This window comes from Xenopus tropicalis, chromosome 8, assembly GCF_000004195.4.
Source record: "Xenopus tropicalis strain Nigerian chromosome 8, UCB_Xtro_10.0, whole genome shotgun sequence".
Classification (NCBI taxonomy): Eukaryota; Metazoa; Chordata; class Amphibia; order Anura; family Pipidae; genus Xenopus; species Xenopus tropicalis.
In genome coordinates this window covers 69,415,519-69,487,607 of record NC_030684.2, presented here as the reverse complement: position 1 = coordinate 69,487,607, position 72,089 = coordinate 69,415,519, and the positions used below count along the sequence as shown (strand labels likewise).

General features: G+C 35.3%; 1 protein-coding gene and 1 long non-coding RNA gene across 3 annotated transcripts; one reads left to right on the top strand and one right to left on the bottom strand.

Moving 5' to 3' along the window:
* Positions 1 to 33,143: 33,143 nt before the first annotated feature.
* Positions 33,144 to 36,940, bottom strand: zic3 (Zic family member 3). Its single transcript, NM_001005691.1, has 3 exons — positions 35,817 to 36,940; positions 34,683 to 34,846; positions 33,144 to 34,234 (listed from the first exon to the last, which is right to left on the bottom strand). Exons 1-3 carry the CDS (start codon positions 36,787 to 36,789, stop codon positions 34,046 to 34,048), a joined length of 1,326 nt encoding a protein of 441 aa, NP_001005691.1. The 5' UTR covers positions 36,790 to 36,940; the 3' UTR covers positions 33,144 to 34,045.
* Positions 36,855 to 53,905, top strand: LOC108648350. Of its 2 annotated transcripts, none has more exons than XR_001925151.2 (2): positions 36,855 to 37,153; positions 53,706 to 53,905. It is a non-coding gene; the product is annotated as an uncharacterized LOC108648350 (long non-coding RNA). The 2 variants fall into 2 exon arrangements; XR_001925152.2 differs by lacking the exon at positions 36,855 to 37,153 and adding an exon at positions 38,065 to 38,509.
* Positions 53,906 to 72,089: the final 18,184 nt, after the last annotated feature.

The following is a 72,089-nucleotide window of genomic DNA, read 5'->3' as shown; positions in this document are numbered from 1 at the left end:
TAAGTGTGCATTATGGCCCCAACATCAGCTCTGTGTGTCACTGGCTGCAGGCACAGGAAAAGGCTGATACCAGCTTAGGGGATAATTCTCGGTCTGCATTTATCCACAGGCTCAGAATCAGGCATTAGCCTTACATGTAAGCTATAATCAAGAATTTAGTCCCTCGTGCTTCTTAGGGTATAATTTAGTAATTAAAAAATGGAGGTTCCACACGATCAATATTAACACACGTAGTAATAAGTGAATCTGTCCCATTTTGCTTTGCCAAAAATCTAGTGAAATGTGACTACCGTGGGTCTTTTTTAATGTGCGCCACCTTTTTATTATGCAACTGACACTTTTTCCTCACTCAGTAAATTTTTGTTGCAAGAATTTTTGTGGCAGTTTCAAAAAAAAAATTGCAGATGGCAAAATGCAGAAGTTCGCTACAAATCCATGCCTGTGAAAAAATTTTGCTCATCACTAAACCCAAGTTCAAAGTTGAATGTACTGTATCATGTAACAATTACTTGGAAGCTATTGGTTATGTTTTGTGCTTAGTCCTACAGATCAGACAACTGCTGCCAGTGCTACATACAAGAATTGCAACTCTTTGCACTCATTGCAAACTCCCACAATGCTTAGCCAACAGTTTACTCTTTATCATATTAAGGGACCTATTACATAATCTCACCAAACTGAAATATATATCAGTAAATATTTCTCTTTTACATCTATTACCTTGAGCCACCATTTGGTGATGGGCTGTGTGCTCCCTCAGAGATCACCTGACAGGAAATAATGCAGCTCTAATTGTAAATTGTAAATGCAACAAAATTAGTACATGCAGGTTATTTTCAATTATGAATGTAATTTCTAATGAACCCTTTATATACTGTTTTCATTTTTTAGTATGCATGCAGCTCTATGTAGAAATGAAGTGACCCTCATTGAGTTTAACCTATTTGCTGCTCATCTTATATGAGTTTTACATGCCTGGACTAAAATGCAGTCACTTAGCTGCTTGGTGCTAAAAGGGAGAAACTTTCAGTGCCAAAAAAGTAATAGCCAGAAAGTAAAGAAAACTTGGTTTCCTCTGTAGAAAAATGTACACTGTAGATTGAATTTAGTTTGCTGGTATTAGTTTGCACATTTCCTAAGGGATGATAGGGAAGAGTCTTTCGCAGTTTACTTGACCTTTTAGTAATGTAAGAAAACTAGCACACATTAGCACTTATTGCTGCCTAGCCTTACCACAAAGGGGTCTTTATTTAAAAAACTGCTTTTTGAGGAGAAACCATAGCTTTCACTTAACCAGCTTTTATGTGATGTGTTCTGTATGCAGTGCCAGCTTGATTTTACATGACATGCTGTAATATAAAAACAGATAAAATACATATGTTAGTGTTAGTAGGGACATATGATCCATTTCAATTGTGGATTACTTTGAACTTTTTAGAAGGGGTAATGCAACAATTAAACTTAATTACTCATCTAGGAAATCAAGCAGCATGGGCACTTTAAATTACCTGGGCGCACCTAGCACATTTACATCCTCTTGGCATAAATTTACTTTTGTACAACAAAGAAACATACATTTCATAATTCCATTTGAGTACATAACAAAAGCTATTTGACAGCTAAGTCCCACCTTCCCCACGTAGGGGGTTTAAGGCATCTCCAAGGCTTTTTTTTAACTTATGCAAAATCTACTTTTTGACTGGAGGATGGGAAACAGGAAATGAAATCTCTTGTTAAGTCCAGACCAAGAGAGAGTCAGAAAAAACAAAGGAGGCTGGGTTTTTGCTAGCAGGAGGCTAACCGCATTCTTTTGTTAAATATTAACATAAAATAAGGCAGTAGAAATGGATGTCCATCAGGAGGATAAATAAGAACTAAGTGCATATTTTAAGAACAAAGGCACGTCTAATTTAAATTACTGAAGAAACATCATCAGGAATGCCATTTGTAGCACAAAGCTCATGTGGATATGATTGATTTGAGAGTGGAATACCATTGTCTAAACTTGAAAAGTTGGGGAATGTTACATGGACAAAACAAGCAATTTACCATGTCAACTGATTAATTAAAAGCCCTTCAGTCCATTTTGAGAATTTAACTTTAAAGTTCTGTTCATTTTTTCTATAGATCACATAAAAATCCTGACAAAATGAGCACAATGAAAATATATATGTTATATTAAAAAGTATTTATCCAAATATATTTTTACTTAACATGTATACAGGGTATATGTATGTTTGTGTGTTTTCCTTCCCCAGACAAGAGCCAACATAAATTAGTGACTGGATACCACAGTGGTATAAGCAGGGTTAGTAGGGTTGGAAATGCCTATCCCAGCATGTCATTGTTTAATGCTCAGAATGAAAAATGTTCTGTCTATGACATGCTCAAGTGCTTACAGACAGGGGCCACTTTATATAGCAGAAATTACTGTTCTCATTTGGTCCTCACCTGTAACTACCAGCCACTGGCAGACACTTTTCCATTTACTTGAATAGGACTACAGGCAGCTGAAGGTGTTTTGACCACTGTGGTTTGCCATGAAATTAAAATCCCCTAATTCTGCAGAGGGCCATGTTCATGCATTGCAATTTCAACACCAAACGTTAACAAATCACAGGAATAAAGTTTCACAGACTATTGTTTCTTTTCTGCTAAATTAATCTACAATTTTGCTTCTTTGTTTCTTAAAGGCAACAACAGCTTTGTAAAGCATCTGGTTTCCCAAATGTAAAATGGATCCAGGTGATAAATATTAAGATAAATAGAATTTTACACAATTTGGCAAAAGGCATCTATTTGTTCATAATGTTATTGAATATGGACATGCTGTTTAGACTTTAAATATATGCTGTTCTGCTGATGGAACCCCTTTGAGCATGAAAAAAAAATATTGGCCTACCAGAATGGTACCATGTATGTTAGGGTAAACTGGTTCTGTTTTCATATGCATTTAACCATTGCCACACTTTTATTTGTGCAGGATCAATCTGGCAGGCCTCCATACTTGATCCAACCATTCCAAATTCCACTCTTAAGGTGGCCACACACGTACCGATTTTAGATCATACAATCAGCCACTAACCGTTCAGGACTGAAATGGCAGATAAGGAGGTAGAAACAATAGGATTTCTACCTCCTTCTGCCGATTCAGCCCTGACGGCAGATTTTGCTCAGGCGCCTTCTATGGCGCCCGATCAAAATCTTTTAACCGGCCTGATCGGTGAGTCGACCGATATCAGCAGCCTCCTGCGATATCGGTCGACTCACCGACTTGCCATACACGCACCAAATATCTTACGAAATGAGGTTTCGTACGATATTATCGGTGAGTGTATGACCAGCTTAACACCTTACCCAAACTTTTTCCTGTGGAGGCAATTATGATGTACATGTTGGGATGTAACAAGCCACAGCTTTTATTAACAGACTATAAGATAAGAGATAAATACATGTATTAATAGTAAGTAAAAGTGCAACTGCTTAACCAATAACATGACATTATATTACATGTCTATACTTCCCTTGGAATCCTTATCAACTCAAACCACCATGTGGCTGTCAGTCATGCCAGCCAAATTACTGTGAGAGCAATGAAACTGTAAAACCACCCTCTTGAGACTTTTGTCTGAGGAAATTAAGACCTGCCATTGAACCTATGGAGAATAGGGAAGAGCATAAACTAGCTAGGAAGAAATTTGGGGATAACAATTGTTTGGCGGTTAAGGGAAAAATAAGCAATAGTTAGGTATTCTGTTTTAGGCAGGTGGAAGATATAGGGAGATTCAGCTGGAGTGAAATAAAATGAGAGATGACTAAATAACTTTGAGGGAAGGAAAAGTCAGTGTTCATGTTTGTGTATAGGATGGTGAATTGAAATTACAGTTAATTAGAAGGATGGGCTAGAACAGAGATGAATGGACATTTAGCTCAGAGGGATATAAAACAGTAAAACAGAGAAGATGGATAATCAGGGCAGGATCAACTGAGGAGATTGATGATGGAGGTGGGGGGGGTGGCATACAGCATACAAAGTGTAACATTTGGGTGGGAAAACATCTAACTGAGGGGATCTACAATTTAACTGAAATGTATTGAAATGAAGTCACTAATGACAAAAATATTAACATATAAATATCCCTACTGTAAGTAAAGCTACAACTTCCATTGATTCTGCAGATCATGCTGTGAACATTTGGACTGTGACAAGAATAAAGCAGCAGCAAAACAACAAAAAAGGGAGGAGGGTATTTTGATAGTAACAAGGGAAAATATTGTCACCCATGTCTGCATCTATTTGATGCTATGTAGAGAATGCATTACAGAGTTGCTTAAAGTAAATCTTATTGTTACAGTTGTTCCATTTTAACCATAATAAAAGTCTATTCTTTATTCTATTCTTTATCATATGTCTAAAATAACTACATGAAAATATACAAATAAACAACATGAAATATATTCCCAATATGAACCCACAAACGTATTTAGCAACCCATCCACCAGTGGAGGAAAGGTTGCATTTTATAATTTGCACCAGTGTGCAGTGGATGCAATAGAACTTTCCAAAATACTACCTTCAAGTAGGTCTTAAAAAATTCAGTCTGCTTAAAATTATCAATGAAAAGAGTGTTAAATATTACCTTGAATGTGAATTCTTTTTTGTTTATTTAAGCAAGTTTTTCTTTCTGTTTATGAACTTTATAACATTTTCCTATATTGAATCATAGCTTAGAGGAAGCAGCAGACATGCAAGTAAACAAATGGGACATTGTAGACCAATATCTTAGATTTTAAGTTTAAAGCACAACAGATAAAAGTGGTGAGGAAGAGTTCTCGTTGATCTAATAATACATGTTTGCACATTCCTTGAGGCTATGCATGATGCATAATAGGATTTCTATGGTCCACAGCAACAAAAGGTGTAAAGTGTCCTTTCAGTTGCAAAATGTACTCGTTTATTCACTTGGTAAAGGAATGCAAATCTTAAGTCATTTTTGTTAGCTGACAAGGAGTCCCCCCTACACACAGTCTTAAAAGCCCAGGGTAAAGTGCATAACGATACCAAACATGATTATGTTTGTCAGTAATGGAAGGAAGTGTTAGTTCAGTAAGCGTTAGCTGAACTTACTTTTTAACCCTTAGGGTAAGATGTAGCAATCTGCTTAGCATTCAAAGGGTTACAGTAACAGAACTCATTAGTAACTGGGGACTGATGTAGAAGTGTTGCAGAATCTGTCACTGCTATTTACATGAATAATAATAACACAACCAGTAATGTAAAATGCATTCAAACCTAAAATCTTTGGGACTTTGCCAAACTGGTCAATCATCTTTCCTTTTTCTGTATAAGGGACATTTATGTAATGTGGAAGACTTTTTTAAATACCTAAGCATTAAAAAAACAGAATTCTGTATATCCAGATTCCATGTAGGTATCTAAATACTGTCCACAATGCATGGGACCTAGGGTTTTTCAGATAAGAGATCTTTCTGTATTTTGGACTTAACTTAAATCTGGCAGAGATCTTTTAAACATTAAATAAGCCAATATGGATCCATGTAGCTTAGTTAATATCAACGCAAGGCACTGTTTTATTATTACAGAGAAAAAACAAAAAATGATTTTTTAAAAGTGTGCATTATTTCTTTAAAATTGATTCTCTGGAAGATGGCCTTCCCATAGTTTTGAGCTTTCTGGTTAAGAGATTTCTGGTTAAAACTAATATACCTGTACCTATAGTTAAATCTTTCTTATTTAAAAATTGCTACTACAAAAAGAGGTCTCCTAACTTAATGGTAATCTCTTCTAAAGTGCTATAAAATAAAGCGCGGGTGAAATATAATAAAAAATGTAATTAAAATTTGTGCACATATTGAGAGCAAGTAAATAGTCTGATCTGTGTACAGTCTGTTGGTTTGTGGTTCTGTTTGAAATAAAATGATACTAAAAAATATATCTTTAATATGCTTAAATATGTCATAATTGGAAAGAATTGAATTAAGCTCAAACTTAAGGTGCCCATACACGTGAAAATCCTCGTTTGGCAAGGTCGCCCACCTACGGGTGGGCAATATCGGGGAACATGTAGGCTAATTTGACTGATCAGAGAGACAACTCTGATTCATAGTGGAACTGATCCTGAAGCTACACCCCTGTGGCATTTATACACTCATGACACATTTCAGTTATTTGTCACAGGACTGGAGGGACTTAATGATAACTCATGAATCACACAGCATCCAAACGTATACAGTAATCACACACTACTGCCCATTTTTTTTACATTCTGACACCGCTGGGAATTGACACCCTCAGTATTGCCTCTTGATGATTCATGGCCAGAACATTAGACAAAGAAACTTACAGCTATAGAAACAGTCCAGCAGTTTAAAACTTGGAGATAATATGTTAGGGAAGCTGGAATTACCTATTTTCTACATACATGACCCCTGAAACTATATTACATAAATTAATTCAGGAAAAATTAAAGGCAAGGCTAAAGGGCCACACTCACTTTGCCTACAAACCCCTATTAACTTGATGTTAATAGTGACACTGGGCTGTTTTGACATAACTGCTGTGTTGCACATGTCCCATCTTGTGAAACGGGTACATTTCTTTACACAGTCAGCAAAGTCAGGGAAGTTTTTTTTCTTTCTAAGTATGATGCACATTGTTGCTTTAAATATTTCAGTATGTTCAGTGTTGCATTGGCCTTGCCAGCAGATGTTTATAGGGAAAAAAAAAATCAGAATTGCATTAATAACATATATTGTAGTGGAATTCATTATAAGGCTTTTGTCTTTTAAGAATCTTATTATATTAATATTTGAAGTCATTTGGCCAAAAGGAATAGAACCTGCTGACTTCAGTGATGTTGTGTGAACTGGCAAACTTTAAAACTAATCTTTTCTCTGAAGTTACTTTTATGGTGTTGAACATATTTACATTTTAATGAGGAGGATATTCAGTTCACCCCATGATAAGTCAACCACAGAAAACCTGAAACAGAGAAATAGAAAAATGTTCTTGGCCAAAATAATTGTGTTGTGTGGGTGCATGCATAGAAATATTTCTATACTGTATATTTATATATATTCACATAACTAATCTATACTACTAAATACAATGAAAAGAAAGTGTTTAGAAAGACACAAAGATATTTGTCAAGTACAATTTTAACTTGATGAGCATAATTTTCTAATTTATATTAATAAAATATAGAGAGGAAAACAGAGTGTTTTTTTAGACTTTGTTTACAATATGGGTACAAAAAATAGTTACAAATTAATGGTTATTCAGTAACATAAGTGTATTGATTCAGTAACCCATAGCAGGCCAGGGTGGCCTCATACAGGGTCAGACTGGGTCCGTGGGACATCGGGAGGAATCCCAGTGGGCAACCCAAACCTGATCTGAAGCACTGGTGTTTTCCAACTGACTTCCCTCCCTTAAGCTGGCCATACACGCACCGATAATATCGTACGAAACCTCGTTTCGTACGATATTCGGTGCTTGTATGACATGTTGGCGAGTCAACCGATATCGCAGGAAGCTGCTGATATCGGTCGACTCGCCGATCGGACAGGTTAAAAAATTTTGATCGGGCGCCATAGAAGGCGCCTGACCAAAATCTGCCATCAGGGCTGAATCGGCAGAAGGAGGTAGAAATCCTATTGTTTCTACCTCCTTATCTGCTGTTTCAACCCTGAACAATGTGTGGCAGATCTAACGATGTTTCGTGCGACCGATGGTCGCACGAAAGATTGTCAGATCGCCACGTGTGTGGCCACCTTTAATTGCAGCAAAGTATAAGGTACATGTGCTTGGGGGAGTTGGGCAGTCAGTTGGCGGGGGCCCTTTTGGGAGTATGAGGGCCCCTAAGGTAGAAGCCTGGGTGGGCCCCATACACCCCAGTCTGATGCTGGCCTCATTTGCATCAATGTGATCATACTATTCAACATTTCAGACCGAATGATTTTACCTTTTAGACACAAGATTTCACTAGATTTCTTCAGCCTAAAATTGGGTATTATACCAGCCTGTAACATGGTAGACTAAGGTAATATTTAGTTACAGAGGGTATACTTTAAAATGAATTAAATGTAAAATATCAGAACACTCCTTAATATTTGGCTACAGTTGAGTACAGAGGATCAGTTGTTTGTTAAAAGGTTCAAACCTAATCTAAACCTAAAATCTAATCAACCTATCTTCGAAGGTCAAAATGCCATATAGAATTATCCCCAGTTCTCTTTGTATGTATATCTTTATTTATAAAGCACTACTTATATACGCAGCGCTGTACAGTAGAATACATTAATACAAACGGGGGGTTAATAAGATAATAATAGATAAATACAAAGTATAACAATAAATACAGATAAATACAGCTGCAATAAGTTAAGAGTCGAGGACACAAGAGGAAGGAGGTCCCTGCCCCGTAGAGCTTACAATCTTTTGTCTTTTGCTCCCCATCTTTTAAAATTATATTATTTAAACTCCTCATCCCTTTAGATTGTGAACAGGAATCTCTATTCCTACTGTTTTATTTTATAACCGTTAGTTTGTTTATATATGTTATGACCCTTTAAAGCACTGTGTAACTAAAACTGCCCATACATATGGAGGCTTATTTATTAAAACTTGAATTTGTGAATTTTAAATATTTTCGCTTATTTATTAAAAAATATGAATATAAACAACTTGATTGAATAAAACCATGAAAAAGAACTGGAATGCATTGAATTTGTATTCCACAAATTCCATTTTCAATGGGTCTACATAAACCGAAGTTTTACATTCAAGTTTTTCAAATTTTCTGCACTTGAACATAATATCAAGTTTTTGAAGCCCTAATTTATATTGTGGCAAAAAATTAAACATTGATAAATTATCTTTGGCGAGAATGGGATACAAAGTTCCAGGGTGAGGACCACATCAATGAGCCAATGCAGTCCTTATCCCAATGGGATTTTTTTTAAATCTGGCTGATCATTATTTGCACAATTTAAGTCAGGCAGGCAGATCATGAGAAAGGTGTGTCCCTGAGTGCCTGTTGACTTTCCTAGCAATTGTTTTTCAAAATCTGAACTGGTCTTTATAAGCAGTATTTGAACTTATATATTGTTGGACTGTATCAATTCTTTGTAAAAGCAGTTAGTCTTTTCTTGCCCCACGATTTCATATGAGTTTGTAGCTGTATACAATATGGGGAGTGTACAGGGCATTATCCTATTTTTATGCTGGATCCTTTGAGATTTAGGCTGACATTTATGAAATCTCATCCTTAAATCCAGATTTTTTTGATTAAAAATTAACAACCTCTAAATATGCATAATTCTTAAGGCAAATGCCAAATCTCAAAACTTGACGGCTATGTGATATAGAGAAAACAATTCATACGGCACATGGTTTTCTACTGCCTTGGCAGTAATTGGATATTGATTATATTCCAAAAATTGTAAGATAAAATATGCCTATTGTTAAATGTTAATTTTATTAATACATGATTATACTGTATAAAGAGATGTGAAAATAGACAAGTGGGAAGAGAGAGGAAAGTGAGTGAGCTCCAAAAGGAAAATAAAATAGGCACAGTCCAACAGCCAGATAGAGAAAGGGAAACAAAGAGAGAGAGAACAGACATCCACATTTTTATTCTTTCATAAAAATATATATGTATGTATGTATATATTCATATGTTGTTTACAAAGTAGTTGTTAAAACAAATGCACACTTTTTATGTAACAAAACCGCTCATGTTAATGATACAAATAAACATTTCTTGTAAATTTGGAAATAAAATATAAATGAATCATTAGAGAATTTAGTCATAATGAAACATGTGCATGCATGCTTGTGTTCTCATTAAATTGAAATGCTGACCTTACAGCTAACCCTATCATGAAAATAGTATCGTGAAACTTATTAGAAAAGTCTACCTACAACCTCAGTTTTTATTTCAAACTTTTTCTCTGTCAATCAAGCAGATCAGGAATGCCTCATGGTATTTTATTTATTAAAAATTATGATAAGAGTAAAGATAAACTTTTCAAAGTTATCACCTGGAAAATGGTGACTACGGGATTTCAGAGCAAACTCACCAAAGGCTAACCAGCTTTAATACCAACAAGGAGTCTCAGAATCTGGGCTGCCAAACATAGGGCAACATAGGGCATAACCTAAAATGACATATCATAATTTGAATTTTCACTTGTCTGCTCCAATTCCCTAGCCCTAATCTGCTGGCCTGTATACGTTTTTCATTGTTGTGATTTTGGTAAATTTCTCTTGTCATCAGTGCAATGACACATTGTGCTTCTTATAGTATTTTAAAATAATAATCACTATTTTATGGCATAACCTCAGTGATTAGTGATTACTTTACTATGAAACAATCTCCATGATTTATCTCTTGCCCCCAAGTTGGGGCCTGATCTTTTCACTAGATGCCTGACTCCCATAAGACTAAAATATAATACTATAAAAAAGAGGGCTGCTGTTAGTATTCTTGGAGAAAATGTTTCTATGTGCAGTGACTGATTCTTGCTGTGTTTTAGATTACAAATTCCCTGTTGGGAAGTAACGAAAGCTCAAGAAAATTGCTTCTCCCTGCACACTGTTCAATACCAAATCATACCTCCTAACGTTCATCATAGTATGGAAATGTCTATATATATATATGTCTTTCTATCACATATTATCTCTTTCTATCTCCCTCTATTTCTCTCCTCCCAATAGTTGATTTTTATCAATTTATTATTAATTATTACTTGAATGTATACATGTGCCTGAGTTAGCATTTTGTCCTGCCATTGCAGCTTTATATATAGCTCCTGTTGTTTTGTAGCTTGGGAAGTTCTTAATCCACAGACAGTGTAATATCAAACAAATTAAAAATAGCATGTCTCCATCTGAGTGCTATTAGATATAATATTTATATTTATTATGTATTTAATTAAGGAAGATCTGACCAGTGCCCTACTTGTAGTAGGAGAGGGGAGTGGGCCTTTGCTTTAGGCCAACTGTAAACTTGGGCTGTTTGTTTATTTATGATTGTAGACGTAGTAGAGGTGGTCCTAACCAGTTTGGGCACCTTTGATATTGAACTGGGATTTAGAAAGCTTTCTGCCCTCCCAAATGCACCTTAATCTTTCCTTGTTTTTGTACGGGGATGTGGTCTATGTTTTATTTGTAATTTGCAACAATTAGAGAGAGTCAAAAAAGGGCAACTTAGCTGGTAAATGCTATGGAAAGCCTGGCAAAGTTAGGGTTGTTTATCTTGGAGAAAAGTACCCTAAGGGGATATATGATAACTATATATATAGATATATAAGGATTTACCAGTAGGTCCTTCTAGCTGACACAAGGGCATCCATTTCGACTAGAAAAAAACGAATTCAATCTAAATATTCAGAAAGGGTATTTTTTTTACAGTGAGAGCTGTGAAGTTGTGTCATTCTTTCCCTGAATCAGTGTACTGGCACATATATAAGAAGGGCTTGGATGGCTTTTTAGCAAAATTTTTTTTAACAAAATTTTCACTGCACCACAGTTGCATCAAAATAGTCATGGTCACGTCAAATTGGGCACAATCACAGCAAAATGCCTGTGGTTGCGTCAAAATGGGCACGGTCGCATTAAAATTGGTGCGGTTGCATCAAAAAACAAAGACGCACATGACAAAAACGCCAACAAAATGCAACAAACACATATTGTGGATTTTTCGCTGAAGTGAAACAGGACAGATTCACTCATCACTAATGCTAATGTCTTTATTGTACAATACCAACTTTATACAGCAAAACATTCTATTACATACGCTGACATACCTGTCAGATGGACCACAAAGAAAAAACTATTTGCATTGTGCATTAACAACACATCCTCCATTACTCCTTCAATTTAGTTAAGAAAATGAAATATATGGAAGGTAACCACCACTAAGGTTGAAGGCAGCAGACAAAGCACAAATTTATGCCTTTATCATTTTCATTTGTATTTTTTTGCTTGAAGCATAGAAGACTGTCAAGAATTAATTTTCTTAGTTTGGAAAACAAGTGAATCAAGGAAAGGGTCTAATACTGCAATTTATTCCTGAAACTATATGGGAAAATCAGCGACAGATCTGTTCATTTTCCATTTGCTAGGACAGCAAATCTGATGGCATGGGGCAAGATACAGTCCTGCTGTATTTTTCATTTACTGCCCACAGGAGGCAAGATTTGCTTCCTATTCTATACGTGTGTATCTTTGTCTGTTTGTTTCCTGCAGTGCAACGCTTTATACCAGATCTCACAAAAGCATTCAAAAATAATACAGATGTCTTTCTCATTACATCATATTTGATTTCTTGATCTTACCATGTTTAAACCACTGTACAAATGTGTTCAATAATCTTAATTAAGTGCCCTTTGAAAAGCTTTCTGTAGATGATTACATCATTACCATAGAAACATTTTCATGATCCAAGTGCAAGCATTGATAGGCCACATTGTGTTGGATTAATAACATCTCAAAATTCTACTTAAGTCACAATGCAAACCCACTTTAAGATCATGAGTGAACAAGAAGCAAATGTTTCTTGTAAAGTCTTTATAGAAATATGAACTATGAACTTAAACCTATTATATTATGATAATAATAAAATGCATTTAATATATCAGTGGAAGGGTTCAGAATTCAATGTATTTATGCAGTGTACAACTGTCACCCTAAGGTAGGGGCATTATAGTGAAGAGGAATTACCACTGAAAGTGCTTTGATTGAGCACAAGTATAAAGTGTTCGCTAAGTTTTCCATTCATTCTGTGTGTCTATTTTTGTAAATGAGCTCTCAAGTATTTTAAGTTTTCTATAACCTAATAGCAGCTCCCACTGTGTGCTCTTAGTTGTAAACAAATGGTTCCCAAACTGTGGGGCTGACCTCAATAGCAGTGAATGGGAGACACAATGTTAATCAGTCCATATACCCAACATGTATAGAAATTATTTGATGTCACAGTTAGTCTTTAAACTTGACCAACGTGCCTTTTACAGCAATTCAAAATTGAGGTCTTAGCATTATGGAAAAATGTTTTACCACAAAGGGGGCTGAACCCCAAATATTTTTTTTAATATCCCCCACTATAGACAGCATATCCTAGTTCATTCCAGTTGTCTCTAAATTCTACATGGTGATTGTTTCTATTTTAGGCTCAAAAATAAAGCTTCTATTGTATATTCTGTTTTAAGAAGAACTGGAAAAGACCAGCTAGACCACTATGTACATACAGAAAAACCAGACAAGCCAGTATGATTACACAGCCTCTGGAACAAAAGACCACCAGGGAAGCAGAACAGTCAATCTCTTTTCCATTTTACTGAAAGCACATCTCAATATAGAATGATTGCCATTGGAAGACCCTTGATTGAGAGATCTTTTTACTTTTTTAGAAGAGTCTTGGTTCAATCTGTATTCTGCATTGCTCAATTATCATTCCAGCGGACTATCATGGAAGTCTAAACACACATTAAAATTGTAGGATTTGGGGGGGGGGGGGGGTAAAAATGTCTTCCATACATCCTTATCAATAAGAGGTTTAATTCTATATTTAAGCATTGTTAAATAGACCCTGTACAAAAGATATCATTAAGGCAAGTGCTGCAAATGTAACTATGGTAGAAAAAGTCTAGTTAATTTTATATAACATATTTACCTTTTCTTGTATAAATCTAAATGCTCAGATGAAATGATTTAAAATGCACCAAGCACACTTTGCTACAGAATAAACCTTTGGTTTACATCTTGAAATATGAATGTACAGCTACTGCGAAGAGCTGGCTCCCATAGGGGAAGTACAAGCTGTCGGACACTGCTGAACTTGTAGCATAGTACTATTATTGCAGTGATTTCATAATTTGTAAACTGATGGTGATGAGGGAAGTTGCAGCCCAAATTTCTGATGAGGGAGACGGAGGCTTGAACCCAAGAAATATGAAATTAAAAAACCTCTTCTCCCCTCACCGCACTAAAGCAGAACAAAAATAAAATTCAATTAACAAAAGCAGCAAAAACGTGAAAATAATTTTATGGGTTTTAAAAAGCAGCCAACTGACAGCCGTCTGGAAGTGGAACACCTCTTATCTGAGATTTGTGGACAAAGAGTTTTTTTTTTTTCATGTTTCAGATAGTTGCTTATCCATGCTGAATTTACTTTTCCTTGCAACCGTAACATCAAACATGTTTTATTTAGTGTGTCAGCAACGTGACCTAGCAATTTAACTCACCTGGTAAAAATATATTACATTATAAAAAAAAACTATTCACTGAGGCCCATTCTTTCACTACCAACATTTAGTGTATGTGGTTAACTGCCATTCTACCTTTTGAGTGTACATGCCTTTTCTCTCTCTCTCTGCTGCTATTTGGGAAACTGATCTCTTAAAACTGCTGCGAATATTAAACATTCAGAATTTAGTAAAGCACATGTCCATGAAAGACTAAATTTACATTTAAAGGCTATTTTTGCTTTTATGGCTCATATAGAAGTTTAGGAGAAGCAGGCTGTGACATGCTTTTGATACATATTTTAATAAGCTCCATATGGTAATATTGTGCTGTATGGTTTGAATTATTGTTATTTTCCACTGTAGCTTACCTGGCATGATTATTGAAAGCATGGCATAATGTTAGTATGGGTGCAGCCAATTCCCTGTCTATTTGCTAAATTATCCTATTATTATGATTATGCTTTGTTTACGATAGACATATTTGGAGCACTTTGAAGAGATTATACATCTTTCACATCAGTCCCTGCCTCACTGGACCTTACAATTTAATTTTTTCTCTATGATGATAATACAAAACCTTGTATAGGTATGGGACCTGTTATCTAGAATGCTCAGGACCTGGGGTTTTCCAGATAAGAGGTCTTTCTGTAATTTGGATCACCATACTTTGTCTACAAAAAATAATTTAAACATTACATATGAGTGTGCTGCCTCCAATCTTAGTTTAGTACACTGTACTGTTTTTATTATTATTATTATTATTATTATTATTATTATTATTGAATAAAATGGAATCTATGAGAGAGAGAGTGATTACAGCCTCCCTGTAATTTTTGGATAAGGAGTTTCCATATAATAGATCTCATACCTGTACTTGATCCCAACTAAGCTGCATGAATCCATATTGATGGCAAAGCTATTTATTAGACATATGGTTATCCAAATTATCAAGGGTTCCCTTATCCAAGAAACAGCAGGTCCCAAGATTTCTGGATAATAGATTGCATTAAAATGCAAGCCTGATATCTAGGAAATACACCTTTAGCTTTAATTGCAGTTGTCAGTACTATTAGCAGTAGCAAAGGAAGTCATACCAACATGAGAGGAGGAGTTAAGCACTTCAACTTTCTGCAACACAGAAGAATTTAATAATTCATTCAGGATTTTTAGCTTTTGCATTTCACCATTGTAAAAGGGTTTCTTTTTAGCTTGTCATTTGCATACTGGCATTCATTATAAATGGGTAATATACCAGTTTAATGCAGTTCTTAGAAATAATAACTGCCAACACTCACCAAGACAGTATACTGTATTGTACTGGATAAGTGTTTCTATGCCTATGATACACCTGAGGCAATACATTATTTCTGCATGTGGCCACATATACACATTAAGAGATTCTGGAAGCAGATTATAGATTGTTCCATAGAACATTTAGTTAATTATGTTTTCTTAACGGTGCATTTGCTAGTCCTGGGTATCACTCCCAATAAAACTTTACAACAATGAAAGGCACACTCTTAGAAAAAACAGTTATGTATTTGTATCCAAACATAAAATTGATTTAAATGGGTAATTCACTTTTTTAATTGCCCCCATGCTGTCCAATTTAATAAAAAAAAATGCTCCTTTTAAAGTTATTTTAAAATACAGCTCTTTCATAGTCCTAGGGGCTTGTGTGTCCCACTGGAGAAGGAGTATTTCTTCAAGTAAAAGCCAGGGCAAAATAAACTTTTACTCCTACACTTGCCACATCAAAGCCCCCTCATTGGCAGCTTAATATTGCTTGTAGCTGTCAATGATAGTGATGGGCAAAATAATTGTCCTACGGGTGCTTCTAGCATCTGGTCAATATTACATGGTGTGTAGGCTGAGTGCTGGTGATTTCTTTTTTACATTTATTGCACCCGTAACAAGTAGCTATAAAAGTTGTGCCTGCAAACTTTTTTGGTTCAAAAGCTCGAATGTCTGTTTTTTATTTAAGTGCAAAAAAAACCAAAACTGAGTTTTTCTGAATTTTTAGAGCTCATATTCAGAGTTTTTTATTCAAACAAGTTTTCCTTATTAATAAATAAGTGACCATTCTATTTGCAAGTTTATTAGAAAAAAACACTCAAATTCACAAACTCGAAAACTGATAAATAAGCCTATTAATACGGAGTCACTTAGAGGCTTATTTATCAAAATTCGAATTTGTGAATTTATGATTTTTTTTTCAACTTGAATAAACTCAAACTTTTTACCAAACTCAAATGTTTGCTTATTTATTAAAAAAATGTATCTAAAAATTTGATTGAATAAAAAAGTGACAAAATACACAAGTGCATCAAATTTACTCATCATTTTCTACAATGATTCTACAAACTCTCAAAATAATTTGAAAAACTGGAAAAATTAGCTTGAAAAATTGCCTATGACAACTTCCATTGAAGTTGGGGATCCCCAATCTTTTATACTCGTGAGACACATATAAATGGAAAAAGTGTTGGGGAGCAACACAAGCATTAAAAAGTTCCTGGGAGAGAGTGGATCTTCTACTGATATCCCCCACCTACGGGTAGGCTATATCGGGGTAATCCAGGGATGGAATTATAACGGCAGGTATAAGTAAATTCGGTCCCCGATTCGACTAGATTTTCTGCCCGATTTCAGGCCAGATATCGGTCGGGCAGGCCCGTCGGAAGTGCCCATACACGGGCCGATTAGCTGCTGAATCGGTCAAAGGGACCGATATCAGCAGCTACTATTGGCCCATGTATGGGGACCTTTAGTTCTGCCCCTGCAAATATTTAAAAACTTTTAGTGTACTTTTTGACAGGCTGCTGTTCAGTCACGGTCAACTCCCTATGGTAAGGCATGCACTTTATGGCTGCAGTTTGGCTAATTTAATTAAAGTCCAATCTCTGGTATCTACAGAGCCCCCTCCCCTCCAAGAGGCAGTTTGTAAAGACGTCCTGTGATATCTATATGGAAGTTCACATCATATGGCAAGCAGGTGTTACATTTGCAGGTTTATCATTCAGCTAACTGGAACAATGGAATGTTTATCTTTAACCATGTCTTCTGATTTGTTTGTTTGCCCTCAAGAATTTATAGATATTTTTACTGCTAGTGCTTTGCCGTGTACATTTTCTATGTTAACATTATGCAAACACAAGTATTTTCATTTTCTTGTACTGTTTGTAAGACAAGATGTTGTACTTTTTCAACAGTGTGAAGGTTCTGAGTAAAACATTGTACTTTTCTAAATGTGCTGTAATCCTTTATATAGAGATATACATTACAGTCCCAGAGATATAAGAAGAAACATATGTCTTATTAAATATATTTAAAGAACAGAGTTTTAACGGTCTGCATATGTCAATAACATAAGTGTGTTAGCAGTACCTCTAAAAGCAATGTGAGGAATAATATATGTCTCAATGCAACTATTAACCTACATAATTACGAATAATACCGCATATGTGGCATCTGCTATTTGGAATGGTATAATAATAATAATTTTGGATGAGGTAGTTGCCTGTAATCTGGAGCACAATGCCTTAAGGCTACTAAAAATATTTAAACATGAAAATCCAACAGGATTGTTTTCCTATTACCATGCATTTGTGCAGCTTAGTTATCACCAAATACAAGGTAACAAAGAAAAATACAAAGTTTTAACTATAAGAATTGATTTTGTTTCAATATTACACTACTGCTGTATAATGGATAATAGATACCCTTATTTAAATAGAATCTAGCCAAAGAGATATCATAATCCACAAAGTCATGATTATATTATTATTTTAATTGTTGTTAAAGAATGAAATTCACACCAGACAAAGGTATTTCTGTACTTCTGTAGCAGTGATAGTATTTAGTACTTGAATATGAATAAGATACAAAAAATGAATGATAAGGAAACAAATTTCTCTATATTTTTGGAAATCTATTTGTACATGAATAGGGAATTGTCAGAGGGACAATACTTATGTACTGTAAATTAATAACAAAGTCTAATCCATCAAGGAGGCTGGATTTATAAAGGGAGAGGCTTAACAAATATATATTCAAAATATATCGCATTGCATGGGCCCTGTCCCAAACCTTATATTATATTATTTATCACATGAAAACTTACGGACTAGATTTAATTTGAGAAAAAACTTTTCTCTTAATTCAGTTCCATTTTTTTGCATAGACTTGAATAGAGTTTCCATGTGATTGGAATATCTGGAACTCAATTAGAAGATAAGCTTTTCCCATCAAATTGAATCTGGCGCATTATGTCTATTAAATGCATCAGTTATTTGTAGAGTGAATAGATATTCACTAATAATAATGCTGCATAACATTGTGTTTCTGATTGTTTGCTTGAAAGCAGGTCTTTTGAGAGCAAAACAGGCACAAATTGCCATTTCTAAACTAAATGTCATTTGCAGCTAAAGAAAGAACCTGTTACACTAAGAAAGATAACATTGAGGAATATATGTTGTGATGAGATCATTCTGGCAGAACAGTAGAAAATGCCAAAGAAGGGTTAGATGCTTTCTTAGAAAATCACAAAATAGTGGTGTAAGTACATTTGATGAAATAACTAGCTACTTTGCCATTTTAGAGCAGGTATTTAATGTCCAGCACCATGGACAGCAGTCTCTGTAACAACATTCTTGCAGTTATACACCAGCTTTGAAGGTTTCTTTTTATCTCATAACCAAAAATAACCAATCAGGCATTTGCTTTCAAACAACAGACCAGTAAATGCTACCAGCTGGTTGGTTGCTATGGGATAGTAGTACTGGAGCAATTTTTGCACCTGTTCATAATTTACCCCCATCTGTGCTCTGTAGTCCTTAGTGGAGTCTTTTAGGTTAATGTGGAAGTGTCTGGGTCTTTTTTGTGTTTTTTTTTTTGTGATTGCAGTTTGCAAAAAAATCTTCTCTTTCATAAATCTTATTTTCTGTTTGTAGAACGTTTCAAAAATACGTTTGAAAATTTATGCAACCGGATATGTCAAATTATTATAAAAATATTGTGATTTATATTTCACATGTTCACATTTTTACTTTGTCTAAAAAGAAAGATGTGAATAGCAGGTGTGCTATCTCTTAAACTGCTTTTCAGGTGAGAATTCCATTTAAACATTGTTTGTATTGGCTATTTACCTCATTCTTGGGTTCTTTAATATGTGCCCCCTACTGTGTATATTTATTTAGGTTACTGTGTTTATTTCATTTTGTTATTGTGTATATTTATTTCCATGTATTGCAGCGTTGCCCCCTTGCATACATACATACATACAAAACTTGTACATTAAAATGTTTCACTTTATTTAGAAAATATTCCACATTTTTTGAGTTATGTTTCCATTTAAAAATAGAGTACATGTTCCTTGAATGCCATTAAGCAAGTGAAATTGCATGTTATCTTTTAAGAGAAATTATTTGAACACTTCCAAAACAGAGTTTCTAGAGTTTCTTTCTTTGCAATCTCTGACACAGCTAGCCTGATTGAAAGCAGAATGGCATTCTTTGGAAAGCCAGTCTTTAATTATTAGCAGCATCCATCTGTCTGTGCTAATATTCCACCATTTTTCATGGTTCACCCATTGTCTCCCTATGGTGTTTGAAGGTAGAGTGTCTGTTTTCTGGTTCCTTTGAAAGAGATGATGAAAATACATTTCAGTGTCTGCTAGTGTTTCTTTTTCCTGTCCTTTAACCTCTTTGGGTGAAAAGAGGTCTTCATCTCTGGCACCCGAGGGGGAGATCCAGTTGTTACTATTTTTCTCTGTCTCAGTAGGTACTGTAGTGTATATTAGTTAGTTTAGGGAAATGGTTTAAATTAATGGATATTACACATTACACTCATTATTATAAAAAACTCAGAAAACTATATACAGGTATAATGTATATAGGACCTGTTATCCAGAATGCTCGGGACCTGGGGTTTTACAAATAAGTGTATTTCCATAGTTTCATAATGTAAACATTAATTAAAATCAATAGGTTTGTTTGACAACGCTTTCCATAATTTATATCACCATTTTATTTTACAGGTGCTTACATTTTCTAATTATTAATATCGATACAATACGAGATTAATACACAGTGACTGTAAGATCTAATATAGCAGGGCCCTATGTACTAGGTGTTTGTATGCATTCTTCTATTGTACAGTGCTATGGCATATGTTGGCTCTTTGTAAATGCTTCTTATTCATATTAACGTAATCATCACAATCATAATGATAGGTGTTTACCTTAATTCTATAAAGAGCATAATTTGTTCTGCTTTTGTGCCCAGATCCTTCATATACAAAGGACGCAGCCTGCCGTAATCTGGAGAGAGGTGAGAGGCCAAAAACCAGAACTAAACAAAAATAATGCATCGGAGCAATGCTTCTAAATATATACAATAAACTACCAAAAGGCCTCTGGAAATACTTATCTTTCAAAACTTAAATGCTTGCAGACGTTTAATTGCAAGAAACTGGAAAAAGCAAGACATACCAAGTATTACTCAAATAAAAAAAGAAGTTATTAACAATTTGGAATATGAATTAGCAACAGCAAGAGTCTTCGTTGGAAAAGTACATATACAAAAGGCTTATCAACTTTGGAAAATACACATGGAAATATAATAATTCTAAAAGAAGGAGAATAATAATTCTAAAAGAAGAAAAGAAGTTACCCCCCCCCCCCAGCTTTTTTATGTGTTATCTCATTCTGTACTAGTTTACTAGTTAACTAGTTAACTTGTCATATTACTTTGTAAAGTAAATGCTGATCATAGAATTTGTTTTGTCTTGGAAAACTAATAAAAATTAAAGTTAAAAAAAAAGAAATAAAGCATAGGAAACCCAGTAATACTGTCAGTCTAAAAGTCTGTAGACCTAAAAGAAAGAAAAATAGCAACATTTTTGTCCCAGAATCCCGCGAGAAAGCATTTGGCACAGCAAGACAATGAAGGAATATACTGTATGTGTTCCCAGTGCAGCATTTTTACTATACTGACAAAACACAAATGTGTATGTAGCTCTATACTGCAGCCCATTCATTGCAGAAGCTGGCATGAATACAGGGCCATGTGCATTTACTATAGAAAAGTTTTGCTTTGTCTAGCTTCACAAGCAGGTAGCCCGTTATGCCAACACAAGGGATTTATTCTTATCAAATGCAGCTCATATGGCTTGAAGTTGCATGCTTCATCATTATGATATGAATTATGAAGCACACTCTTAGATCCATGGTGTAGCCAGTATACACATAGCATGAAATATTAATAAAAAACGTTTTTTCTTATGTAGTGATCCTTAAATGTAGCATATATTTATATTATCAGCTTACATGGATCATATCGTACTTTCTTGCTTCAGTTTACACCTCTTCATCGCATTTTTTTGTTATATAACAGCTAGAAATACTAGAATATACCAAAATACCTTTTTCAAAAAATACAGCTAATTAACTTCCTCCTGCTCATTTCTTACTGTGACTTTTTCTCCTTAGTTTACTTTTATGTACAATTATCTCCTGTTCAATCTATAGGATTGTCTTAATGTACCATAGTGACATTTTTGAATCATCTCTATTTTATTAGATAATTATGCATATGAATGTTTTTACCATTGGTAAAAGCACCCTTTGCTGGAGAAACCATTTTGTGGTTTAACTACAGTTTTCCAGGTTTTTGACTGATTATGACTGAGCAAAAAGATATTTAGAGATGGCTCTTTCATAGGCTCTTTAGGTTAATGTTTTGGGATAAGGAGAGATCCATTGTTATAAAGTTTTGTTTGGAATGCATGTTGATGTACACTAAACTCTAGCATGTTGTAAATAGTTCTGAATCTGTCTAATTTACAGTTCTACCTATAGGAACACAACATCCTCAATGCCTTCCTTTTATTTTGTTCAAACAATTTAGGAATTGAACTTCCTAATGGATTTTAAAGTTACTTACATTATCAAATGGCATTAAGAGACAGGCAGACCTAAATCAATGACAGAATCAGGTAAAAAGTACATAAGTGCCACTAGCATGTGTAACCGTAGACTGACTGCACCAGATATCAATACACAGCTGAATGAGCGGAAAGATAGGAAAGTGTCCACTTAGTGCAGAGAAGACCCAGAAACAAGCTGGATGTAACATGTAGCAAATTGGAAACCCATTAAGCCAACAAAATTGGGTTCAATTGCTTGAGCTAAGAAACACAAGAACAGGAGTTCTGCCAAACGGAAAAGGGTTTTGTGGACTGATGAATTCAAGTCTGAAGTTTCTGGGTGATGACATGAGAAATTCATTTTTCAGGGACTAACAATATTAAGCATGGAAGAGATGGTTTATGGTTTGGGGAGATGTTCTCTGAAGTGGGAAATCTTCATGAAGTGACTGTATTTCTAAATCAAATGAGCTACTGCTCATATAATCCAGTGCCACGCCATACCCTCTAGAATGAGCCTTATTAATCAGCCGTTTATGATGCGACATAATGATTCCTCAGCATGCTTCCAAGCTTTGTCAGAACGTTTTGATGAATAAGAAAGATTTTTCAACATACAAATTGGATGAAGGAATGGAGAGTGGGAGAGGAGAGGCAATGAAATGAAGACCTGAAACTTATTAAGCTGATTTTCGATGAACTGGGTAGAATAGTCAATGTTAAACTGCCAATAAGTGCAGATTATATGTGGGCATTTCTAAGTGAATGGTGGGGTGAATCTGAGCTTTTTGGTTCCCTTTCAGAGATCTAAAAAAATGCCCAGGCAGTAAACTCTTGCTTTTGCCCTGTGTGCTATTGTCCTTAAAATGCTCAGGGGCAATGTATATCATTATTTATTTTGTTTGTGCTTTGCTGTGATCAAATAAAACCACTTCCCATAGACAGATAAGGAAAATGCTATGACTGGAGAAGACATGATGTTGATAAGGGGACCACCAATTTGAAAGGCTTACTTCAACATTTGTGAGCGGGGGTCCACCTTGAAACATCCTTTGTAACTTTGCTATGATAAAATGGCTATAATTATGCAAGCTTATTTGAAAGTAGTGATGAGTAAATCTGTCCCATTTCACTTCACCAGAAAATTCCATGGGAGAATTAGCAAAAAAAAAATTTTAAAAAATGCATTGGTGATTGGGCATTTTTTCTTGTGCCAAAAAATGTTCTCCAAAAATGTTTTAAAGCTCTATCAGTTGGACTCTATGGGGCCGATTCACAAAAGTCCGGAAAATAGTGATATTTATATATATTATCACTTCTTATATTTTTCGTGTTAACAATCGATTCACTAAAAGGACACTTGTCTGAATTAAGAAGCGATGTTATTGACGTTATTTATCTGGCGATGACATATTTTTGAGCAATATTTTAAACCATGCAATATATTTATGCGTTATTTCGTAACACGCGATATTAGCGCACGCTATTACGCACGTAACCGTTACTTTCTGAAAACTACTGTTCTGAAAATGACCATTTCCCTGAAAACTGGAGGATGCATCACTCTAGGGCCAACACATACTTGAAAAAATCCAACTGCAAACTCCATATTCTCACCACAGACAATCACCAGCTGCAATGTTGTTTAGTAACACCTACTCCTGGGAGGCATTAAGTTTCACATTAATTATTGCCACATTTTATGCTTTTAATGCTTCAAATATGTCTGTGAATTATGCGTTAGTATTATTTCTATTCGATAATTACCTCAATGCGATGGAAATACCACTTTGCGATAATCAGGATTTTTGCGCATTCGATATGAGTAGAAGCGCATGCGAAATGACTTTGATGAATCGGTACTTAATTATCGCACACTTTGTAATACAAAAAACTATGTGATGAGTGTTAACGACCTTTAGTGAATCGGCCCCTATATCTGCCTTTCTGCTACCACATAAATTATTAGGCCTCAAGCTCCAACCATGACCAGAGTGTTGGCACAACCATCTGCCAAGCTGTATGACATCAAGAAAGTTAGCAAAACCACTATACCATCACAATGATTTCCAGTGAGGGGACCCCCTAAGAGTTTTCACAGAGTGAGGACAAAATTGGAAGGATTTACCTGTAGAAAGAATCAACAAATTATTGCAAAAAGAATTTACATTGGAGTGGCTTTTTTGCCTCAAGGGCAGGTACTTGTGAAGGTTGCACCATTTGAGAGTTAATAAGAATCCCTGGTTTAGGACCTGGTTTGCATTGGACTGACCTGTTGCATTGGACTGACCTGTTGCATTGGACTGACCTATTGCATTGGACTGCAGTTGTATTTTACCCATCTGAAGATATTGCAAGGGTTTGTATCTTCAAGAAGGGCTGTCTATTATATTTTGCCAAATAGGCCCTTTAGTTCCTAATTTTGGTAACATGACAACAATGACTGTGGAAATTGAAATTAAAATCTCTATTTTATTCTCTAATACAACCCTATGCATGTGAGACAACCCCTTCTGAATTCTGTTCATATTTTTGCTGATAATTGATTTGCACTTCAGAACTGACTGTTGATTTTATCAAAATGATGTTTCAAAAATATTTTTACTGCCACAGAATCCTTACTTTTGGGTCACTGTCTCAAATGATCCACCTTGTAGAATGCAGTACTTGCAATAGGACTTTAAGTAGAAGTGAAGACCTCACCATGTATCATGGGAATTGTAGTTTTGTTTACCCGATGGCAACATCAAGAGATGATCACATGCTTTATCAAACACTGCTCTCTACATTTATGTTAAGAGTAGTGTTTCATGGGAATTGTAGTTTCTTTTCACATTTTATTGCTTAAAGTCTTAAATCTTGGAAATACAGTTATTTCAACAATGCAATGAAAGTAGTGTGAGTTGACACTAGTAGTGTAAATTAACATAAAAAGAAGGGTTTGTGTTCCCTTTCAATAAGCAATACTCACTGAGCTTGTGTTTGGAGCAAAACAACACTCACAGGTCAAAGGGAGCACTGTACTTGAAGCCGTAAAGCTAAGGACACACTATGCCTTGATAAAGGCCCCAGTGAGGGCCAAAACATTGGATCCAGTGTGTGAGGCGTACTGGTCCATTGCATCAGTTTATATCTAGTTGTTTTGACTGAGCAATATATAACATATATACAGTATATATACATACAATTTTATTAAGAATATCTGCATTATCAAAATGTATTAACACTTTTCTACATTGAAATTAAAGTCACACTGTTAAGTGCCAGAAGAAGTGCTTACAAAGGACCCAAGTTTAGGAGACCAGTTCAGTGTTGTTGAATTTCTTGGTCACAAGAAGCACACATATAAAAGGAAGAATGCCAGACAACTACAGCATGTTTAAAATAGGAGAGGCAGCAACATTTTAATCAAAAGCAAAAAAGTAAAATGAAAAAGGGTGCTATAATAAGGGTATTGTAAAACATATTGGAAAATAGCCATTTTTTTTTCAATTTTCCCATTCTATTCACTTTTAAACAAATTGGGTCTGTATTTGAGATAACAGTTCTTTTAATTTTTTTTTTTCTTGCCAGGATGTATTTCTATTGCTGTAAATTACAGAATTGCTTCTGATCCTTTTAAACAGTTGGTTGTAATTGCAATGCAATTAGCACAAATGCTAATCACTTAGGGGCAGCAGTTAAGTTGCTTGAAATTCAAAGCGGGTGAGGGGGTTGCATGACAATACTAGATAGCTGCAGCAGATCAGGTTTCAGGTTCCCTCTCTGAAGAATGTTACGAGGCAACTTACTCTTCTGTTTTTATTGCAAGTTCAATGACTTTCCTCGTCTGAAACAATAAACTTGCAGTTGAAATGTACATGTATGAAGAAAAACACAAATGCAGCTCTGTGCCACGGGGCGCCTGCAATCCTATTGTGGAATAAAGGAGACAATGCAGCACTGTTACTTTTAAAACAACCATACCTATTATATAATTTCCTATTTAAACATTTTACATAGGTGACTAAAAAGTGCAGTAGGGTCACCTTGCACCCATCTGCTCCAGTGCCTGTTTGTACCCTTCCCTAGGTTTATCATAGTTCCACTATTCCCAAGAAAACCTACTAGATTAAAATACCTGGAACTTTATACTGCTCCCTCTTTATACTTCCTACTAATAGTGATGAGCAAATCTGTCCTGTTTCGCTTCTCCATAAAATTCGCGAAACAGGCATAAAATTTGCTAAACCCTTTTGTTGCGTGATTTTTTTGTCGCCCGCATCTTTTTTTCACCCGCATCTATTTTTTATCATTGTGGCTATGTTTTGTCGCCTGCGCTTTATTTGACGCAACCGCACTCTTTTTTTTTAACGTACGACAAAAAAATTCAGCGCAACAAATTTTCCCACGACGAATTTTCACAGAAGTTTCACAAAACAATTTGCTGATGGCGAAATGCGTAAATTCGCTGCGAATCCATGCCTGGCGAAAAAATTCGCTCATCACTACCTACTAATAGTGTCACCCTCACTTACTACCAAGTTAAAAACATTTCAGTTCAGTTTAATATAACTCTTGATGTGACTGCAACCTCTTTGGAATTTGTCAAGGAGGCAGAATATTTTCCAAACTGGCAAGCAGTTTCTTCTGGGGATTTTTTTTGTTGGCAGACATGAACTAGCTGCAAAATTCTGCATTTCGCCTTTGGTAAATTTTTTGCACAGCTGCACCGATAATGCTGAGAAAAAGAAACACCCATTGACTTTAATGTATTTGGAGTGAGAAAAAAAGTTGCTCACGTCAAAAAAGTCAGAAAAGTGGTCACTTAAAAACATCACGGCCACATAAAAAAAGACATGCACTGAAAAAAAATTCGAGTGATAGCCACATTTTGCGTTTTTTTTTGTTGTTTCATTAATTTTTCAGCAGTTTTGCAAATTTTCCAAATTTTCTGGTGAAGCGAAGTGGAGGAAGATCCACTCATAACTACTGCTAAATAACCAGTGTGACATTTTAACCCAATATTGGTGCCATGGCACTGACAAACTGAAAGGATTCATCTGAAGAAATAAACTAATGTTTGTTAACTTTTATACATGTGCCTCTGTGTCACAGATGTAGAGGATTTAGCCATGTGTGCAATTGCTTTTGGTAAGTTAATCATTATGATTATTTATCCGAAAATGTATTGAGTCTTTTGCAAACTAAACATGACTGATAAAAAGTGACGCAACAGCAAAATCTTCAGCTAACCTCAAAAAGATGACCTCTATTAGACACACAGGGGCAGATCTATCAAATTCGGACAAACATTCTCATTTTTTTTCTCACTTGACCTCACAAGTGAGAAATCTTGAGGGCCATTTGAAGCTATTTGAATCCATTCATTAATTTATTATTTCTTGAGTCAATTTTCACCTGAGAAAATTCATCACAAGCTGCACAAGCTTAGGCTTATATTGAACAAATTTACCAAGCTAACTCAGGAATTCTCAAGTAGGTCCCTTGATAGAACTATGTCATAACAGAAATGCTGGTTTGCCCATTGGTTTGAATGAATGTTGGCACCCTTTGAGCTCCCAAGATATTTAGCTGAGAAAATATGGTAGAGAAATGTATTCTTACATATTCCTATTTAGATACAGCACTGTACGCATCATTTTTAATCCCTACCCGTAGATCTTGCTAATACTGTTTGGTGTAGATGATCCAACTCAGGGCTATGAGAACTGAGAACATTGTATGTTACATGTATTTTCAATTTTCAGCTCTTACTGGCACATTTTACAGTTTAGCCTATTCCTAAAGAAGTATCTTTGCTGGTATGGCAACACACATAATAAGATGCTTTGTCAGATTTTTTTGTTTTTGGCATAATTGAGTACTGGTCAATGCGAGAATCCTTTAACTGGGATTTAGAGCAACCATTATGCAAAACTATTGGTTTGTTGTTGCACCAGGCCGAGTATCCAAGTGTTTGGCTAGACAAATTATAGGAATGTATTTGTATATTCAAAATGCAAAATATCCAATCAGACCCTCCATGTGAATTGCACAGAAACCAACCTTTGTGTGGCTAGTTTTACCCTTCACGATAATGGTATCTAGGGTGCCAGTATATTCCATTCAACAAAGAAGAACAAACAACAGTATTGCATATGGTCAGCTCTTGACAGACCAAAAATTGCTTCTCCACTAGCTGAAATAGACAAGTTGTAAAACCACAGCAGTGAGCTACTAATGCCCCTGCCACAAGTGCAGGACCACTAATTTGCGCAAAATTTCAGCCCTTAGTGCTTATTCTTAAACTAGCCGTGGCAGGGGCATATCTACACTCTGCACCTTGCACCAATAGGGCAAATGCAGTGCAGCTCTATACTTACCATTTATGTGCCTCCCCTTTCCACCACTCATGATTCATGTGCCAGACACAGGTCTCTGTGCTCCATTTTGGAGCAGTAATACCTGCAGCCATTCAGAAAAGTGCAGGGTAGTGTTTTTGCACTCTGCACCCTGCCCTAAGCCATTCAATGTGTCATTAGCCTGGCTATCCATGGGGTCATACAAAGAGCCATATCAATTCCCTTTTATTCATACATAGACACCACATGTATGTAGGTTTAATGATTTACATTAGTCCATGCCCAAGTGGATTCTGAAGTCAATTTCACTAAAGTAGATACATACTAGGATCAATTTGATCAAAAGCCTGGTTAACTACTGGTATGTTTTTCAACTGTAGGAAAAAAAATAGGTGTAAATGTAGGAAACCCTTGCAGAGCAAAGGAGAACATGCGTGTGCACTGGTTGGACCCCTGTAGTGGTAGTGATATACCATGTGTTGTAAGAGAGAAAAACATAAAGTATCAGTTATGTGCTCCCAATTCATGTGCCTCACTTGAGCACTCACTGACACTGTGTTATGATTTAATGACAATGGTATTGGTGTAAATACTTGCCGTACTGTAGTAAGTGGAAAATTGTCTATGTTTAATTATTGTTTGCCTTTACCAATCTTAATATAGTACATCTGAAAAGTAGGTGCTGGTCAACAGATATGTTTAAGCAAGCGAATGTGTTGTGTCCTCTTAAAGTCTGAGGACAAAGGGAGAAAAATACACAAAAGAAATATTCAAGATTTAAAGTATAGTACAAACACACTGTTTTAGTAAACAATGATAATTATACATCAAGAAAGAAAACATGAAAAATACAGGGATATATATTATGTAGCTTTGTCCTATTTCTATAGACATTTTGGGTTGTTTTAAAAATGAGCTTTTGAGTCAGTCAGTGGTAGCTGTTTCAGCGGGAGGTGAAACATTCTGTCCTTCCCCTTACTCTGAGCCAGAGATAAATCCTCACAGTAGGAGGTGTGTCTGCATCAAAAAGAAAAAGAAAAACTCCAACTAAATGTAAAATAGTTATCTATAAACCAGATGCCTATATTAAAAAAATAAATAAATCAGAAGCAAACAAAAAACAATATTTTATACAAGTATTTGTTAAAGCTCTGAAAATACAGCTATTATAGATAGTCGTTATTGGTTTATTTATAAAAGCGTGTATATGGTTTATATATTAGGATGACTGCACTATGTGAAAATATGTCTCATTATTGGTATAGGCATGGGATCTGGTATCTAGAAACCCCTTATCCAGAAAGTTACAGAAAGGCTATCTCTCATTGGGTCCATTTTATGCAAATGATTTTGTGATGATTTCCTTTTTCTCTATATTAATAAAACAGGGCCTTGTACTTGGTGGTAACTAAGCTAAGATATCTTATCCAGAACACCCACAGTCCTGAGGATTCTGGATAATAAAATTAGATCCTATACTTGTATTAGCAGTAAGTTAGAATCCTACTACGGAATACAGAGGTGTGCTAGGGCTATGTCAGTGCACACAACTATTGCTTGACAAGTTTTATTACTAAGGCCCATGAATGGGAATTTGATTAAAATAAAAAAACACTTATACTTACAACAAGGTTGTCAGTATCATTTTATACACATAATAAGCAACTCCATAAAAGATTTTAGCTGCCAACCTTCTGGACCTCAACTTCATACTGAACCCATGCAAATTTTTTTGTGCCATCAGCAGGTTAAAAGCTGCTTCAGACAATATTAAAAGATACAGTACAAATTGTAACTGCACGGACTATGCTGAGATGTGTATTCAATGTGTAAAAAAACAAAATTGTCTTTTGCTGCCAGTCTTCTTCTCCCAGGTTCTAAATATGCTTAACTTATATAGAATACCTATTCTATATAAGTTAAGCATATTTAGAACCTGGGAGAAGATAAAGGCTCAGAACTCATCATCACAAAATGCAGCAACAGGGCGTGAGTTAATCTAATGAATGGCAGCTGCCATAACCAGACATTTTCTCAGATGAAACTAAGTAAATTTTTATTAAAGCTTTTGAATGCCAAACTGCAAAATAAAAGTACTAGTATGCAGAATTCATAATTTTTTTGCAAACAATGTAATCAAATAGAAATGTTCTGCTCTATAGAAAAATTATTTTATTTTAACCAATGTGTACAATTAATTTTTATCCGACCTGGCAAAATGTGTATTTCTGGAAGCTGTAAATGTTATCCAACATATATAGCATACTAACGCACACCAGAATAATATTACTGCAAATAGTTAAAATACTCGGAAAAATTATACGTTAATCTTGTCTTGTCTTTACCAATCTTTCCAGTTCCACCCCGTCCACCAGTTTTTATTTCTATTAACATCAATTGGATCACTGACTTCACAGGCACATTGAGTAAGCTGATAATACGGATTAGCGTAAGGCTTTTCGGCCTAAACATCAACAACCTTCCCTCATGAATCCTTCAAGAAATTTTAAACTTGGTCAGTTTACCCGAAATTCATTACAAGCTAGATGTGAATGGATGTATAATTACTGCAAGCCAAATGGCTTAATATTAGAAAATTAGAAACCAAATCTCCTTTCTTCAAATCGTGTCTTGCAAGAAGATAACAAGGTGTATTCTCTATATATATAGGGCACGCACACAGAAATAAAATATCCTTATGCTGAAGGGAAATATTGATGTTACATAGCATCTGATGTTCCAGATTGTGTGAATGAAGGGGGAAGTATAGTGCAGTTCATGAGTCTTAGGATAGTAGATTATTAAAATATATTTGGCAATAAAACAAGTATAGATATATCCTTCTTTCCTATTAGTGCTGTGCTATGCTTGGAACAAGAATGGGTTTCAGACCAAATATAGGATTGTCAATAATTTGCCAATATATTTGTAACAAACATATTTAAATGCTGAAAGATAAAAAAAAAATAGTTGTTTGGTATGTACTGTTGAATTCAATGTAGTAACATTTCTCCTCTGCTCTGATAATTATTCAGCTTTTTTTTTTTTAATTGTGTTTAGTTTAGGGATTTGTAAATTTAAACCAGAATATACCATACTCTGAACTGGGGTAGGTTTCATTGTAGCTTCATTGCAGCTACAACTATAATGTTGCACAGCATGGGCCTAGCTAGATGCTTTACAGCCAGATGCTGGTCTGGAAATAAACTTTAATAACAAACAAATGAACGCTCTATCACAACGATGAAATCAGTAGAGACTGACATTTCTGAATATACAAAAATGCATTTATCTTGGTGTTACATGCCCCCACTCATGTACTTGTAGAACTCAAGCTGCACTTCTTATTGCTTTAACATGTTCTACAGATTCATTTTATTGCTTAGCTCATTTACATGAAGGATCTGTTTGCTCCTTTCCCCAATGTTTTTTTAAAATCTGCATTACAATGTCCTAATTCCCAATCAAAGACCCATTTCAAAATCTTTGGAGCATATGTATAAAGACAGGAACTTAGTTAAATTGGATCACAACAATATATATATAAAGTCTCAGAATGCAAATGTTCCCTTTGTTGACTAAAGAGCAAATGCTTTGTTTCACAATTAGTTTTTCTTTGCCTTCCTATATATTCCATTAAATTATTTGGCAACTGCATTCATTGTTTTAAACAAGCATTTGTTGTACTTTTTATGATTTAGTACCCAAATGCTAAAACTCTGCAACACCTAGATAATGGCATTTATATCTAATTCAGGGTAATGCACATTTATTTCCTAGAGCTGGACCTCTTATAAAGGTCTGGAACTTCTAAGAATTCATAAAGTCTGTGTCTGATATTTTAAAAAGAAAAAATTACATTGGGTTATTGGTTATAGCTAGTCCCTGTGATGCAAAAATAAATATGAATAATCTATAACAAGTAAATATACATTCTGGTGTTAAAAAAAAAACCCTTTGATAGCAAATCCAGTTCTTTGCTAAATTACAATAATGTAGGTTTTGTTTTGATTCATTAAATAGAAGGTAAATAAAATATTCTTAATTTTTTATAGGGGCTGTGACAAATTAAATATCCCAACAAAATATTTATAATCCTAGCATTGGACTTCTAAAGAATGCTAAAGTTACAAAGCTGTATGACAGATATATGTGTATAACTACAAGGACCATTGCAAAAATTCCACTGGGCACCTAAATATTTAGCCTATTATCTGTATTAAAAGAATATGTTTTAGCTTTTCTCTCTTGCAGTTCATAGCATATCCAGACATACTGAGCCCAAGGTATTACAATTTAGTTATGAATTTGATATTGGGCCTACAAAGGACTAGGGGGTTTTAATAACTAATCTACCAAAAATGTAGCGATATACATTTTTAGTAGCTATGTAAATTAACCAGGGCAGTACTAAACATGCAGTATGTAAACCTTACTCCTTTTGGGTACATGATAAAGTTGAACCTATTAAAAGGTTTGCATTTTGCAGATGGGGAGCAGAAAGCTCAGATATTGTTCTTTGAAGGTCAGGATAGAGAAGTCATTGTACCTAGTTAAATTGATTAGAAATATTTGATTTACCTGCCACATGTCAACAAGTACTTCAGTTATACTTTATTCTTCAAAATAAATAGGATCTTATCTTAAATATTTCATATATCTACAAGTATTGCCCAAACAAGCTGGAAAAAATATTGTTTTCGATGACCAATTAATACAGCAGAATCGGAACATTTCCGTTAGTTTCAGTGTTGCATGATGTAAACAAAACATTTGTTAGACAGTTTATATGGGAATTCTTCAAAACAATAAATTTTAATGCTAAAGCAGTTATAACCAAAAGCTATACAGAGTTTTGTTAGAAAAACCTTTTTTTCATAAATATTGTTCAGTTCCCGGCACTTGTATCAATAATTAAATTACAAATGATAAATATGGCATCGTGGATATGTATTTACAAAAGTTCTTACAAAAGGCAACTGTACTAAACGGTCACAATCTGTGTATGAACACCACATCCCCATTTCTGAAAATATACCACACAACAGCTTTGACCCTATAAGACAAGGAATACATTCACAAGTGTAATGCTTTGAGTTAGGTTCAAGACATAACAAGACTTTGGCACTGTTTAAGAATGTGAGAGTTTAACAATCACCACTAAGGTGAAGAGAATTTTCATGTTTAATACATTAGCTAAAGACCTCTTAATTTCTTTTTCTTTTTTTTTTTTGAAGTGAAGTGGTTAAAATGAAAAGGGGAGAACATAAAATCAGAAGAAATACAAACGCCAAATAATGTGTTTAGATCCTGAGAAAAGGGCATCATTAGTCCGCAGCCATCTTTAAAGAATGTTGGTAAATGATTTTAACAAGATGAAGCCCTATACTGTTGCTTGTGTGGTAAATTCCATTTCCGCCTCGATTCAACAAAAAAATTGGGTTCTCTTTTTTTGCACATGGTCCTTTTGTTGAGCATGACTAGGCCTCTGTACATTTTGCTCAGACGTACCATTCGTTAAAATTAGGTGGAAGTAGTCCTGTGTTATGAGAGCTGTTGTTAGTCTGATGTGTTGCTGAAGAATTTTTGGAAGGTTCCTCACTGTTGGCAGAAACCATTGCTGGTGGGGTGGCAGATTCATACCCTGAGCTGGCAGCAGGAGAAGAATCAGACCCTTGTGATTCATGAACCTAAAAACAAAAAGAGAAATGAATTAGAAACAATTCTCATTTGGTCAAATGTTCATAGCAAATGTCATTTCCAAGGCCGTAAATGCATCCTGAACTGTGTGGATAATTATAGAACAAGTGCAATTGGTATATATCAATAAAGCATTAAAATAATAAATTGTTTATGTGATCGTTAACAATAAAAATATGAATAAGAAATGTAAGTACTGTCTAATGATGTATCAGGTCTTCTCAGGTAAAGTTTATGGGTTTGTAGTGAAGGCATGGTTCACTGGTTTTGTGATAAAGGGACTTAAGAGTTAAAGGAAACATCACTGCAATATGGCTTTGACCCAGCATGATATCTGTTCATTAAAGATTCAATGAAATTCCCAATTTTTAATATCTAAAAATCACACAAATAAATTGTAAATAATGTAAGTATATTAATTCAAAACGACAAAATTACCTTCATGTGTTTTCTTAGGGAGCTGGGGTGAGTGTAGGATTTATCACACACTTTGCAGATATAGGGCTTATCTGAAGTGTGCACATGCATATGTTTTTTCCTGTCACTGCTGTTTGCAAACCTTCTATCGCATCCCTCAAACTCACACTTGAATGGCTTCTCACCTGGGGAAAAGTAATGAAAATATGTTAGAAGATTGAAAGCTGCAAGATATGTTTTGCACATTTTTGTATGACTAGCTTCTACAGTTTACCCGTCGCCTCCACTTAATGAAATTCACATTGCTGACTGAGACTGGATGCTTTCTTTCCTAAATACTCCCATACGATATCAGCAGTTTACAATGAAATATTTAACAAGACAAATTTACACTTCATAAAATACAAAAACACACCCATGCAAATCCTATAAAACAGGTCAGGCAATTTGTTGTGTCTTGTGTTATAACCAAATTCAATTAGCTTTACATTTGTGGTCTTTAAATACAATGATAAAGTTTAAAGAAGTGCTAAAAAAGTATAGCCTACGGTGCTTACTAGTAAAGCAGCAATCAGCTCCGAATTATGTATTTAAAAAAGTTCAAATAAATGTAGTTTACAAGATGAGGAAGGGGTTTCTCGCATGTATCAGATGTTAAACAGTTTAATTAATTGAAAAATTCCAAATAAAAATACTTTGACAAAAGTATCACTGCTTTAATTAGAAGACGTGCCAATCAAGAGTAAAAAAAGAACGGAAGTAAGTGAAAATGAGATTTAATTAGCATTTGTATAGTTTACTTTTCAGAAAGTAATCAGGGGGACTGAACTCCTAGAACACTAATACACATTTTAAAAATAGAGTCTTATTTTGTTCATAGCATCCCAGTAAATGTTAAAAATGTGAATGAGCTGGTTTTAGTTTTTTTTTTTTTTACAGTATCTTTGCCCTTTAAAAACTGTGTATTTTGACTGTATATACTTTTATTTTCAGACAGAAAGTAGCACTGAATTAAACACAATTAATGCACACGTAGCTGTAAATATTTCATTTTGTCAACTAAATATAATCTCAAATCAATACATCTAAACACACAAAAAGTATTTGTGTTTAATATCTATTCAAGTAAACAAAAAAAAAAAAATAGTGCCTTACCTGTATGAGTTCTTTTGTGGATCTTGAGATTTTCTGAACGTGCAAAGATTTTCCCACATCCAGGGAAGGGGCATGGAAAGGGTTTTTCTCCTGTATGCACCCTGATATGATTCACTAGTTTATACTTTGCTTTAAAGGATTTACCACCCCTGGGACATTCCTCCCAGTAGCATATGTGATTAGTTTGTTCTGGACCCCCAACATGTTCCATTGTCATATGTGTAACCAGTTCATGCATGCTGCTAAATGTCCTGTCACAGGTTTTCTGAGGACGGTTCATTGGTGATTCCTCAAGCCACTTACACGATAACTCTTGTTTGATGGGTTGCCTCATGTATCTAAAGAAAGCCCCGGGGCCGTGGTGAGCAGCTACATTCATGCTCATATTCATGTGATTATAATTATGGAACTGGGCAGCAGCATAATGATCTGTCCTTGGGCTGGGCACTGCCCTGTAAGGATCTGGACGTCCGAAAATATCTCCCCTGAGTCCTAAATGCATTTGACCATTGACCACATGTCCGTTGGATGATGTGTGGCTGGAACTTTGCTCATGAAGTCCGGGGAAGATAAGGTGTCCTGGTGGCTCACCAATTCCTGGGGGACCATGGCTGGCAAAAAGTCCATGTTGACCACCTGCAGAGGTTGAGTCCGCAATTCCAGAGTTCCGATTTCGAAAAAGGAAATCGCGTGTGGAGTTAAAAGCTGCACCGCCGTAAGATGGCACCTGCCCAGCATGATGTCCAAGTGAATTGGCATATCCAGAAGCCTGTGGGGTAAAAGCCGAGCTCTGGCTTGAGGAGAGATCATGACTGGCTGGACTGAGCTTAAAAGCCGCAGCATGAGAAGGCTCAGTAAATGGATTAAGCCCCATGCCAGCATCTCGGTTGGACATTTCATGATGGCGAGCTGTCCCAAACCCACCAACTCCCAGGGTGGGAAATTGCGGTCCTCCATCTAATAGCATTGTCATGAATGAGCTGAGCAGTGCAGTTCTGTTCTGTGGTCAGCACTGGATACAGTTCATGTGGAATGTTTAAAAAAAAAAGTTCTCTTTTAATTCCTTTTGCTTCCGAAAATCCTGGAAACCGTTCACCCTCTCCAACTGAGTAATGTCCTTGGACTGATAAAGTCAATCACTCACTGCTCACACATAAACCAACTCAGGAGGCAGTCTGAATTGCACCAATAGAAACTCAGCTGGGGGAGTGTCAAAAGAACCCAGCCCCAGGCACCCATTTGCCTATGAACTCTTGATTGACAGAGTTTAACACTGAATATGGCAGATCCACTAATATCTCAGCCTTGATTGGTCTACTTCTGTTTAGCGTTTGCAGGTAAGTTTAACTCTTTAGTTGCTGCCAAGTGCTTAGGACTAATTGTGGAAAGATATTTTGCATCGCCTTCCAGGACTTCAAGCGTTAACAGATACTAGAGTGCATAAATGTTTTCCCACACATTCTATAATCTAAGAATGCCTTGCAGCATCTTTTTAAACATTGTAAACCTATGACTATTCTTTTAAGGACTAAACCGTTATGTCTCAGCAATTCTCTATAAAAACTCCAAGACCTTTGAGAACAAAAGCAACAGAACAGTTTTGCAGTTCACGAGTTACTGAATGAGCAGTTCTGCCTCTGATTTAAAGCACTAGCTTTTCTTTTTAACTGCTTTTTTTTCTCCACATCTGCAGAAAACTTATGAGTGTATTGCATAAGGTAAAGGGTATTGCTGCCATTGCACACTGGCATTGTTTCCTGAAAGAAAAGCTTGTTCCTTGAAATATTACTTGGCTCCTTTTGACAAAACAGAGTATTTGTGGTTGGTTCAAATTTTTTATTAAATTGCAAGCAAGGTTTATGCATGGGTTATAAAAATAGGAGGACCTACAGCTTTTATATGAATGGTATGGCATATAATTTCCCTTTTTTTTTTTTTTTTACCAAGCTATATACCACTGTTTTTAAGTAAGCTTAACTGTTTTTGGCTCCTAATAATCAAAGCTTTAGCCTTCTCCTTTTACAGAAGGGAAGAGACAGGCATATGATTAAACTGCCTGGTAGACGTAAATGCAAGATATACTGTAGATCCCCTGTTGTGTTTGTTTTCTCTGTTAGAACTTCACAAGAAAATCATACCATGCGAAAAAAATGCACAAACTCAATACACAAAACCTTCATCATACAGACTTGCATAGATCGTTCCCCTAATACATAGAGAAAAGGATTTTTGGAAATAATGCATTTGTCTAACAATGATTATCTGCTTGAGACAGCTCTATAAATTCACTCCTTTTCTTTGGGGGAGAGCATTTGCAAAGAACTATAGGGAGTAAGATTGGGAATAAAAGGCAGAGAGAAAGATGGCCGTAATTGTAATATCCTGAGATTTGCTGAGCCCAAAAGTCTGTCTATTGAGCCACTTTCACAGGATTGTCGCTGTCTCTCTGCAGGAAACATAAAATCTGATCAAGTTCAGAGACGCATTGGGAGACTGCTTCAAGCAGTGCTTTATAACTGCAGTCTTTTCACAACCTTCCCCCAATCAGCCCCAGGAAAGACTTCACATTCTTTATTTTAGAGTTTTGCTTAAAAAAAAAAACTCCACCCCTATAAAATCAGCTTCAGTAGTAAAACCATCTTCCATCAAAATTCATGCTACATATCCACCAAGAACACTCTAAAAGTTGAAAGGTGAGTTTCTCTTGTCTTAAATTATTTCAGCTCATATTTTGCAGTTTTAGATTAGCCCAAATTAAATTTGTAATAGTGGATTGGAAAGAATACCTACAAAGTGCAATCAAATTGCTAGAGATCACTTAACCTGGTTTGCAGGCTGCAAGGAGGCTTGCATTTCTAGCTAGTGTGCCTGGGAACTTGTACTTTTTTTTTTTTTTTTGATAGATGCAAAGCTTATCTCAATGCAGTATGTAGTAGTCTTTGATGTTTCTTTGGTGAATGCAATACATTTCAAATGCCCTCCTCGTCACAGAGCCTCCTATAGAAATCTGCTAAGATTTCTAGTCATTCACTTGGTCTTTTATAGGTGTCAGCAAAGTTTTTTCAAACATATCCTCTTTCAGTGGTTTATTAGCTTATTTTAAGCAAATAACCTAGCTTGGTTACCTGTTTATGTGGCTGCGTACACACACTATATGGTTCCAATAAGATAATTAATTAGCTCCGGCATATGTTCCCTTGTTTCTGTGACAAAAAAGGCATAATTTAATTAGACCATCAACTGAGAATACATTGTGAATTGTCTGTGAAGTTGCCGACCTGAAACCAGTAAGGATAAATGACCTTTAGCTTTTTCAGAGGCCACAGCAGCAGTCCGCCTCTGTATTTTCTTCCCTTCATCTCATACATTATAATAAAACATTCCACTTCCAAGGAAGCAAAGAAAAAAACACTGTGGCTAAAGATGACTGTGTTTCATGATTCAGATTTTAAGCTATGTTGTCTTTCTTTGTGTGTGTAAAACCATCCAGATGTGTAAAGAAAAATAAACAACCCCTTGAAAAGAAAACTCAAACTTCCCACTGTAACCTTTTGGCAGAGCTCTAAACTGTATGGAAGCCTTTCAGGGCATCCAAAAAGAGTCAAGCCCTGCTGTCAAAGAATTGTAATGGCAATCTATGTGAAAAAACACACTTACTTGTAGGGAGATGTTTTCCAAGAAAATAAATGACAAGTAATGAGAACAAAAAAAAAAAAGGGAAGATGACAATGACTTCAATGTAGACATATTTCAATCAATTATAGATACTTTAAAGGACTATATTTCACAAAAGTATATATGCAGCTTACCTAAGGAGATGTTAGCATAACTGAATTTTAAACTCTAATATTCCATAACATTTGTCTATATTTATTTTATTTATATTTTAATACAACTTTACAACTTCATATTTACCCATTACATTAATATATTTAAATTCAGAAATGATGCTGTCTTTATATATCTATTAGTCAGATGCAGAGATTTTAGAGATGGTGCACAATTGTGGTTTAGCTATGTTCTAATAAAACACCTCTTTCAGGGATGAAAAGAACAAAAATGTGACTCCTGGAATTTTTTTTAGCATTTTGGAGATTTAAGTGGCATTATAGTGTATATTGCACATATATTTTCCACCCATAATGCTCGTATTCTAATGTTGGATTGAAAGACTATTTGCATCACTTCTTTTTGGAACTGCTGCTAAAGTACTTCTGTATATGAAATATTATGTATCATATCATATCATATTTAATTTTTAGGCCAACTTTTAGCCAATAAGGGGTTAATCTTTATTTATGATAAACAGATTTGTATTGCATTTGTGGAGCAGCTAAAGGCAGGCCATGGACAATGAGAGATTTTCATTGCCGTTGTCAATCATGGGAGTTTAATCACATGTACACTTGAACTTCTGAGGTATCTACTGAAGTAAACATAGGCCTGGCAAGGAAATAGAAAGGGGCTGTACTGGCATCTAGTTAAGGAAACTAATTCCTACAAACACATCACGGATTTCCTCCAAGAAAGTAGATACTCACACTTGTTAGCGGTTATTTGCTTTCATTGGAAAATGTTATGTTTGGGGAAAGAAACAATATTAATCAGCTGATAAATGAGCTTTTTTAGTCACATAATTATTTTCCAAGCAAAAAAGTAGACAACAATTATATATAATGCTAATATAGACCAATTTTATAGTAAGCGATATGTGGATGTGCACTCTGCCTATGATAATATTAAGCTTAGAACAAGACTGGGCTCTGTAAAATTCACATTATAAAATGCCAATCTGTAATTTCTGTTAATGAGATTATGTTAAAGACCTTGAGTCAAATGTATGTTTTCCTAGCAGAATATAAATCCTTTCTTAGCTAGATGGAATTTTTTTTATTATTCCTTCTGGCATATTAGTTGAATGAAAAAATTACCTGATTTATAGCGTTTTTGGGCACACATAAAAAACTGAAATATTGTACATCTGACAGTACAAATGTGCCCGATATTTCTTCACTTAATTTGACATTTTAGAAAATGATGTGACACTTGATGGCAGATTTGTTAAGATTTGTTTTTATTGTAGGCTATACATTTACAAAGCATTGCATTTAAACAATAAATCCACCTAATGTGTTTTGTCTTTTTTAAGAGGCAGTTTAAGTAATTTTGATTTATTTGTGCTGAAAGAAGTATGGCTTAGCTATTTCATCTCTTTATACGAGAAACCCAACGCAGATAAAATATATGGTCCTTTAGAGCCAGATGATTGCTGCCCAGTGGAGCAGGGTCTGAGATGACACACATTCTGCAGTAAACATCAAGATGGAAAGCTGTTCCCCTTTTTTGTTTGGATGTTTCTTGTGTGTGCAGTAACTTTAGCTGCGGAGTAAAAGAAAGTTGAGAATATCTCAATCAGTGATGAGGTGACCTATGACCTAGAGGGTGGTTTTATTGTACTACTTCTTTTACGGGGACACACAGTTTATTGACCCTTTCAGCGTGACTGCGCCCTGGGGGGATCCACAAGCACCAAGCTACTCGAAGACATGAGAGTCTGAATATGCCGTTTCTTTATACCTAACACTATCAGCTGAGAATTCTTGGCACACCCTCATGTCCCAAGTTTTGTTTTACTTTATATATTTCCTCTGTTTATTTGGACAATATAGAACCTCTTATAAGCTGCAATTACAAAGGCCCAGAATCAGAATTTTCTTCTTTTAGGATATCGTCTACAGTGCACAAATGTATCATAACATCTGACACCAGTTGACTGCTTGAACATTTTATTTTTAATAAATGACCACAAAACATAGGTAATATGTGCATATACTGATTTTTAGTTTTATAGTTTGGAGATATCTCAGCAGTACTGAATAGTAGGCATATACAATAATAGTGTAGTAATTATTTAGTAACATCCAGTCTATTTAAAAGTGTTAAAAGCAGTTCCCCATTCTCAGAAAATGGACCTACAGTCTTTACAAGTAAATCCACCTTTTATATATTTTGAGAGATTTGCATGGGGTACCATTTTTTCATCCTTTACTAAGCACCGTACTCAAGAGTAAGATATTGAAATAGATACACCCGTGCACACATATTTAACCTATATAACTTTATATGTGTCTGATAAGTACTTATTGCAGTTATACATACAGTTTCTTACTGTGTGCAGTCTTGCTACAAAACAAATTTAAGTCAAAGTAAAATTAAATTATATGTATTTGACACAGTTTCATTTAATCCTAACAACAAATGTCTGTAAGAGGATCATCTAAAGAGTAATGTAAAAAAATATGCAAATATTTATAGAGAGAGAGGAAGAGAGCGTGAATGTGTGTATCTATTATCCTGCAAAGGAGTGTATTCATATTTAAGCTAATTTCAAATGATGATTAAACTGGAAAAGCAGGTTTAGCTTAGTATTCAGGGTGATCTGAGCCAAATTCCTTTCATTCTGGACACAATAGTATTGTAATCAGGTGTGTGTATAGTGGTGTTTACTTTCCCCAGTTCCATTTCCCCCTGGAATTAACATAAACAGATGTTGTGTGAGGTAACTGACAGTGAAAAGGTGTGCTTCTGTCTTTTTAGATCAACCAAAGTGTGAATAATCAAGTTTATATCACTATTTAAGGAAACAATGGAATATCAAATAATAGCTTCTTTTTTAATTCCAAATGGGACTTTAAAAAAACCCAATAACTTAACTGTACTTCCCCCTCTTTTTTCCCACTAAAGTACACTCCATCATTCCTGTAAATATTATGATTATTCTCATAAATCTCTGTATTTCTTGTCACCAATCCTCTTTATCTTTATTTATACTTTTGCATTTGACACGATTATGCTTTGCAGCTGACCTTTCTATATGCATTTTTTTGGTCAGTCACATCCATGGGCTACCCAAGGTGTCCCATGAACAACTCAGCCAACTTTTCCATGAGGGAAGCTACTTGATTGTGCACCTGAATAGTTAAAATCCCACTGCAGGCAGACTAAATAGCCACTCCATCATGAGAAGCAGAGGACTTGTACTCGAGTTTTGGCTCCTTGCTAATAAAACCATCAGAGTTCTTTCATTGGTGTAGAAATCCCCAGGGTCCATTGTCATAGTAAAAAGGGGGAAAAAACTTGTTTTCCTTTTTAAAGTCCAAGAATTCATTAGCTATCTTTATGTAAATGTTTAGTGTCTGAAACACTTTTTTTGTATCTATAAAATAATCCTACACCTACCCTAAACATAACCTACACATACAGCCATGGCTGTCAAAGTATAATTTACTACAATAAAATAATAATTGTTGCATATTCACCAATATTACAATATGTTTGCTTTCCCAAAGGAAATAATAATTAGAAGTCACTTTAATGCAAATACATTCTTACTGATGTACAGACACAAGCACAGCCTTCCAAAAAAATCTGTTGCAACTGAAATATAAATAGAATTAAGAAACTAAATTAACCTAGAAATTCCTATGACAACACAGTGATTATGCAATCAATATTGCTGTGTCATAAATTTCAATTCGGCTTCCAAGCAAGCCATAAAAGTAGAATGTTATGCTAATTGAATGTGAGTGACTGTGTGAATGAATGCGTCTAGGAAGAAACACATTCTGAGTGTGAATTATATCTTCAGCAAGTCGAAATAATCCTTTAGTCTGCACACTTCATTTGAAGCAAAAAAAGTATCAATTAATTAGTAAACTGAAATAGACGTAAAACACTATACTTGCATATAAAAAAAGTGGCAGTCATTAAGCCTGTGTGTGTGTGTATATATATATATATATACAGAGAGAGAGAGAGAGAGGGAGAAATAGAGTCACCTTAATTGACTTTAGTATGTTGTATTTATACCACACGTTTCAAGCAGGTTAGAAGTATATCTATCTATCCTCTGTTTCCTATCTGTCTATATATATCCCCTGAAAACAACATTTTGGTCAGCAATTGACCAACTCTACTTTTTACTCTTTGTTACCACATTAAAAAAAATGGCAGGTAGCTCTTGGGTGTACATATAAGCACTTAATAGCTTCTATGTTATGTTTAACCAATTTTCAGCTAGAAATAATTTCAGATTTCATGATGGACCTACACGTTCACCTTAAAATAAAGACAGGTTGCGCTCATTTTAATTAAAAATATTTTCATGGACAGAAAACTAGAAATATTTCATCTACTTCTGCCGTTAATGTAAATTACAGCACAAAATATGTTGAATAAAATAAAAAAAACACATCCCGCAGACTTACCTTGAGGAGATACTTCATTATCATTCTGCATTCTTTTATATTTCCCAACAAACAACAATCCTTATCACAGTAAAAGGCCTTAGTTATAGGTCACAATGACAACATCGGTCAATTAGTATTTGCCTGACTTTAATCCTGTTAGCTCTGTTATTATGTTGTTTAAATGTAGCCAGATCATAAAACCTATTTCCTTTCAACACCTAAGATACTCTGACCTTCGCCTTGACCCACTGACCTCTTTAAAGAGATAGGGCAACATATTGGACTTTTCTTTATTTTCTGATATGATGTGCCTAAGTCCCTTATTTTTTTCTTACAGTAAGATCATTTATTTATTCATATCCTAAGTAAACAGATTTGGGGGTATAGAAAGATACATGTATAATATTTTATCGGCTTAAAGTTCTCAAAACATTAGGGTTGCCCTTCTTGATGGCAATAAAGAAATGCTTAATATTTTTATTAAACCGTCAGATCTAGTGAGCACTATTATAGAAAAATGTCATATTTCTCTGAAATCTTTTCTTTTTTTTTTTTTTTTTGCCTTTGTAGCTGTTAAATAATTATAATATGAATATAAAAAACAAATTCATGTTTTATTTAAAATCACTGTAGGGGCTGAAATTTGCAACAACAGTTCTTATTAACGAATGTAAAATACATCCCTCACAAAACCATTGTTACAAATGTTTCTTCATAATTAAAACCAAGAAAAATTACTTTTTGATTGTTTTCTTATTTTGTCGGCATTTTTGCGAACATTTTCAAACTATTAAAACAAGCCATGGAACATTATTTTCGTGTAGCAGGCGGCACTTTTCAAAGGTAGTGTGATATATTTTAGAAAAGAAATCAAGCTGTGAAGCTTGCGTGTCTCCTTTCCACTAAACTAAGCTCTTGTCAATCAAGTCAACCCCTATCCAATCACTGTGTCTCCTTCCTGAATGCACATCATCCTGCTGTGCTTTTATATATCACACTGCAGCATGTTTTGATGCATTTTTGCTATCACTTTTAGGACTGTGAATTAGAAGAGGATAATGCTGCATACTGCTCTCTCCAAACACTTACCAGCTTAGATATTACTTGTGTTTTGTGTATTTTGTCTTTAATATACCGATACTGGCTCTAAATACAGCCAAATATATGATTAAAGATTATTTTTTTATCTTTTTTCACTGATCTTAGACATTATAATTTTAGGTTTTTAGTGACACAAGTTTCCACAAGTTAATGGAAAAATGGCCTTCTCTTTTGTAAACTGAACTGCATTCAGATTATTTCCTAACAAAGTTTTTATGTCTTTTTCAAAACATATAAAATGACATTCAGTGAAATAGGGACATTTGTTAACTTCTTAATATATCCAAATGCATTACTGTGCATTTGTATATACTGTGTGTGTGTGTATGTATATATATATATATATATAAAGCTGTCATGTTACTAATAATGGTCTAGTAGCGATACAAAAACAAAGGCATGCGTCATCATTATTTTATTTTTGGACATTAATGATGGAATTGTTTAAACTAATGATCCTTCTTAATATTTTTCATAATATATATCCTCTGTTGAATACAGGTAACAGGTACTTTGGTTACATACATAATAAAGGTCAACAGTTGTTCAACTATAAAAAATGAATGCTATTGATCATAACACAAATCAGTGTGGATAATGAAAGCCTTATAAGGCTATATTAAAAAACTGATTAAGACTATGGTTCTGGAAAGATATAAATCCCAAGTCTAGATTTTATTTCTTCCCAATATTGTATTTTGCCCAATACATCTGAAGACACACATTTCTGAAAAGAAAGTTTAGTAGCAATTGCATGAAATATAATCCCTAAAATAATACGTTCTATTGATCTTGAAAATTGCCTGCTGCCTCCTGCTAACACTCTGTTATCTTTCCTCTTACATATTCGATCCCTCACTTGCTGTTTTGAGAGCATTGCAGTTTCTAGACCAGTAGGGAGGGAAAAAAGAAAAACAATTTGAGTCTGACTCTGGGGGTTGTTATATGAGCTTTACCAGCATACATAAAATCCTCAAACTTTACATCGGTAAAAAGAACCATAAGAATTCTAGCTGTGTCAACATGCAGGTGAAGGTTTTCAAAGTTGTTACCAACTTTATAGTAGCCAAGAGAGACTTTTTAATGCTACCTTTTTCTATGGGTTGATAAACTACAGAGAAATATAACATATGTTGTTATGTTTGAGTTATAACTGTATGTTTCTACAAGTTATATACAGTAAATTTATACTGTATGTTTCTTTGGCCTTTAAACTCAAATCATGGCCATGTTTGGTAGAACCTGAAAAAATCCTGAGACTCATGTGAAAACATAGGTAGGTTCATAATATACCAAGCAATAATTTACAGTACACTTATCTAGAAACATAAATATAGATGGGCTTTTAAACATTTCAGTATCTATATGCACTGAAAGGATTATCTATCATATGACAGAAAAACAGCCAATATAGCAATGTTGAATGATTAATATTTCTTATTACATTTTGTTTACTACACTGGAAAGGAAAGTGCAACAACAATGAACACAAAATAGTAATATAAGCTACATTTAATGAAAAAATAAACTTTCCAAATATAATTCATTAAAAATTCTGAAATTCTAAAGTTAAACTTTATTATGCCCTCTCAGCAATCTGTCCGTCTACATAAAGGCTTTGTCTCAAAGACATTTTAAGACTTTTTTTGTTTTCATGGACAGTTAGGTCTAATACATCATGGGTCTGCGCTCTGTTTGCCTAGGTGATATATATGAGCTGTCTTTCAAAAACCGACTCCGACACAAAAGCCTGTATGTAAAGAGACAGATTGCTAAGGGGGAGATCAGGAAGAGTAACTTGATTAATTTGGATTTTTAGTTTGATGTCATTAGAAAAGTGTCTTACTTAAATGACACAGTAGGAAATGGAAATGCCTTATATGTGTTTATATTTATAATTGCTGTAGCTGAGTGTTGTACTGTGTGACTTTTTTTTCTGGTAATGTGATACCAATAATAGGCTAATAGAAAAAACTACATCTCTTCATCAAGCAGTTAAAAGCAACTGTTTTTTATTTTATTTTTTGTATGGCTTTTTGGCAATTAATATTTGCTATCTCCCATTTCATTAAATAAACAGGCTGTGTTGGCATTGGTTCAGGTAATAGATGTCTGCAGACACCAGAGATGCTAACAAATATGCTGCAACACATCTGGGTTAAAAATACACCTCCCCATAGCCCCATAGCTAATTCTTCTTTATTTTGTAAACATTTTTATTTCTGATCATTGTACAAGTGACAAAATACAGGAATCTTGTGAGTCTGGAATGGTAACTGCTCAAGACTTCTTAGGTCACTCTTAGATTTATTCTTTGGATTGGCCTGTATTTCCTTTTTTAAAAAAATATATATTTTTATACTTTACAAAATATAAAAAATTTAAGATGTTCTGATGACAATACTTAACCTTATCTTGACCCTGTAATATGCTAGGACACAGGGATACATTTTGTCTTGATTACTATTGCAATACAGCAATGTCAACACTGGATTGAAATATATAACTTTTTATTTACAGCAATGGGGCATGATGCCAGAAGCCTTTGATCCATGATTCCTATAAAAAAATAGAACAGTGACATTTTTGGTGAAGGACTGAAGGCTACTTGCTGTGCTTCCAAAACATTTTTGCATTGTTTAAATAATTATAGTATGCTAAACTGTCACAATACTGCTTTCTATTGGTACTGTGAAGAATGTATTAAAAATAAATGAACAACACATTTCAGATATAACATTAAAAGCTCACCAAAAATAACCTAAAGGTTTTAGTGATGCTATAGAAAAGGCACCCATATGAAAAAACATCATGATCCAAATCATTCATACAGCATTCAAAAAGTAGTGTTGCATTTTTGCAATATTGTCCAAGTAGTAGGTATGAAAATCTCACAATTGCTTCTTGCACTACAGTTTGGTCCACATTCATTAAAGGAATAATCTGAATGAGCAACAAAAACCAAAGAGTCTAGTGAAACAATGCCATCCAGTGGTCAAAATTATCATGAAGAAAATGCTTGAGTCCAGTTGGTTTACTATGCCATAAAAGCGATAGAAACGGCTATTGCACACTCTGTATTTTGATCACCCCTACACAGTGCAACAATCAGAATAGCAAGGATAACAGTGGCTTGCTCCCCACTGATGGAGAAGGAAAGGTTCTTCATGTAAGCCCTGACCCACAATTGGCACTTGAAAACCAGCCAGTGTAGTACTCTAAAGACTTGTGCCACAGCAAAAACAAGTATTGTTTTCCATATCATACCCCATCAGGTACTTAATTTTTGACTGTGGATTGACTGAAATCAAACAAGATGGAGTTCTACATTGACAACTAAATGCTACTACAAACACATGCAGATCTCAAGCAAACTAGCATATTACAAAGTGCATGCCTATATATGCCAAAGCAGGCTTCCGGTAATATGTGGATCATTTGGATTCTGGAAAAAATGTGCTTAGTCTGGTAGCAAAAAATTTTAGTTGTCTCATATACAATTAGACATTAAGCTTTGTAAGGGACTGAACAGCCCCTTTATGTGTACTAGCTAGATCATGAGCAATGGAACCTACAGCACATACAATTTTTCAGTAAGTCGAGGAAGACATTTTTCTTTAGACTTCTCACTTACTAGTCCAACAGGATATGTTTAACTGTGGGAACACAATATATTAAGAAAAGTAGGTTACAACTGATACAGCTGGTTAGGTTAGGGCAACTTTTCACTGGTCTGTTGATGTTTAGCAATTGTTCTGTCCAAAACCTTGTAGGTTCTACTAAGTACACAGAGAATTGTTAATGAACAACAATATTCAGTTTCTACTAATTACGAGTATGACTGGGGGGGAATCAAGAACCTTTACCTCCTGTTCCATGGTGGCTTTTGTGTCATTAGGGTCATTCTTCTGAAGGATAAACTTTTATCCCAGTATGTCCTGGCAGCAGGTTATTTGGGTGCTATGCTATCTGAAGACCAATAAACTGCTTTGATTTTGATAGAAGAAAAAAATGTAGATTGCATTTGCTTTTGTATTATTAATTATTATGCTTTAATCAAACCATCAATTGTTTCAAATATGTCCTTTTATTATTAGTTTCATATTTATGCTCAAGTAACTTGAACATTTCAGAGCAAATGATCTTTTTTGGCTTCAGTCTATGTGTATTTTAACTCCTGTCAATGTGTTGTTTGCTTTAATTTCTGAAAAATGTTAGAAGTACCTTTTTCTAATACAAATCTTCTAGTCTATAATTTTACTTCACCAGTTGTGCTCAAATCCTGAGGAACTGCTTTTATTAGGAGGCACCCATGGTTTACTGAAATACACAGCATTCCGTCTATTGTATAGTGTCTGCACAGCCTGGCAATAAATAGACTCCTAATATAATTGGCCTTAGAAAAAAAGGTGTTTTAATGTAAAGAAGAATTTCCCTCTATATCACTTCCTCTCTCATTCTCTCTCTTTTTCTCCATACATATATATTTCATAGATAGAACAGAATCAAACGTTCCTGCTTGCAGATCGGTAGCAAAGCAGTGCCGCACAAATGCTGCCAAATGAAGCAGTCAAACCACAACGGATTAGAAGATGTGAATAGCCTCTAAGTTACATCTTTAGGGCTTGTTAATTTGGTTGTTAAAGTTTATATTTAATTGTCTTCTTGAATATTTTGTGTATTGTTCCCCTTGCAATTTAACCCAGAATTATCAGTTTTACAGCTTTAAAAAAAAGTATGAAAAATATGGAAAAGCAAATAACACTAGAGTTTCATGTAATCTTTGCTAGATTTTCTTTTAAAAATCAAACATTTAAGTAGACACAATACACATGGTACATTTTAAAAACCTTATGCAGTAACAAGCTTTAAGAGGCATCTTTTTGTAGATTTTTCTTGTTCAAAATATCTAATACAGGTTTTGAATAGTGGATTCCTTATACATTCCTAACACTTTTATTAATATTTCCTGCTTGCCAGAAAATTGGCACATTTATCAAGGCATTTATAAATTTTAAAAACATTGCACAAGATTGTTGAAATTCATTTGACTGCTTTGAGCAATCGAATTAAATGCTTTCCAACAGGGTGTCAGAGCACAGCACTGAACTATAACACACTAATAATTCAGAAAGTCCCTGAAAAAGGATGTAAAGTGTGTTAATTGTAAAGCAATTCTCATCTATTAAGTTATTAAACAGAATTTAATTTCAGCATGGTATAAATCAGTGTTAACACAGAAAATGATCTGCTACTCAAAATTAAAATTGATAATAGAACTAAACCAAAAATCTTTCCCATGGTGCCTCTGTGGACTATTTTTTCTGTCCATATATGAGTCTATATTAATCATATATATTAGAATACAAATGCAGAGTATAAGACTGCTATCACTAAACAATTGCAGCAAAAGGTAAACAATAAAATAAGTTGAGCATTTAAAGGTGTGGGCTATGTGGTAGTCAAAAAGGATAGTTTTTTTATCTCTACTAAATAATATATATATATATATAATATATATATATAATATAATTATAATTTACAATTTTATAATATCGGTTTTTGTGCTAAAATATTTTCCATTAAAAAAGGTAATTATTTTAGGTTCTTCTGGCACATAGGTAAAATGTGCAGAATGACTTTTTAGTAGAGAACATGCCAAAGGAATCTCCAAGCTTTTTTTTTTCGTATTTAAGACTGAATACATTATAAATACATTACATATAGATGCATTTTCTTTTTTGCTAAAAATGAGTATTTCAAAATTAAAATTAGTGCAATTTTCTTCAGTGGTTTTGCAGTAACAGAAACTTATGGATGCATCTGTTTTAATATGGTGCATCCTTTTAAAACTTCAAAGTTAAAAATAATTTGTTCCTTTAGTTGCATATTGGTTTAAAAGTAAAACACTGCAGTGTGGCGGTGACCTCTGCAGACACTACTAAATTATTGGACAAACAGAACAATATTCTGTGAACAATTTATTATCTATGTATCATGCATTAACCTTTATGTGTACTATATAATCTAACTGTACACTCTTACAGCCTGTTATTGAAAGCACAGAATGCTCTCTTTTTCATCTTTAATACTTGCTTAATTCAGTGCTCTGTAACAGTTCCAAGAAATAGACTGAAATAAGAATACTTACAACTTAAAACATTTTCATAATGAAATAATGATCATTAAAAATGAATAAAAGAAAGAATATGATAATAATAAAATTAGCAAAAACATCATACATTTTTTATTTGACTTTTAAACTGAATTAAGAAAAAGCAGGATGTCCACCTGTAGCTTAAATTGCATTTTTTATAAGAATAAATAGAATATAGAATACAGAATATAAGTACATAGAATAAAAGCTGTGTTACCATATAAAAAAGTGCACAGTATTTAAAATTGGTTTACAATAAAGCAGGATCTTCTTTTTGACAGCTAAAATAATAAAACACAGGTACAAAAATGGCATTTAAAATGAATCTTGTCCATTTAAAAAAAGCTTTGATAAATGAAATTGATAAATGAAACTAAAAAAAAGATATGGGATTGCTTGGGACCTGGGGTTTTTTGGATAGAGTGATCATTAGTAATTTAGACCACCAGACTTTAAAGCTACTGAATATATTTATATATTAAAAAAACATATGTTTACTAGCTTAGTTATCATCAAGTACAAGGTTATAAAAGACAAACAGAGTTTTGTGTATTAGACTTCATTTCTGTATTCATTTTATTTGCATTAAGTGGTAACTGTTCTCTACATTATTTTTCTTGAAAAGCAAGAGAAGTTTTGGGGAAATGGGAAAATCCACTAAAATATCTTAAATATTTTTAAATGACATATCATAATACATTGTCACAAAATATTATTTATAACTCAAAAAGTTCTGTAAATTTTTTTGTACTCTTGATCATTCTAGTCATAGATTCAAAATCACGAAACTAAAATATACTGTAGCTCTGTGTAACAGACTGAACAGACTGCGAGCATCTGGCTACAAGGCTGGTTGTTAACTATTCCTTGTGTCAGGTAGAAATCATATGACCTGTATATTTTGGTCAAGCATTATAAGCTTAAACACATTTAAGGTTGGGAAGAAAGCGAAAACAAAGTTAATGTAAATAGTTACAAGTTATTATTACCAAATAATTTTGATCAGTTTGTTGAATTTTTGGTACATTTAAAAGTATATTATGCATTTTGAGAAATGAAAGTGTCTCACTATCTATCTGTATGACTATCATCTATTGATCATTGTTTATCTATCTATCTATCAATCATTATCTGTCTATCTATCTATCTATCTATCTATCTATCTATCTATCTATCTATCAAGTCAAATTGTATGTCCACGCTATAAACCAGTGCAATAAGTGGGTGCTAGGTCAAAACATGTAAACCAGCACACCAAGTCACATCAATATCTTCTTTTTAAAGGTCCAAAACATTAGATCACACAGGGAATAAAAAGAAGATATTGATGTGACTCGGTGTGCTGGTCCACAGTGTCTATCTGTCTGTCTATCATCTATTAGTTATCTATTGATCATTAGCTATCTATTTTATATACACATACAAAGTTACATTTCTATATTTATACACACACCCTACAGTTTAACTACTTTTATTAGAAAAAATAAAGAGCTGATGACCTTTTTGTTAACACTAACTGATACATGTAACTAATTATTACCCTGTTAATTAAATAACCACATGCTGTGCTCCATCCAGTTTATAATGTCATTTAGAAGTGTTGGTATTTTTACTCTTCACCTCATTCATAATTAAAAAATAAATAATGAAATCAACAGGTCAACAATGAATGATTAATTTAACAGATTTATATATGAATGTTTATCCAATGGGTCTCATATGCTAACACTGGTCTTTAGTTTGTTAGCCTAAAGCTGGCCATACACGCACCGATAATATTGTACGAAACCTCGTTTCGTACGATATTCGGTACATATATGGCAAGTCGGCGAGTCGACTGATATCGCAGGAAGCTGCTGATATCGGTCGACTCGCCGATCGGCCAGGTTAAAAGATTTTGATTGGGCGCCATAGAAGGCGCCTGACCAAAATCTGCCTTCAGCGCTGAATCGGCAGAAGGAGGTAGAAATCTATTGTTTCTACCTCCTTATCTGCAGTTTCAGCCCTGAACGGTTTGTGGCTGATTGTCGACCGATGGTCGCACGAAAGATCTCAAATCGCCACGTGTGTGGCCACCTTAAAGCAACCAATCAAGATTGTTATGTATTTGCTTTTTCTGAGAAGTCTCAGAAAAGGCCACTGTGGCCACTAAATGCATGATAGCGCTGGTATTGGGGACATTTACCTTTAAAATGCTCACTAGAAATACTCCGGCCAAGATTACCTCCCATGACATTTTGTTTATTAGTTCACAGTATTGGAAGCTTGCCACATCCTACATTCCACAGGTTATTTCTAAAGGTTACAACAGAAAATAAAAATATCAGTAGTGACCAGTCATTCTAAGAATGCATTCATTCTTCCATATTTTGTTTTATGCAGGATAGTAATGCAAGATAAAGAAGGCGGATCCAAGGACAGATCATCTCTCTCAGCTGCGTCACTGCACCTGTCTCAGTTAGCATGCTTAGTAAGCTATTATAGATTAAAAATAATGATACCAGTTTCTATCAACCTGTGTGACTGCCTGTCATAGCATACAAGCATTAAAAAAGAAAATCTGGGTTTACTCCTTTAAAGATGCTTGCGTGAAAATATCTGAGTCCTGTTTGTAAAACTACATACGTTTATGCAATTTATTTTAAAGACATATTTCTTTGATCTTTAAAAGTATGATGAGACATGAAACATCTTTTTTTACTGTTCACAAGTATGTTTTATAATTCAGCGTTCTGATTTGTTTTGCAGCATGATTGCGTGCTGCTATGTTTAATAATCCATTTCATCTAGAGTATATATAGATTTGTATAATTTCCATGGAGTCGAAGAATTGCTTTTTTTAATGTGTGAGATCTGCTCCATATATCAAGGACTTCTCTTCTGTGTCTGGTTGGCAACTACATAAAACTGATGCTAATATATGTCAAGCTATACTAGGCATTTTATATGAAATAATTTTTTCTGACACAAACTTAACGGTGCTACTTCCAATACTGTGTGCTCTTCTGATGTAACTCATCTGAGTAATATGTTGCACATATGAAGAATGAAGTCAGATGAGTGCATTGGGAGGGTAAGAGAGAATCTATTTATTGTAAGGAGCTGAAAGACATCAGGAATATTCACTTAGTCCTGCTCATAGGACCTGGCGCATCAGATACAAATTTCTAAGCTACCAAAAATATATATGTTTACATGTCTAGCATAGTAATTAAGAATACAGGTAGCATTTAATAACACTGTACAATGTTGTTCTGGCAATCTATCTTATAAAACAAATAGCAGTCATATAAATGTAACACAATTTGCCTCTTATAAAACAATAAAACCTATTGCTTTCTGCATAAAGGATCTATAACCAGCACTAACTACTGTGCAACATGCACTGATTCTGCAGGCATAACTGTCTTCCTCTGTTAACTCTGCTAGCTGTATGGGCTGGAGACTAAGTATAAAACTAGTGGCTTATAAACAGTTTTAAATACATTTCTAGAACATTAGGATGCGGATTTCTACCTGAAAGACAACAGGAACATTCACTTAGTACTGCACATGGGAACTAGTGCATCAGGTAAAAGCTCCTACTTCAACTTTGCACTTTGGTTCCCTCTGCAGTAGCATAGCAGGAAGTGTTACAGGAAACATATTATAAGCAGCGCCTAGCCTGGGGCTTACAAGTTTAGTGTCGAAGTTGGTCCAGAGGGGGCCACATTGCTAGTGTGCTCTCTCTCTCTCTCTCTGCACGCTAGCAAAAAATCTCGACCCCCATAAATGCAAAGTCCTTATGTCCCTCTAGCTGATTGCTACATTTTTTTACCTTGATGTCCTGTATATTTTCTGCAGTGTGTGATTTAACTAAACACTATATATCGCCTATTGCGGCCGCCATGTTGGATATTTAAATTAGTCCAACATGGCGCTGCTTAACTAAATGCTCCTGTGCCAATCTCTTTCCACCCCCTAGATGTGAGCACGTCCTGGTTCTTCTATTGAATGAGTGCCACATATATCCCTTCTGTGTATTGCACGTCACCATAGCAACAGTGCGTGCTCGTAGTGGGAGGGCCATACGTGCACTTGGAGGGCGAGTGCTCCTGCTTTAGAAATTGCATGCGCACTCACACACATGTGCTTCCTCATAGCCTGTCTAACTGTGCATGTCACTGGTCATGGTCTTGGTGCAGGAGCGTGGAATTATGGGAATTTGGAATACACAACTCAGTGGGTTTTTTTCCTGTGTTGCCTCAGATATTCTGAACAGGTGAAATATGGGGAGACTTAAGGGCGCTATTGAGAGAACTGAAGGTATGCCTGCAGCTTGGGATTAACCCTTTATTAGCCTTTCCTTCTCCTTTAAAGTTACCAGAGGCGGATTTTTGTCACCCTTGTTAACTGGCTGCTCCCTGCCGCCTTCATGGCATGAGCAGTCCTGAACTTGTTCTGTAAATTTTGGGCATGCATAATAACTATATACCACTTAGTTATTAGTTATATGTACCACCACAAATACTTGAAAACCTTTTACACATACTCACATTTATGTGTACATGGGTATTTGCTTATGTGCGTGTGTGCAAATGCACACACAAAAGGAACAAAAGTTTTGCTTATGTGGGCCAATTGTGTGAAATGGATAAAGAGTCATATGTTGTAAACTTAAAGGACAACTAAACCCTAAAATAGAAAATCATTAGAAATGCTGTATTTTATATACTGAACATAGATATAAACATTCTGAACTTACCGCACAAGCCTAGAGGTTGAGAAGCTTAATTTAAATAATGATTTATGCTTTCAAATTTGTCCACAGGGGGCTGCCATCTTGTTACTTTGTTAGACCATCTTCTATAAGATCTGGCTCCTGCACATGCTCAGTTTGCTCTGGGCTGCTGTTGGGAGGCTAAGCTTAGGGAACGTAGTAAATTATGAAAACAACAGCACAAAGCCAGTGGCTGCATAGATATGCAAAATAATCCCCCAATGAGAATCCCAGCTGATGTGAGTAAATCTGGCTCCCTGTTCTCTGTTCCTGCAATTGGAGTTGGGAGCAATAAGCACAGTTTCCCAGCACTGAACAAGTCTGTCCCTTTATCCCCATGTCTGATTCCTGTGCCATATAATGAAGGGAAAAATGCCATCATTATCTCTATATGTAAGATAATATCAAAATGGCTGATATAGTACTGGGAATCTAATCAGCATTCTCATTGGTCAATGCTTTTGTGTATATATTTTTTTTCCTTCAACCCCCATAGAGAACTAGGTGGAACCTACAAATGACCCCATTGGCACAGAGAGACAGGTGCATCATGGGTGCAGGTACATATAAACTAGTGCTGCCCTATTATACACATTGTATTACAAAATATAACTAAAAACAAATTTTAGCTAAGTATTTAGACATAACTTGTTTATAACAGACTCGCAAATATTCCCATATCTCCGTCCCCCAAAATATCAGCTCAGAAGATAATTGGGGCTTTTTCTAATATAAACACATTTTGAATTCTATCGTTCTATAAATGACTTTCTCTTATACTCACATTACACTGCCCAAAGCAAAGGGCAGATGAGCAGACTGGGGGTTCCATACACAGCCTGTTTATTATAGTGAGAGCCCAAACTCTGAGCTCAGTGTCAGTCACTTTGCATATGCAAATCAGCATGCCTGGGAAGGAACATAGTGTTTGTGCAGAGGTTCCCCTGTACGTATCATGTTGTTCTGCCTATACACCTACTGGCACAGTTTGGCCTCTCCCCGTGTGTAATGCACACAAACCCCCATGCAACTGCTTCATAAACACTTTGAAAGATGTGATTTGTCTGTTGTGTGGTTGTGTATATAAAATAAAAAAAAATAAAAAAGCCAGCCAGCCCCAGTGCTAAAGCTAGTAATATTCTGTACCTTAGCCATGGGGGAGAGTGTAAGGTGCATATACAGTCACTGTATTACATACAGAAAAACCTTTCCAATGGGGCAGTTTATTCCCAGAGGGGCTGTTTGGTAACAGCAAAGTGACTGAAACTTTTGTCACAGCTTCTCCCTATGTTTCCAACCTTTGTAACTTATATTTGTTACACAGCTCAGTATTTGGAATCATTACAAGGTGGAAAGAAAAGTCACACAATAAGGATTCAGCTAAAGTCTCGCCCCAAGCTCAAAAGGCCTTTAGTTTTTAAGAGAGCAGCCAGACAGGGCTGTGATTGGTTGGCTAGTATGCATGTTTAATAGTGACCAGACCAAGCAGGCAGGGGAAAGAAAAATATTGTGAGTCGATCCCTAAGCTCAGGTCACTGACATCAGCCAAGAGCAAACTGAGCATGTGCAGTAGTTGGGCAAGGCAAAAGATGGAGAGCTACTGTGGGCATCTTCAGGGGCATGAATCTTTATTTCTATAGAGCTTTGGGGATATTGGGCTGATACAAGGGCCCAAAATACATAGCTAAACATTTCTAGCCATATTCATTTTTAGGCTTTAGTTGTCCTTTAAAGCACAAGGAAGGTGCCATTATGAGTACTAGCTATTTAAAAATCAATTTATAAACATGGCATGTCTCTGCATATCAAACTTTCCTCAGGAGCTTGAATTTAACTGTGCTGAATCCTATCACTTGTGCAATGACCCTTCTGTTTTTTTTCTTAACTGTGCTCTGTGTCAATATGAAATTATACGTGTGTTATATCATATTGACATGCATCATCACTGACCTATCTATTGAGCCCTCTCTTAATAAACTTGCAGCTACTGCCCTTTGGGGAGGAATCTCCAGAAGGTGGGCAAGTGCACAAGTGTAGCATGCAATACCATGAGTTGCTACTGAGCTGTGCAATGCAGGAGCATGTTAGAATCATTCCTTAATGTTCATTCCAGATTGCTGACTGGCCCCATAACAGCTAGCATTGCTACTTGCTACAGAATTCCTGTTGGATGAAGGTTTAATAGTTTTACCTAGAGCAATAGGGAAGGAATACATATGTATGTGACTGATTTGACCCATAGAATGTAGAGATAGGGAAGTCTACAACTATGCTGTAAACTTTATTTAAATTTGTACATACAAATATTTCCTTAAGGAGAACTAAAGCTTAACTAAAGAAATAGGCTACAAATGTTGTACATTAGGTTTTGGGCTTTTGTACCAGACCAGTGCAACCACAGCCCTTTTGTAGGGAAGGTCGGTGCCCCTGAAGATGCACTAGTGGCTCCCTATTTTCTATTCTTTTGATTCCCTGCACATGCTCTGAGCTGCTGTCAGTTACTGAGCAACACACAATATACTGTATATATAGATATACTGTATAAATGTAACAGTATAAGGCTGATTAGTGATTCATTTGGATTCACATGGCAGCTCTAAAACCAATGCAATTAGCATCAGAATTTAATAATCAGACCTGTAGCATCAGTTTATATGACAGGCCAGCCTCATTTTCTGCTTGATAATTTGCGACATCCCCTAAGCTTAGCTTCTCAACAGCTGCTCAGAGCGCACTGAGCATGTGAGTGTCACTGACACTTCTAAAAGAATCCAAGACTGTTATAGAGATGCTGAAACTTGGCTAGTGCAGTAAGTTTATTTTATAAAATATGGCATTTTTAGGATTTAGCTCTCCTTTATAAGGAATAACTATTAAAAGCCTTGATCTGTCTTTCAGTCGATTTTTTTTATCTATCTATCTATCATCTACTTGTGTTAATAGCCCACAAAATATAAGTATATAATATACATTATGTGATACTACATTTGCTACTTAAAACATGGCAGGGAATACATTCTGTTTCTGAGAGCTAGTATAAATTAGCACATGCCATAAAATATTGTAGCAAGGAATTCTTACTCTTTTAGAATGCACCAAAGTTTTAAAAAATCTATCATAACTGTGAGAACTGCTTGCCTTTGATAAATGAAACAAGAACTGTGATAAAATCGCACAAGTACAACATTAATCACATGCCATTTCACAGAAGTTCTGATTAAATAACCAGCAGCTTCCCTTCCCCTGTCACAAAGACCAACTTTGCTTCTGTGGCCCCTTTCCCAAAACCAACTTCATTCATCTGGTGATATTTCCCTGTCCCAAAGACCAGCTTCACTCCTGTGGCCACTTTCCCTTTCCCAAATATCAGCTTCACTTCTAAGCCCACATTTTCTTTTCCCACAGACCAGCTTCACTTCTGTGGCCATGTTCTCCTTTCCAAAAGACCAGTTATAATTCTGTGGCATTTTCTCCTTTTCCAAAGACCTGCTTTACTTCTGTGGCCACTTTCTCATTTTCCCAAGATTACATCATCAATTGACCATTCAGAATTACCTAACTGTACCTTAGCCATGTTATTACAGATATTATGAGGGTATAGCTATAGTAATCTTAAGGGCAATGGCCCACTAGAAGATTAGTCACCCACAGTTAATCTCAGCTACCGCAGGTGATTAATCTCCCCAAAATGTCTTTCCACTGGCAATAAAGTGAATTGTTAGTGGAAAGGCATAATTATAGCTTAGTTTTCCGAAGGCACCTGCAGGAGACGTTCACGTGACTTTGGAAAAAATTAAGCAATGCGTATGCCTTTCCACTAGAGATTCACTTTATTGCTGGTGGAAAAGCATTTCGGCAGATTCGGCGGGCTACAAATTTGCCCGTAGGCTATCAGCTTTTATTGTGAGTTGTAGAGATTAAAGCATTCTAGGGATTAAAACCAAAGACAAAAATGTACAATGCAAACTGTACCTATGAACACATTGATTATGCTTAATAAAAAAAAAAGTTACCTAAAAAAAAAGTGAAAGGAGGCCAATGGATCCCCTGCTTATTAAACACGTGGCCATTGTCCATTTTATTAATTAAGTCACTTCGAAAAATGAATCTTCCTTGGTGTTTCGGTGTGTCCATGAACCAACATTCACATAACACTGTGAAAGCTACATGTGGAGCAAGCAATTACTGTGACACTGAATGATCATCCCCGCTGATGTGCCTAATGCTCCCCCTGCTGGCCCACACTTTGCATATTTCCAAAAGCAGCACTCCCTACTCGGTCCTAAGAGAAGTAAGTGAATGCAGTGGAAGGGACCACATCTGACATGCATGTAATTACCACCGGGAAGTACTCAACCTATGACAGTATCTGATAAGGACATGTCAGTTTAGGATGATTTTGTAGTTCTGAATTTCTCCTTAGCTTTGGGTTTAACACATGACGTTGTTTTTGTGTATGCATTTCAAAAACACTCATTCATTTATTTTGTTCTTTTATTTATTCTTGATCTTTTTGTCTAATATGGTTTTCTTCTTCCTATATGAGTAGCACAATAAATAGATCACAAACATTACCTAAGTAACATTTTGAGTCAAATTAGTGGTTTTCATTATGTATAATAATTCTGGCATATAATAAATTAATGTAAATGTATCCACAAAACTATTCATGTCCTTTATTCCCTGTTATTGCAAATAATTATTCTGGTTTAAAAAACCCAACATACTATTGTTTGACTTCAGCTTATTCTTCCGATTCTTCTTCTTAGCGCCCCCCCCCCCATTTTCTAAAGCTACTCCTTCTACAGTTTTATGGGTACAACACCCAGACTCTCCACACTTCTTCGCCCTATAGCAGAGCAGGATGTCCCAAGCTTAGAAATGTGGGTGAAGCCAACAACAGCCAATCAGATTTCACCTATAGACTTATATTGGTTTAAATGTAAACTGCTGCCATTATTTTTTAGTAACTAGGGGACTGCATTTTTACTTTTGAAAAAGTGGATGGAGCCACCAACAGCCAATAAGATTTTATTTATTGTTGGGTTTTTTTTATGGTTTACATTTGAAATGCTGCCATTCTTATACTATTCATGCGGGGGTCCCTAAACTTTGCAGAGTTTGTCACTGGGTGACAATAATTCAAGGTTTGAAAAAGAGGGTGGAGCCACAGACAGTCAATCAGATTTTTTTAATTAATTTTAATGGGGAAATTTAATGTGCTGCCATTCTCACACGTTTAACGCCAGTGTCCCCAAACTTTTCACAGTTGGCCACTTTGGGACTAAAGTTAAAGGCTAGAAAATGTTGGCAGAGCCACCAACAACCAATCAAATTTGACCATATAATTTCATTGGTTTATATGTATACTGCTGCCATTCTCACGTGTTTAATGCCAGTGTTCTCAAACTTTTTACAATTCATCACTAGGGGACTATGGTTAAAGGTTAGGAAAAGTGGGTGGGGTCACCAACAGCCAATCTGTTTCTACCTATTAAATTTCATTGGTTTATATTTAAACTGATACCATAATTTAAGTATTAATTCCAGGGGTATTATAACTGTGGTCCAAGGTTTGAAAAACTGGGTAGAGCCAACACAACAACAACCAATCAGATTTCATTCAGTGACTTCACATTTTTCAAACCAACATGAAGTTTGTTCTCAAACTTCCCTTTCTATTCTATATAATATTATTTTTAACTTGCAAATAAATATAATGCTAATACCAATCTACCAAATATCATGAAATTATCATATTGGTCTGTGGAACAATTGATATGCAAAGTTGGTGCAGCAAAGCCTGAAAAATCTATTTTGGAGTGTTAGAAGAAGAAGCTGGGGTACCTCCACACAGAGAGAACATGCAAACTCTTTGCAGATAGTGTTCTAGCTGGAATCAAAATCATTAACACAATATGGGCCTGATTCACTAAAGTCCGAAATAAGGAGTGCTATTTATAGCATGCGTTAAAAATCTTATCACTTCTTATTTTTCACTCCATTCACTAAAAGGACACTTGTCATAATTAAGAAGCGATGTTCTTGGCGTTATTTATCTTACAATGACATATTTTAATGAAAAAAACTATGCGATAAGCGTTATAGGGGCCGATTCACTAAAGGTCAATAACGATTATCGCATAGTTTTTTTCATTAAAAAGCATGCGATAATTAAGTACCGATTCATCAAAGTCATTTCGCATGTGTTAATCCGCATATCACATGCACAAAAAAAATGCATTGCGTTAATTAGCGAATAGAAATAGTACTAACGCATGATTCACAAACACATATGAAGCGTTAAACGTGCAAAATATCGTGTTAATCTGTGTGAATATTAACCCTACTTGGGGCAGGCAGTACTTAAAGAAAATTGCGGTTTGTGAGCTATTGGCAACACAACATGGAGTTTGCAGTCGTATTTTTTCAAGTATATGTTGGCCCTAGAGTGATGCATCCTCCAGTTTTCAGGGAAATGGTGGTTTTCAGAAAGTAATGGTTACGTGCGTAATATATTGCGCTCTGCAAGTGTCCTTTTAGTGAATCGAGTGAAAAATAAGAAGTGATAAAATTTTTAACCCATGCTATAAATAGCACTCCTTATTTCGGACTTTAGTGAATCGGGCCCAATATATTGTATTTGAAAGTAAAACTGACTCCTGTTTTTATATGTACTTAAAGAATAAGTTGCTTCAACATTCAATTCAATATTCTTTTAGATACAGTTGTTTGAACACAATTCCTTGATTTAATATTTTCCTAAATTTTACACCATTTTTTTCTGGTTCCTGAAAAACTGAAAATGGGGTTCTGCTGTATTTGACTATACACATAAAACTAAAATCTATGTTTTGAATGATGGATAAACAAGGAAGTAACAAATTTTCATGTAGTAAACAAACATACTGTAAAAATTTACAATACCTTTAAAAGGCAATGAGAACAGAGCAAGGGCCAAGGAAGGAGTGAAAGTAATGACATGTTATCAAGCTGAGAATCAGGAGGCTAGGCAAAATTACAGGAAATCCACATGAATAAAAAAAATATTATATAAATAAAAAATAACAAAAAAACACATTGTATCATGGTGACTGTGATTTGCTCACTGCACGTGCGGACATTCACCCATATACCGGATGTAGAACTACCAGGGGTGTGGTTGATTGCACCCAGGCCTGCACACCCTCAAGGCCCTCTGGAGGCTTTCACCAATACAATAACATTTAAAATCACATTATAGTCATAAGATGAAGGTAAATCAGTAACAAAGTTAATAAAGACTTCACTCTGTGGCCTTTAAGGAACCAAGGGCATTTTTATTTGAAGTAGAAAAAAAACATTGGATAACTACATTTATATGGGGACAGATCTCTGCCAGATAATATCTCCAATGCCGGTGTCTGATGCATCAATTTCCAGCACAAAGGATTAGGATAGTTCTAGGTGTTTAAACACAGGACAAAAGTTGCAAATTGTTACACTTCTCAAAAACTGATTAGGCTTTGTAATTGACAAATCATCCACAGGATTAGCTGCATTTCCATGTGATAACTTAATGTAGAGTCTCATATACAACACCTTGGTTAAATTCCCTGTGGCAACACCTTGCGACTCTTGACAAGTCACTTAACTAACATTCGTTTTTTTGTTTTTTCAAAAAAAAAATACTATTTTGTCATGGGAAATAAATGATTTATTTGTCGTTTATTATGCAACAAGACTGCAACAAATCAGAAAGAAAAAATACACCATCTAAAAGCTGTCAAGGTCATTTAGAAGTCAAGTGCAGGTGTCCGTTTTACAACTTTTTTTTTTTTTTACACTTTCATTTGTGTGTGTTTATATTGCAGTCTATAAAGTTTTTGCATTACAGAATTGACTAAGTATTTCTCATCAGTCAACATCATATTGCTGTATTGGTACCATTTGCATGGATGGTACCATAGGTTAGTTAATGTCAGCCAAAGAATTACAGGTCTGCTTACAGAGGCTGCAGGGGCTTCAAGCCTTACTGTTGGTGCAAGCAGGTTCATGTTATGCAATGTTGCACACTAATTAGTCCCCCCCTACACACATGTCAACATTTACCATTAAGCAAAAAGGACATTGTGCAAGTGTGCTAAATATACAACTACACTTTAAGAATATTTATAAAGCTCCATTCCTCCAGTCTTACCCTGTTGGACAAATGGAGATGCTCTGAGGAAGGCTGTAAATTGGATTATTTTTCCCTTATCAATGGTGCACTAAATGATTTAAAGAGATTTCCCAAAGACATAATGTATAGAGAGAACAACAACATCCCAATTACAAAATCTTGCAGAAGAGACAGTGAATGATCGGGTAAAAGGTGAGAAGAGAGACATGATGCAGCCTGATTACGGATACTAAGTTCATTCAAAATTTGCACAAGGAGGGAGTGGTCAACTGTATCAAGGCAGATAATAAATTAAGGGGGATTACAATGGAGACGTGACCTTAAATAAGAAGGAAAGTCTTGATCACTAGGGGTGATATCAATCACTAACCTGATACCCCAGGCCAGTGCTCCAGTGCTCGGGCACCAGCCCGAGGTACCTGCGATCAAGTGATCCTCTTCCTTCACCTGCCTTCGGGCAGCTTGCACATGCGCAGTAGAGTGAAAAGCCGAACTTTAACAAGAAAGCAGCTTTTGTGCCACCCCATGATTCCAAAGATAGATGGGGAAAGGAAGGGGATCAAGCATAAACCCCAGGTCCTAACTCCCCAGTGAGTAACTTTCCTTCTCCTTTAAGACTAAAGCGTAGGGGCAGATTCTTGGCCTGCATTTATCTGCAGATCAAGAATCAGGCACATCTGGCAGTAGCCTTAGCTTTGTAAACCTGAAGATTGTGTGAAAATGAATGCACTCTACATTAAAATATAAATAGTTGGTATTTAACATCCTTTGTGCATTGCTGTAGGAGGGCTTTATTGTGTTCCTTCTGGGCACATTTACAGTATTTATATATTTAATTTTAATGTGATGAGAAAAAGCATTTATTCTTGACAAAGTGGTGGGATCTTTGGAATAGTTGCTTTTAAAAAGTAAAAGAAAATATATTTTAATAAACCTAACCCCCTAAAAGTCAAAGAATAAATTGCATTGGGTCTCTCACGTAAGAGGTAGAAACAGGTTTATTTAACTAAAGGGAAATTCTTTGGGCCCAGTAACTGTAATGATATATGCCTTTAACTACATGTGATGTGCTGACCTTTAAGCTGGCCATACACGCACCGATAATATCGTACGAAATCTCGTTTCGTACGATATTCGGTGCGTGTATGGCATGTCGGCGAGTCGACCGATATCGCAGGAAGCTGCTGATATCGGTCGACTCGCCGATCGGACCGGTTAAAAAATTTTGATCAGGCGCCATAGAAGGCGCCTGACCAAAATCTGCCGTCAGGGCTGAATCGGCAGAAGGAGGTAGAAATCCTATTGTTTCTACCTCCTTATCTGCTGTTTCAGCCCTGAACGGCGTGTGGCGGATCTGGCAATGTTTTGTGCGACCGATAGTCGCACGAAAGATCGTCAGATCGCCACGTGTGTGGCCACCTTTACCTGTAGTGACATCAAAAGACATAGTAAGGAAATAACTGACATTCAAATAAATGGGTATATGTGCAGAAGCTATCAGGTAAGTGTAAATTAGAAAAACAGAATTAATATGGGGAAACTGTAGCTTAACTAAAGTACTGACCTGGAAAAGTGGAATGCGTAAGATGGTAGTGCTGATGATAAAAAAAATGAGATAATCTAATGATAAGAAAAATAGCCTGTATTAGACAACATAGAACCTAAAGAAGCAAGAAGGGAGAAATCATTCCTTTTTATCTCGGGCCCAGCAGGAGTTTTTTCTCTCTCTTCCACTAGTCTTGTGTCCCCTCCCCTCAAGTCCTTTGATCACAATCTGTGGGCCTTCAAAACATTTTTTGTTCTAGGACTTGACTTTAGTTTACTTCTCTACATACCAGCAAAAACATACATCCAAAGCAGGAAATTAAGTTCCCAATTAAAATGTAATTACAATATATTAAACTAATAACACAAGTATATATAAGTATAAAAATGTCCAGAATTGTAAATGTATTAAATCAGCTTACAGTCTGAGATTATAAAACTGGATTATTTAACTATGTATACTATATTACTATATTTGTACAGCCTATTATGCTTGTTTGTTTTTTAATTTTGTCAGTTAACAGTAGATAGATCAATGTCAGTGTTTTGGTCATAGTATATATATATTTGTACAGTCTATTATAAAATATCAATGGATTTATTTAGTAAAGCTGGGACTTATGTACTAGAGCATGAAGGGCCACATATGTTATGGAGTACTTACATCTTTGGCGATCCTGTAGTCTGTACCCTGTCTGAAAGGATAAGAGCACATTGCTGCAGGCACAACAAAGCCCTAAACTATGGCAGGCAGCAAGTACAGGGTTCCATTGCTGTTTTACCAGCTGTCATGCATGTATGAGCACTAAGAGATATATTTATCATGCTGTGTAAAAAACAGAGTAAAGCATTATGGGTGATGTTGCCCAGGGAAATCAATCAGCAATTAGATTTCAATAGTTAGAAAACCAAAGCAAAGCATCTGATTGGCTGCTATGAGCAACATCACCTGTAATGTTTTACTCCATTTTTATACAGCATGATAATCAATGAATTAAGGTGTAAATTTAAAAAAATATGGTAGTGTGTAATAAAGAATTAATGGGGGGTATAGCTTTGGACTAGCATGTATTGAGCAAGTTGACTCTTAGAGCCACTGTTAGAAAGAAATGGCAGGTTGTAGTTATAGGGGATTCAATTATTAGGAAGGTGGATATGGTAATACACACAAACACCATCTAAATAGAAAAGGAGACGGGTATGTCTGTTTTTTAAGCAGAATTTGAAACACAATATAAAGTAATATGCAAAGGTGGTAAACAAGGTGGGATAAAGCCTTATGGGTTAAACATTAAACAGATTTTAAAGCGTTGAAAGGCAAACGAATTGTAGGAGTATGCTATAGCAAAGACTCAGATCCTGTTCAAATAGAAAATACTGCTAGTATGGAGCAAGTCTTGATAATGGGCAATATTAATTGTCCATATATAGACTGAAACAATAGTAGTGCCAGGACAGTTAATGAAACATGTTTAAAACTCGATCTGGTGATCTCTAACAATCCATAACGTATAACAAATATGCAAGTAGAACCATAATGTTATTTCATTTAAAGGGGACCTGTCACCCACACATAAAAGGCTGTATTAAAAAAGTCCTTTGCAAATGAAACCCAAATTCTTTTTTTTTATTTAAACATCCATACCTGTTATAAATGTATTTAAAAATCTGAGCTGTCAATTATATATTACCAGTCCCTCCTCTATTCCTCAGACAACCATTGCCTGCCCTGCCTCAGTGCACAGATTGGGTGTTTAGATTAAGGGTTTCCAGCTAAAATCAAATGGTTGTAATTTAAAATGATATTAAATCATTACTGTTCTTAATTTATTCCATTAAGAAGAAAATGTAAGATCATTAAGGACCCCCCAATGTGACTTACCTGTAACTCAGAAGTAAGAAATTTAATAGGAATGAAGAGGAAAGCATTTAAAAACTACAAGTAAGAGGGGACAGAAGCTGTGTTTAAAGAATAGAAATACTACTATAACAATTATAAACAGCAAAAAGAAAGAGAAAAATGAGGAACTTATTGTGGCACAGGCTAAGACTAACCCCCCAAAATGTATTGAGTATATTATTAGTACAAAGATGCAGGTTGAGAGCATGGCTACATTAACTAATGGATATTACTTGTTATAAATAATACCGAAAAAATAAGTACGCTAAATAAGTTTTCTTCAGTGTATACAATAGTTTCAAGACCCACTCAATAGTTTAGCTCAGTCTAATCAGTGACTGACATGGGATATGGTTACAGTAATGTTTATTTAAAATTAATGTAAACAAAGCACCATGGCCTGAAGGAAAATTTTCAATTTTTATAAAAGCATTATTTCAATAGCTATTGCAGCTTGACATAAGTTTGGCATCTGTGGCGGGTTAATTATTTCAAAGTTTGTTAAGAGATCACATTCAAGGTTATGTTCTGGAGAACGGTATTATCAGAAGTAATTGAAGTGGCTTTAGAAAATAGATCATCTTAAATACAAATGAGATTTTTTTATGATGAAGTAAATGGGAAGGTAGACGGTGGGGTTGCAGTTAATGTGATCTATTTGGATTTTGACAAAGTGTTTGAAACAGTGCCACATAAATGACTGCTTAGTAATGTTGTTTGCACATAGGTAGGAAACTGTTTAAAGGATTATGTATTGTTGAAAGTTGTCAATGGGCATTTTCTACTTGGAGTAGGGTTCTTAGTGGGGTCTAACAGGGTACTTTATTTGGCACCTAGTGGTATTGATGAGCGATATTTTTTTTTTGCCAGGCATGGATTTGCGGCACAGTTCACATTGGTGGATTGTTTTGCGAAAAGAGCACACATTTTTTTTGACACGTGCGCCAATTTTTCTTGTCATCCGTGTTGATTTCTTTTGACATGCATCATTTTATACGTTTTGAAAATCTTTTTAAGGTTTTGTTAAATTTTCGCCAAAGCAACACAGTACAGATTCGCTCATCACTACCTAGTGGTGCTTGTGGATACAGTTGGCTGTAGCAATCAATGTCAGTTAGCGGCTACAAGGGCAAACACCATTTTGAGGTGGATTTAAAGGGGTACAGATTAGCGGAAGGAGTGCATCATTCTTTCCCTTTACAAAGGACTGGTAAGGCTAAATCAATAAGGATATTATTAATACAGTGGCGTAAATACAGTGGAAGCAACCCCCGCAGCCTGGGCCCCTCTGTCCCCTGGGTCATGTTGTTACAATTTTGTATTGATTATATATATAACGGCAGATGTTTGAATAAACACCTTTTATTTTCACTTAAGACTTGTGAGTGCGGGACATTCTCTCTACTGTATATATATAAACTAATGGGACTTTTATTTTCAACACATTATACAGCAGTCCACCATTTAGTCCTTATTAGGATATATATACATATAGCCTTTTAGGGAAAACAGGTGCCAATTCGGAAAGAAACTGCAGCAGTGCCTCAAAGCACAGCTCAAAGTTCAGGAGACAGCAAATAAAATAATGGTCTGATCACTGCCACCTTTAGTATGACTCTTGAATGCCAAAATGTATAGAACATTGAATGGATTTCTTTAAAAAATGTAAACACGTTACATAATATACTTTGGAATCATATCCAATGATCATTTATTGCTTAAAAAACTACCATCACCTAGACACCACATAATTAAAGAAGGCAAACTCTATTGTTACTTAAAATGAGCTTTGGAAATGAGCAAAAAACACACAGGAGTATCTTGATCTGACCCTGTAATAGATAAAACATAAAATGCTGTTGAAATTCAATGTTTCTTTTAAAATAATAATTTTCAAGATGTCTACTAAATTATTATCTCCAGAAGAGTTTTAGACTTATGTGTTATCTATATTAGCATAGATTTCTTGAAAAGGTATATGGTTAATTACTGTTTTGAGAGAATCCCTTTTATTTAATACAAGTGTACTGTGAATAGAGAAAAATAAATAGAAAGCCAAAACATATGACTCTCCTTAGTGAGAAATCCTTTTTGGATAAAGAGAGGGAGGCTGCGTTTTCACTGTTGAATGTAAATTCCTTTGAAGTGGAACTAATCGTTTAAAGGATAGTTTACGTTGTCCTAACAACCAAGTTGAATTGAAAAGGCTCCCTTTTTGTTAAAGATATGTTTTCTTTCTTTCAGTCAAAACTGATGATGATACCCCTTTCACACTCTGTCCTCCCGTATCATAAATCTTAACTCATTGCTACCAAAATCTCACTTTAAGATGCCAAGGACCCAGCGGGTGAATAACTTCTAGAGAAAGTTTAGAAGAGAAAAAAAGGCCAGGAGACACTGAGAATTATGGAAAAAGGAATGGGGACATCTTACTGAGGAAGAACAGAAAGTAAAATTCATTCGATGTGTAGAAAAAGATCCTTACACTCATGACCTTCAACATTTTTCGACTGATTAAGAATGCTAGAGTTTGTATTCCACAAAAAAAATTGTGAATAAAGCAATAATATTTACAGTGTGCTCTAATCAGAACAGGTAAAATATGTTAAACTGTATATTCAAGAAATCAAGGATTTATATAGTAAAAATATTAAAGTCTTGTAACTTATAAATTAACCCTTAGAAAGTGATCATCAGTTAACTTTTATGATCTGGTGAAGCCTGATAAATAAAAGCCAAGGTCTTAATCAGTGATCCCCAACAAGTGGCTTGTGAGCAACAGGTTGCTCCCCAACCCCTTGGATGTTTCACTCCGTGCCCCCAAACCAGGTAGTTATTTTTGAATTCCTGACTTGGGGGCAAGTTTTGGTTAAATAATAACAAGATTTACTACCAAATAAAGCCTCCTGTAAGCTGATTGTGTGCATAGAGGCTGCCTAATAGCCAATCTTAGCCCTTATTTGGCTTCTCCATTAACTTTTATGGTGCTTGTGATATCACCCTCCTTCCAGCAGCCAATCAGCAGAACAATGGGAAGGTAGCAAGATAGCATCTTCCAGTAGAGATGAGAATTGCGCTCAATAGTAAGAAATCCAAGTCCGGCATCGGACTCCTCCAGTTAAATGGGAGTAGGAGAAACAATAGGTTATCTGAAAGCAGTTCTAATGTTACAATATTACAACTTAAAAAGAATACATTTGTTGGTTCAATAAAATTTTAAATGGTGAATTATTTGCTATGTAAACAGTGTAATTTAGAAATAAAAAGTATACCATAAAAATCATGACAGTATCCCTTTAAAGGAGAAGCAAAAGCTTAGTCACTGGGGAGTGCCAAAATGTTAGGCAGCCCCCAGTGACTTTAATCACTTACCTTTTACCCCTGGTGTTCCTGTGAGAAGAAAACAGCACCAGCCTGGGGTAGCTGTGAGCGAGTGTTTCCTCCTCTTTCTTCTGTCTTTGAATGCTTGCACATGCACAGTAGAGTGAAAAGCCGAATTTTAACAAACTTTAACATTTGGCACCCCCAAGTGATTTTTACCTTTTCTTTTCCTTTAACTTTGGAAAGCCTCACGTATGGTGCTAAGCACCACCCCTACACAAGCAAAAACCTTACACCCAGTTCCACCAGCACAGTGGATTTACAATAACAAGTGCCAAGCATTTACTGAGCTGTCTTTTTTGTGGTTCTTTTTGTAACTGCACTTTACAATCTGACATTTTTGTTTATTTTAGAAGCAGTATACTATAGTTTTTGGTACAGGTAAGGGGTCTATTATCCGTAAACCCGTTATCCGTTAATTTTGTGATTTCCTTTTTTTCTGTAATAATAAAACAGTGCCTTGTACTTGATCCCAACTAAGATATAGTTAATCCTTATTGGAGGAAAAACAATCTTATTGGGTTTATTCAATATTTAAATGATTTTTAACAAATGTTATGAAGATCCAAATTATAGAAAGATCCCTTACGCGGAAAGACCCCAGGTCCCGAGCATTCTGGATAACAGGTCCCATACCTGTACTGAAACAAAGCAAAATGTAATATGTTTTTTTTCCATGTAGTGTAATGTGTGTATATCTGCATTATTAAATGTATAAGACACTAAGGGGCTGATTTACTAAGACACGATTTCGAATCCGAATTGGAAAAATTCCGATTGGAAACGAACATTTTGCGACTTTTTCGTATTTTTTGTGATTTTTCGGCGTCTTTACGATTTTTGCGTAAAAACGCGAGTTTTTCGGCGTCTTTACGATTTTTGCGTAAAAACAAGAGTTTTTCGTAGCCATTACGAAAGTTGCGATTTTTTCGTAGCGTTAACACTTGCACGCAAAGTCGCGCCTTTTTCGTAGCGTTAAAACTTAAAAGGCTCAACGTTTCGCGCAAGTTTTAACGCTAC

Bases quoted from the DNA above. Each gene is read 5' to 3' on its own strand.
- zic3 (NM_001005691.1), bottom strand. From the start codon at position 36,789: ATGACAATGCTATTAGATGGAGGACCGCAATTTCCCACCCTGGGAGTT. The intron at 34,847-35,816 runs GTAAGGCACTAT...ACTTTTCCCCAG, and splicing joins CCACAAAAGAACTCATACAG to GTGAGAAGCCATTCAAGTGT. The intron at 34,235-34,682 runs GTAATTTTGTCG...TTTTGTTTTTAG, and splicing joins CCCTAAGAAAACACATGAAG to GTTCATGAATCACAAGGGTC.